The following is a 71566-nucleotide window of genomic DNA, read 5'->3' on the forward strand; positions in this document are numbered from 1 at the left end:
GTGCAAGAAAGGACTTGTCACTGGGAACATTAATGAGATGAGTGTAGCTCCCTATCACTGCTGCAAACTTTCAGAACAAATCAGAGAGAGAGAGAGAGAGAGAGAGAGAGAGAAAGAGAGAGAGAGAGAGAGGAAAGTGAAAGTGAAAGAATTAGTGAAAGACAGAGTGAGACCGAGTGAGAGGACAGTGAGAGAAAGTGTAAGAGTAACAGAAAAAAGAGTAAAAAAAGACAGATATTGGGAGACCGAGGGAGAGAGTGTAAGTGTAAGAGAAACATAGAGAGAGAAAGACAGATGTTGAGAGACAATGTGAGAGGACAGAGTGAGAGATAGTGTAAGAGAAACAGAGACAGAGCGAGAGAGAGAGAGAGAGAGAGAGAGAGAGAGAGAGAGAGAGAGAGAGAGAGAGAGAGAGAAAGTGTAAGAGAAACATAGTGAAAGAAAGACAGATGTTGAGAGACAATGTGAGAGAAGGACAGAGTGAGAGATAGTGTAAGAGAGAGAGAGAGAGAGAGAGAGAGAGAGAGAGAGAAAGACAGATGTTGAGAGACAATGTGAGAGAAGGACAGTGAGAGATAGTGTAAGAGAAAGAGAGAGAGAGAGAGAGAGAGAGAGAGAGAGAGAGAGACAGATATTGAGAGACTTCATTGTGAGAAAAAGAGAAAGACAATAGGACACAGAAAGAGTTTGAGAGAGAGACAAAAAGAGACAGAGAAAAACATTGTGTGTGAGACAGTGGCAGTTAGAGATCAACTGAAAGAGAGAGAGAATGTGAGAGTTAGAGAGAGACAGAAAAAAGTAAGAGCAGAACAGAAAGTCAGTGAGAGGAGAACACCAAGACAAAGAGAGAGGGGAGAGAGATAGAGAGTGCATGAGGGAGAGTTTGGAGAGAAATCGAAAGAGCAACAGAGAGTAGAAGAGAAAATGTGAGAGACTGAGAAAAAGGAGAAATATAGACAGACACAGAGAGAGACAGAGTGTGTGAGAGAGAGACAGAGAGAGAAAGACTGAACAAGAGACATAGAAAGACCAAGTGTGGGGAGACAGAGAGAAAAACAGAGATAGAATGGGAGAGGCAGAGGGTGTGAGACAGGAAGGCAGAGACACAGAGAGAGAGCGAGACGAGAGAGCGTGAGAGATGGAGGCAGGGCGAGAGACAGAGAGAGAGCGATGATGGAGAGATGGGAAGTTGAGTCCTTGACTGAACTGCAAAAGTGCTGACACGGGGTGCCACCAGTGAGCTGTCTATCAGTCTGCCTGGATTGCAACTGAGATAAACTAGCTTTTGCTCTCTAATGATTCTGAGTAAATGTGGCACGCCCGTGATAAAGCTCTGTGCGTCTCTCTGCTGTGCCCGAGTGACTGATTTCAGCTTCACAACTTCATTACCGGCACCAAGGACACACTTGCAGCCGGGCCCATACCTCTCCACGCGCTCCTCTTCGGCTCGCAGAACCCTGGCCCCAGCACCTGACAACCCTGGCAGAAAAAGAGAGGGGCGCAGGCCATGCAGGCAGGCATAAAAAACCAATCACCCTGCCAGCGGAACGTATGGAATGAATCTCCCATCGCCTCCTATTTCATCTGGGTGCCTGCAGCCAACAGACACCGCCGGATGTAGCGTTATTGGTGGCAGTAGCCATAGCTGAGGAAAACACAGGCACACAAATTTCGATGTCACATCCACTTTTGTTCATGCCACTCTGACCCGAGGAGGGGCATGTAAACCTGCCTTTGCTTCTCTTGCTGAGGACACATTAATTATTAATAAAGAAACCTCTTATTCTTTAAATTTTAGATGCTCCAGCCATCAAAAAATAACCTACTTTCATAAGGAAACCCAAGTTAGCTGCACGCAATGCAAAAGTTTGGTGTGTATTAACAAACTACAGGTACAATATGACACATAAACAGTGTGTTCAAGAGATTCTAGACACACCTTCTAATTAGTAGATTGCTACAGATACCGATACCAGATTTTCAAGTATCTGCTGATACAGAGTATTGATACCAGTACCAACTCTTACTTACATACTGGATAGATGGCTATAATCCTGATATTTATAGTGTACCACTTTTATTAGGTTGTACATTTTTAGATCTTATCCCAAATAAGATCTAATAAGCTTGGATGAACAGCATTTACTGGTTGAGTTGCTGCACATTTCAAAAAAGTTTCAGCTTTGAAAAAATAAAAAATTGCCACAATGCAGAAACATAAGCATAATCTTGCTAAGTTTGACCAAACAGTGGTGTTCTTATTCAGTTCACATTTCAGAGCAGTGCAAAAGGCCAGTTTAGAAACAGAAAGTGCTTATGCAGCAATTTTACATTCAAGAACACGTCTCTGTGTAAAAAGGTAGTAAACTTTAATGTATGGCCTTTAAACAAGCTGCTGAAACTCATCTTTGGTTTCAGAACCAAAAGTGCTGTAAAAGTTCCATTAAATGCCTGTTTAATGGTAATAACTATTTATGACTGGCTTTTACTGGTTGTTTAAACAATTGGTTTCAAAACAAAGTATGCAAACAAAAATGTTCTATGTAAAAAAAAAAAAGGATGGCGTCAGTAAACTTCATGCTCTCTATTGACAATACTGACGCTGTGTGTAAGTGCTGTATCGGTGCAGACACAGATACGGTATCGGTGCAACACTAATAATCTCTATAGAAAAACACTGCCAATAGAATGTAAAGCTCTAGTCACATATGGGACTGAGCTTTGGAGCGGTGGAACTGTGTTCTCTGTGGTGGTCAAGCTTAATCCAATACTTTTGGCACTATTAAAGCAACATTATGTATCTAATTTGCCTTAAAGCCACTGGGAACCTGGGCCTTTTCTTTCTAATTAAGCTAATCTGGCTTCTCAGGACCCTTAGTGTAAATGTACAAACTATGTCTTATAAGTATCTTATGAGACTAGTAAATGTCTGCTGAATTTCACCAGTATTGCTCTCCTCTCAATGTAGAATGAGCGGTCCTAAACGTGGCCATGCTTATGTTAGCAAAACCCCAATCACAAGGGTAACATGGTGTTGGCCTCTGTTTGAGTCTGAGAAATCTAAACTTTTTTTTTTGCAAAATATTGTCATAATGGTATGAATGGTAATACCTCTGAATAAATCTACTTTATGATCTGAACATATACATAATTAAATTAACTCATTTGTCCAGACATCAAAGGGTCACCCTTCTCTCATGGCTGACATGTGCTCCCCTGTCAACCTTTCTTACATATAATCTGAAACCTTGTTAACTAGTGTAAATGCATGTGGCTAAAATCTTGTCCAGATTAAAAAATCCATATTGAAATCATAGGGTGTTGCAGTAATGATGGATAATGTTGGGTCAAACATTATCTGTAAGTTGTAAAGATATGAACGTAAATAATACAAGGTCTTTTTAAGCTATTAATAAACTGATCATTTCTATATTTGTGTTTGTGACTGACTGACTGATATATATCATTTATTGAAGCAAGGACGTTTTAATGTCTGATCAAAGTTGCAAAGTACTGATGTTTAAAACATTGAAAACAATTTATTACATGCATCACAAATAGTATAAACAAACTAACAGAGAAACAAGAGAAAAGCAGAGGAAAAGGGGGTGCATTTATATCTAGAAAGAAAAAGAAAACAAGACAACAACAGAACCAAAATAAGAATAATAATAAATATATTATGATTTTGATGGAAAACACTAAATATATACAGTATATATACAGTGGGGGGGAAACGTATTTAGTCAGTCACCAATTGTGCAAGTTCTCCCACTTAAAAAGATGAGAGATGTAATTGACATCATAGGTAGACCTCAACTATGAGAGACAAAAAGAGAAAAGAAAATTCAGAAAATCACATTGATTTTTTTTTTTAAAGAATTTATTTGCAAATAATGGTGGAAAATAAGTATTTGGTCAATAACAAAAGTTCATCTCAATACTTTGTTATATATCCTTTGTTGGCAATGACAGAGGTCAAACGTTTTCTGTAAGTCTTTACAAGGTTGGCACACACCATTGCTGGTATGTTGGCCCATTCCTTCATGCAGATCTCCTCTAGAGCAGTGATGTTTTTGGGCTGTCGGCAGGCAACACAGACTTTCAACTCCCTCCAAAGGTTTTCTATGGGGTTGAGATCTGGAGACTGGTTAGGCCACTCCAGGATCTTGAAATGCTTCTTAAGAAGCCACTCCTTTGTTGCCCTGGCAGTGTGCTTGGGATCATAGTCATGCTGAAAGACCCAGCCACGTTTCATCTTCAATGGCCTTGCTGATGGAAGGAGGTTTGCACTCAAAATCTCACAATACATGGCCCCATTCATTCTTTCATGTACACGGACCAGTCGTACTAGTCCCTTTGCAGAGAAACAGCCCCAAAGCATGATGTTGCCACCCCCATGCTTCACAGTTGGTATGGTGTTCTTTGGATGCAACTCAGCATTCACTCTCCTCCTAACACAACGAGTTGTGTTTTGTACCAAACAGTTCTACTTTGGTTTCATCTGACCATAAGACATTCTCCCAATACTCTTCCGGAACATCCAGATGCTCTCTAGCAAACTTCAGACGCGCCCGGATAGGTACTGGCTTAAGCAGGGGAACACGTCTGGCACTGCAAGATCTGAGTCCCTGGCGGCGTAGTGTGTTACTGACGGTAGCCTTTGTAACGTTTGTCCCAGCTTTCTGCAGGTCATTCACTAGGTCTAGGGCTGAGATCTTGCATGGAGCCCCTGATTAAGGGAGATTAACAGTGGTCTTGTAGGTCTTTCATTTTCTGATTATTGCTCCCACAGTAGATTTCCTCACACCAAGCTGCTTGCCTATTGCAGATTCAGTCTTCCCAGCCTGGTGCAGGTCTACAGTTTTGTTTCTGGTGTCCTTCGACAGCTCTTTGGTCTTCACCATAGTGGAGTTTGGAGTGTGACTGTTTGAGGCTGTGGGCAGGTGTCTTTTATACTGTTAACAAGTTCAAACAGGTGCCATTAATACAGGTAATGAGTGGAGGACAGAGAAGCCTCTTCAAGAAGAAGTTACAGGTCTGTGACAGCCAGGCATCTTGCTTGTTTGTAGGTGACCAAATACTTATTTTCCACCATTATTTGCAAATAAATTCTTAAAAATCAGACAATGTGATTTTCAGATTTCTTTTTCTCATTTTGTCTCTCATAGTTGAGGTCCACTTATGATGTTAATTACAGGCCTCTCTCATCTTTTTAAGTGGGAGAACTTGCACAATTGGTGACTGACTAAATACTTTTTCCCCCCACTGTATATGATGGCCCTAGAGCTCTCAACTGGTTTTAGTCACCTCTTAATAAGGGGTGGAAAACCTGCCCAGCTCCATGTCTTTAAGTACAATTTTATTGGATTTGTACTTTTCAGATCATGTTCAAATTATAATAAAACATTTGAGGGTGGTGGTTATTAACAGTAGAAGCATTTTATTATTTTTCACTTTTTATACCAGAACTGCTGTAGTTTACTATCAATTTAAACAGTTTACAACCAGGTGTGTATGTAATATATATATATATATATATATATATATATATATATATATATATATATATATATATATAGGGCTGATCAAAGTCAATACTTAGCTGACTTTGATCAGAATGTATAACCTGTGGGGCATAAACGTTAATAATGTTTTAGTATTATTAATATAATTATTAAATTAAATTATTATTTAATTTATTATTTATTATTTATTTATTATTTATTATTATTAGACACTCACTGATGGTAACCTTATGTACACTCTCCACAGTGAACAGACTCTCTCCTATTGGTGGAGGGAAGTGCGCTACTCACTCACCCCCACAGTTCAAAGTTTTCTAAGTGCGGAAACAGAGAGGGAGTGAGGTGGAAACAGCGCCTGTTGTCGACGTGGAGGGAAGCTCAGAGGCTTGACTTAGGCAATAGTGGTGTTTCACGCGTGACTGTTCGTTAGCGGTGCTCACTCCAAAAAGCAATGCACGCCACCTGACCAAGACACACTCCTGACCTGACCTGACCTGACTGGGTTTCCTTCCCCCGACGTTTTTCCGCTGCCGTTATGGCTAACAGAAGCGAGTTCGGGCCCTTGACCCGAAGCAGAAGACGCGCAACTATCAGCAGCAGCACCAAAGGTGAACTCCTGAAAGGCTCCAATGGAGTTACCTCAGCCAGCGCCAGCAACCCCAGACACAAAAGACAAGACTCACACACGAAGGACTCAGCAGAGGAAACGCGAAAAAGCAGCCACAGTGAGAGCCTGAAGTAAGTAAGAGCTGAGGATGAGCAGGACGGGTTGGGTTGGTTGGGTTTGTTTGGACGGGCTGTAGAACTGCTGTACACGGAAAGGAGAGTTCACTCGCACCCAAACAGCTCCTCCAGTTTCCGAGTGCGGCTTCCTATTCAAACAGCTGGACTTCCACACACTGGCTCCACAGTTCTGTGCGTTACTGATAAGCAGATAAGAGTTGGATAGACGAGTCTAAACCCATACTCAAGAAAAAGGTCCTTTACTTCAGTGAAATAATGACAGTAGAAGGAAGCCTCGCCTACCGAAAACAACTGGGATAGGAGCAGCCTGAGCAGCAGGCTATATAAAGGTGCCTGTGGAGCTGCAGGGTAACCTACTACACCCAGACCCCCTTAGCACTATTTTCTTTTAGTTTTGAGATCTGGTCTGAAATAAAACCACAAACAGGGGAATTAAACTAAACATGTCATGCAAAAACCTTGCATTGCCAGAATGGGAATGGGAAGAACATTTTCTATTTCTATTGCTCCATTCATCATACAATTTAACACAGGGTTTGTATGACAGTTTACACACATAACATTAGCTACTAAATGTGAATAACTAAATAAAGTGGAGCTTTGTAGAAAATATATTTCTCTATCAGTTATAGTTGTTAACAATCGAGCTAGAAATGACTCAATTCTTAGCTTGAATGTTGACAGCTAATACCTCCTAGTAGAGAAGGGCTCAAAGTCTCTAGAGGAGCAAGAAAATGCCATACACACCTGGTTGTAAACACACCTGTGTTGTAAACTGTTTATATTGATAGTAAACTACAGCAGTTCTGGTTTAAAAAGTGAAAAACAATTAAATGCGTCTACTGTCCATAACAGGACTACATGTACTGAAGTTTTCCTTAAATCATTATATTGCTTTTTCTGTAAAATGCAGTAAATTGCAAATTGATGCTGCCCTGAAAGAAATCTTCAAAATTGTAACTCTATGATAAAAAAAATTAACATTTTATTTTAGGAAAATATTTTTCTACTGAAACAAGATGTTTTATATACTGTTCATCTTATTACACGTCGTTGTTACTACCAAATAAGATTGAGTTGTGTTCATTATGTGGACTGAGCTGGATTACATTTTGACTTTGCATAGTAACTAGTTTTCTTGTGGTCTGACTGTTAATGCATAATCCACATCACTTACTGTAACCACATATGAGACTGTTTTAATGATTTCTTCATTTCCTGTATTTTCACAGTTGCCACAAGCTCCAAGAGTCAATGCTGAGTTCTGCAAGTAGTTTTAAAAATTACAGAGGCATTCTGAACTGGTGTGTTGTCATGCTGGTAAGTCAGCGTTATAGGAACACACACACACACCCATTAAAAAAACATAATTGTTATTCATCTAGAGATCCGTAAAAAGCTCATAGGCCAGTGACAATAGCCTGGATCTACCTGAAGAATAAGAGTAAAAAAAAAAAATCACATGTGACAACCTGTCCCTCCCTTCCTGTTGTAACAGTGTCAACACACGCACACTACTATTGCCTCATTCCTGAGTCACAAAGTCCTTATTTTTCAAAGCTGTGCCACTGATACGTGAGCACAGTCATGAAGTTTACACGTCTCAGCTTAATGGGTGGGTGATATGACAACATGCTGTAATGACGTGCATTATGTCAAAATACACACATGCATTATACTGTCTTACTTACCTCTGTGTAGATAACGCCATCAGCTCTGCATTGACTCAACAGGCTTTTATACCAATCCTGGAAGTTAGTTGAGAGTTCTCATAAAAACCCAGTACTTTCAGTGATACTGTACATAATGAAATACTGAGAATGTACACCTAAACATTTACAGTTGGACAGTATATGCTATATATGCTGATTTCTCCATTCTTCAATGTATTCAGTGAAGTCACAGCAGATTGACTGCTTTTGGAAGCTGAAAATAGGGAAAATGGAATCCATACTGTACTGGGGAACATTTGGCATTAGAAAGATTTTACTATAATCACCAGTGCGGAGTAGAATCCTGTGACCAAAAATGTAAAGATTTGCATGGGCGTGCTTGCGGTTACAGTTCATTTTACTCCTCAGGTATATCTGTAGTCCTGATATTACTAGTGGCTGGTGTAGAGCTGTGTTTTGGCAAGAACCTGGTGATTCGATATGTCACAGTTTTGTGAGTTTGTGTGTATATACCATAAGCAAGACAATAAATAGATTTTTTAGGACGTTTTAGAAAAACTGTCATAGGATTAAAAAAACAGTATATGCATAAAATCTGAGTAAAAGTAAAAAAATATATATATATAGTCCAGACTTTGTCATTCATATTCACCACCACTTAAAATAAGCAGCTTACCTGGTGATTGGATTTAAGTGTCAGTAACTTGTATGTTTACATACATACTAGTGTAGTTTAGCACACAGGGTACATATAGAACACAGACCACAGACTACACAGGTCATAAGAAGAAGAAAAAATAGTGTATGGGAAGTACATAACACTGAAATTAGTAATGGGTGATGTATACCAAAATAATACATTTAGACATATATAATATAATATGTAATGACTTTATATATTTATACATTTTTGTTTCATTGCATATTGTATAATTAAACATGCATTAAAATATTGAGGAAATTGAACTAATAGAAAATGAAGAACAAGAATCCTGTGTTATTTTAGAAGGTTATTTTATAATGTTATTTTTATAGTGTAATATGGAGATTCATGATACACTGTGCATAGTGTTATTGTTGCATTTCATTTTACATTTCTATTTCTATTTAATCTTTATTATCAAATTTCCATTACATTTCCATTGCATCTTCAGCAAATACATCTACCTGACACATACCTGACATTTTTGCAATGCACCATACATACAATAATTTTTTTTGATATTTGAAAAGATGGACTACACAAAAAAAATAAATACTTTAATCAGCATCCCACTGTGTTATAAAAAAACATTGTACTGATTGTTTTGTCTGGTTCGCAAACCTAAGTAAAAGTTGAGATGCACATTGTGAATGCGCAGCCTTATTTCCACCCTTAGAACAGCCCTTAGTTCCTTATTCAGGAGTGTGAATGAGGTGTAAATGATGATAGCAGAAAATCATGAGAGATAAAAACAGAACCCACATAATGTGGGTGTGGCTGTGCCATAGGGGTAACCTGTCCAGTACTTCCAGCCCAGCTGAAACCAAGGTTGCATTAAAAAACATTTCAAGGGATCCTCCACAAACTTTGTGTGTGTGATGTGAACAATGTAATGAGTTCTTGAAGGTCTGACATTGCTGAAATCTTGAAGTATTTTTCCACGGCACTGCAAGAAAAAAGTGATATCAGCTGCACTGACACATTCTAAAGGATGGATGCATTAGAAGTATTGTAGCATTGCATTTAAAGTTAAAACATTTGGAGATTAAAGTGTTTGTTGATCTTGCTGAAGTAAATGGCACGGTATTCACTTGGCACTTGATGAATCATTGTTCAGAGTGTCTGTTTGGGGGACACAGTTAGTGCCAAGTGACACCTAAAAATAGATCGCCTGAAACAACTCCTCTGTCTGAACCCGAGCTGAAAATGGAGAGACGCTAGCCAAGTTCTCGCTATCAAACTGCGAAAGATGCATTAACGTTTTTCAGCCCGACATTGAGGCTGGAAACAAGGGTAGATTTATAGTCCGAATGACCTCTTTTACTGACGAACGTGACCGTGTAGTGATTTTCTAAGATGCTTTATGTAAAACCTTTTGGATACGAGTTAACCTCAAGCCTTTGCTTTTGTAACCATGGATTTGTCTTTTATCATAAGGTTATTATGTGGTCATATCACATGGTCAGATTTTTGTTTACACTTGGTCACTGCATGTGATTAGTATCTGGATTGTATCCTCATAAGATTTTAGCCACATGCATTTACACAGGGTAGTCAAATGCGTCTCCGGCCAGTCAGACTGAAATACAATTGCTGTGTGAAGAATATGCAAATTTGCTTGTTCTGCAGCAATTATTACTGGTGTTTCGGTCGTACTGTGAGGGGCTTACACTGTTATAACATGGCTTGAATACGTCTCCAACCACCTCCTGAAGTGGTTTAAGTGATCGGATTTGTGCCTGTGATAAATGCATCTTGGGTGTGTTTACACTTGGTTACACTGGTTCAGCCTTATCCAGGTACAATCCTGATACTCAAGAAGCAAGACTCATGAAGTGACCAGGTTTAAGCGCGGTCTCCGAAACAACCCACACAGTTTGACGTCAGAGGAAATTTCAAATGCCTAATGGCTAATTCCTAATCAGCCTATATTGTAATATTATTGAATATGATACTGTTACTGTGCTATACTGTAGGTGTAATAGTAATGTGTTCATTTTCATGGACCTTATAAGTCACCCATTTCTGCTTTCTGTGCTGCAGGTCTTGAGCAATGCACGTCTGGTCTTGGAAAACCTTCTCAGGTATGTATTTGTTATATACAGGATCAGTTTACAGGAGATTATTGCATTGTTTGTCAATCATCAATGAAAACACACACAGAGAGACGAGAGATGTAAAACCGTCTCATATTTGTTCTAGTTATCATATGTCTTAAGGAACCCAGCTAAGACTTAAGTGTATTCTGTGTCATGTTTGGAATAGCAGAGATGTTTAGGTTGCCTGTGTGCCAGAGAGAAGAGCTCGTAGGCCCAGCTCTCACACAGTGGAAATGCTGAACCCCATGCTGAGGGCACCATATGCTGCCATCATGTTATACACTGCTGCATGCAAGCAGCCAGTTTCCAGCTGCCAGCTCGAATCTCAGCCATGTGCAGCGCTGTGAACGATTTCACATGCAAAACAAACATTTATGAGACGCAGTTCGAGCAGATGTGCAGCAGAGACAGGTACAGACAGGTAGTGGTTTATTGTAGAAGACAGAAGTAGACACAAGCAGATGTCTGAGCGTCTCGTTCAGGAAGGAGGCTGCAGGAGCATAAGCATGAACAAACTGCTGAGTGTAGACAAATGTATTAAGAAGTATTAGATACAATAAGAATGGTGAATACACTGCATAAAAATACACTGTACCGTCTTATGCAAAGGTTTGGCACCTCTGATTGGTCAAATTAAATATTGTCACTGCAAAAGGGCAAATTAACAGAAGAAAGAAAAAAGGATCTTAACTTTTAAATGGAAGTTAATGTAAAAATGTTTAATTCAGAGTCATTTTGTAGCATTTCTTTAGTCCATTTGCCATAAAGTAAAGAACAGATTCCAAGTTCACACTGTGTCAAAAAGTGAAGATGGAAGGCGTTTGTGCATTCACTAAAAGTGGTGACCACAAACATTTGTCCTGCATTTTAATCTGTCTGTGGGGATATTCACTTATTTTTACTTAACAATTCTACAGAATGTGTCATCTGACCAGGGTGCTCAAACATTTGCTCAAGACTGTATGTAACATCCTGTACTCTTATGAGAATGCTTTACACTTGATGTTCAAACATTAGAGTGAAGATTTTAATTGCATTCAGTCAGTTTAATGGGGTCATGTGCTGATGCATTAGCCATAGTGACCTTTGACTCATGTGGACCTGCTCCACAAACATTTGAGCAGTGTAAATTGAATGTCTAATTTGCTATTTCTGTTTGCTTCACATTGCATTGTTTGAAGGTACGGCATTCTAGTGGACCCCATTCAAGTGGTGTCTTTGTTCCTGAAGGACCCTTATAGCTGGCCTGCAGCATGCCTTATCATTGGTATGTTGACTGTCATCAAGCACTCCAGCACACATTAGGGTTATCTAGGCAAACACAGAAGTATAATCATTACTTGTTACTATAGTTACTATGACCATTATAAAATACCATTATTAGTAAATAGTATTTACATTCATGGTATTTGGCTGATGCTCTTATTCAGATTGATGCTCTACTTCATTTAAAAAATGAATCACAGCTAGGTAAATAGCATTATATAGTGTTAGAAGTCTTGCACAAGGACTCTTATTGGTGGTATGTTTGCCCAGCCAGAGAATTGAATCCTTGTCTGCCATGGGAAAGAAGGTGCAGTTACTATGCTACACCACCATTAGGAATTAAGCTGATTAAGAAGCCCTAACAAATGTCTCTGACAGGAGCGCCCATATTTTGTATGTGCAGGCACAAAAAGTCACTTTCCCACCTTTAGTCTGATTCTAGATTACTTCAAAAACTCAGAGCCATGAGCCAGTTGCTTGGCATCTTGTGGTGTAAGGTTTGTCAGATAAAAGGAAGCAGTTTTAGTAACATATTCATATATTTGGAGCAGTGTTCCTGAAAGAAGCTGTTCTGTCTCAGTAAGTATTTTAGAAGAAGTTATCCTGTTTCTGACTGAAGGGTGTGTGAGTTAGTTTAGAAGTAAGAGAGGCAGTTTTTCTGTTTTCCGGCTTATCTTTACTCCTCTTAGTCTTCACCACTAGGCACAAACGTCCATCTACGTGGTTGTCTTGGCTTACAGCGGGTGCTGTAGTGATGTTGTGTGGGTGCTTGCCACTCTCATATGGTGTGTATGTGTTTTGTGTGTGTGTGTGTGTGTGTGTGTTTAAATGTGGAGGTGTTTAATACCTCCTGTCACTGAGTTCATTCTGAGGGCAGAGGGCTGACTCTGTTTTGATTGGTGACACATTATATTGCTGCTCAGGGCAGCAGTTGTGTGCCTAATAAATGAAAATAATAATAAATAATAATGTAATGTAACTGTAATTTTTGCTTTTCTCAAACTCAAGGACATTTAATGTAAGCCATAATGCACCCCTGGTGTAAAGTCATTTATCTGGCCCATATAGAGTTCTTATGAGCAGGGGAAAAGTCCTGCTCAGCCCAAGAGGCCTCAGAGCTGTGAAGCAGAGTCATTTTAGTGGGCGCATATGACAAATTTGGACTCCAAGCTGTGAATTAGAGACATCACCATACCAGGAAACGTCCCAGCCGTGCTGTAGACTCACTCCAGCGCCTCTTTAGTTTCACACCTCTGAGCTGCGACGGATAGTCACTCTGGCAGCAGGCCTGGGAAACAGCAGAGCTGCAATGAGGAGTCACTACGGCAGCGGGCTTGTGAAACATCTGATTTACAATGTAGTGTGACTCTGACCTTATAGCTGCAATGTAGAAACTGTTCTCTCAGGCGGGAAAAAGTCAATTTTAAGCATTTTGGTTAAACAAACAATGAACAAACAAGGATAATGTTCATGTATTTTACCTTTAGATGTTTAGACAACGGGATGTTAAAATAGGGGTGTTTAAAAACGTTTCGATTCTTATCTGTGCATGGGTATAAATTAGTGTACCCTACCACTGAAAAATACACAAAAAAATGCAGAGCACAGCATAGCTCACTGATAAAAATGCATATTTATAGTGTGTCTCATTACTTAAAGGCTGTTTGGCTATATCATGCGTTAGTTGTATTAGTTGTATCATATTACTAACCTGGATTATGTATAATTGTATTTCAGATTCCACAACCTTGTATTTAACTAATGTGTAATTCTCCTCCATACCTCTCTTTCAGTTTCGAATGTGTTCATACTTGTGGCGCTGTACACAGAGAGGAAATTAGCCATGGTGAGTTACACTCAGCCACACAGAGACTATTACAGAAGCACTGTAATACATTGTAATACACTCTGACATTCACATAGCTATACATTTGCCACCTTGGGATATTTTAGATGTACATGCACAGGTGGATGATATTGGATGATTCATGTAAACATGAAAATTACAATGGTTTTAAATGTACTTTCGTGAAATGAGTGGAAAGCCTAAATTTGATTTCTGATCTTTATTTACACAGGGAACCTTCAGTGAGCAGCTTGGCCTGCTGATTCACATTATCAACCTGTCAGTTATCTTGTGTTTTCCAGTGGTCACAGTGCTCATGGTGCCCTCTGTAACACCAGGTGAGAGCTGTACACTCTCCTGTCCACACACATTCATACTGTCACTTTCACTTTGGTCATTTTCTAACCAGGCTGCAGTTATATGAGTGTCCTGTTTCAGATTTAATCTGCTGACCCCTGTCTTACAATGTTTTAAGGCTTATTATTCAGTAATTACATGTAAAACAATGCAAACTGGCTGGAGTTTTTTCTTACATTATGGGAAAGGAATGTAAGCCTGGACTCCGGGCAATTAAGGGATCAGGGCTCAATGGAATGGGTAGAAAATCTGTATAAAATCTAGCCACCGCAAATCCATCACTAATCCATCAGCATGTAAATTCCAAACAATGTGTTCTTTTTACAGTACTGTGTGAAAGTGTTAGTGCTCAGTACTCAGCAAAACACTAATATTAGAAGCTCTCCTTGTAGAAGTCTTGTGTTTTTATATAGTATATTTATAGTTATCATCCAACTCCTGGTTTGGTAAATCAAGGCGTACTGGTATTAAATCTGGTGAGCAGGTGGAGGATTTGAGCAAATGCTTGCACTTGCTAAAGGAGTTTGGGATAAATCTGGAACCGAACCTTGTTCTTCTAGCTCACAAGATATTAACTGCTTTCTTCAGATGTGAAATTATTGTTACTTTTTAATGTATTTATTTGTTTGTAATGTGTTCTGGAGGTTTTATAAGCAAAATCACATTTAATTGCTAAGATAAATAGTTAAAATAATGTGCTTATGGTAGCTAAAATGTCTGCACAGCACTGTACATCTACTGCAATGACTACAATAGTAATATCCAATTTGATATCTAGTAGCTAAGTAGCAAAAGCAGCAAATGCAGATCATACTTCAGTTTGTTGTGGATGAGAGGATATCGGAGCCATATTTAAAGTTCTATGGGGGTGCATAAGATTACAAAGTGGGCAGTCACTGATTTTAGAGGCTCAAAGAATTGCAGCTGATATCAGTAAAAGACTGAAAGCCAGACGCAGCCCGTGTCATTAATGTGTGATTGTTTGTGCTGCATTTACAAAACATCATATCAAGCTAACATCAAGACCTCCTGCAGCGTGTCTAGTGGGGAATGTATTGCCTCATTTCCTCTGGTCCATACCTTTTTCTGGCGCTCCTGTTCCTTCTCATCTGTTATCGCGACGGGAGGTGACAAAGACACTCCATCTGTCGGGGTTTGTGCCGTGCACCACCCTCCTGTATCAGACAGTAAGGTCAACAGAGAGGCCACCAGGGCTACTGCTGGCATTACAGCCCAGCCCCAATGGCTCTCTCTGGGCAGAGTTGTCCTCCAGAGCCCCTGCACGCACCATTTCCACCCAGCATATGGCTGCTATTGATAGAGCAGTAGTGGGCCACATGTATGCATGCATGCAGTGCCAGGACCAGGGACAGGGATTGAGTTTAGTTTCGTAGGGTTGTGGGAATGTTATTGGTGTTCTGAGAAGTCTTGATTCAAGCTTTCTGGAGTTCTGCAGTGTATGGTTGTACTTCAGTTTTGCTATGTAACTGAGCAATGTGAAATCGGATTAGTTTTAGACTCTAGTGCCCACGGTATTCAAATGTTCTGTGTGTGATTTGCATGAGCTTACCTCAGTCACAATAGATGGTATTGCACCCTCTTTGGGAGAGTCCTGCAGCTTAGCTTCTTAGTATCTATTACATTGTGTTGCTTTAAGTACACAGTTCTCAACAAGTACTCTGCTCTCATGTTGTCTGCTCTTGCTTTGCCCTTTCTCGTGTGTGTAGTTGGTGGTGCGTTTGCATTGGGAGTCTACACCATTCTGTTCCTGAAGCTCTATTCTTATAAAGACGTGAACAGGTGGTGCAGAGAGAGGATGCAGGTTAAGGCCCGGAGCCTGTCCAGATCATTGTCATGTAAGTACACTGACACCCCTATAGACAAAGAGTACCCACACACTCTGCCTTAGTGATAGCAGTTACTAGGTGGTTATTTACAGATCAGATCAGCTCTGTTCCATTTTTTAAATTGCTGCACAATCAGATAAGATTGCACAGGGATAATGCTGAAGTGAGAGCATGAAAACAAAAGCAGTTATTGTACAAGCAGCTAGGCTGCAGTTTTAGTACTGCATTAGCATAATGGTCACTTATGGGAAACATGTCAAATATCATTGTAGGGTTACATCTCCATCCTGGAAGCGTGCTTTTAATAAGCTCTCTGTCTGACTTTTGTCAAGTGACAAGTGTGACCCGTTTTGGCCAGAGAACTGTAATATTTTGAAGTAAACTTGTTATTCTAAAAATATTCAGACATGTCATTTATATTTCTCCCTGCTGCCTAAAGTCAGAATCAGGCAGAATTTAAGGCTCTAAAAGCTCATTAATACTCAAGGTTAAATAAGGATACGGATGGAGCCTCCTGTCTGTACTCTGCGTTCATTTTGTCTGTATTTACGGACAAGGACAGAACAGAGCAGTACCGCTGGAAATCGCGGGGGCAGTGTAGCCAAAACACAAAGTAACAAACTTCAAAACAGAAAACTGAAAAACAACAAAATGGAGATACAAAATTAGATGTTTTTGAGATTATGTTTTCATGCCATTATTTTTTTATGCCATTATTTTAGGAGGAAATGACTGAAATTACTGTTGCAGTGGTGGTGCAAACTGTGTGCTGTGAATGTGAAGCATTCGGATTTTGATGAATTGATTGTGGTCTTGGTTAGTCTTGGTTAGCCACAAATTGACTAAAGAGATCTTGAATCCATTTAACCGTAAAAATCAGTTGCCTTATCTTACTTACCTTACTTAAACCCCCTTTATGTGTTATAAATACAATATTACGCTGTTGGAGCTTTGATACAGCGGCAGTATCAGGTGGAAGGCCAGGCACACTGATATTGAAACTTCTCCAGTACTCCTTAAGCTGCTAGCATTACAGCCATTGTCACTGAGCCAGTACCACCCACATTTCTTCAGACTGACCCAAGCTTATATTAACTCCTTGCCATCCTCATGTACTTGTATGTGTATGACAGGTCCATCTCCTCCATCGACTGAGGGAGCAGTGCATGTATCGTACCCTGGAAACCTCTCTCTAAAAGGTGAGTGATGTGGCTTTAATTGTGACTCACTGTTGTGTAATGTTGGAGAACTGATTTTTTATTTATCTTGTTTGTGTTTTTATCTTTTATCTTTTTACCAGATTTGTATTATTTTGTTTTTGCTCCCACTCTGTGCTATGAGCTCAACTTTCCTCGCTCTCCGTCTGTGCGTATGAGTTTTCTGCTCAGAAGGCTGTTTGAGATGGTATGTGTGAATTTGTTTGATCACTGTATTGTCTAATTATTTTTTTTTGTTCCACATTTCCTAAAGGGGATCAAATGATGATGTACCTAATATTAAGATATCTGTGTGTCTATTACAGTTGATTCTCACTCAGCTGTTGGTTGGTCTAACACAACAGGTATGTATCTAAACATTTTGCTGCATCATAGGAAAGGAGATTATAGAGTTATATGCAGTGTGTGGTTGGATCTCATAATGTGCTGTTTTCATTTGTGGTGTCTACTTTAACTGCTCTAAAGTGGATGGTGCCAATCATACAGAGTTCAATGAAGCCTCTGCAGGTATGCTGTCCTGTTTTGATTGTTTGTCTGTTATGTTCCTCTGTTCAGTAACAGCAAGTAGAGCCTTTAATTAACCTGCATTTCTTACACCTTGATATTTTAGGAAATGGATTACTCCAGAATGATTGAGCGCCTGCTCAGGCTAGCCGTGAGTACACTGCTTTGTTTTTTGCATTATTTTAGGAACAGTTTACGCTAGGATGAGCAGAAGAAAGAAGTTCTTAATGAATGAATGAATGAATGAATGAATAAATGCATCACTTTGCTTGTCACCATCCTCCTCAAACCTCAGGTACCCAACCACCTTCTCTGGCTGATATTCTTCTACTCATTTTTCCATTCATCTATGAACTTTGTGGCCGAGCTTCTGAGATTTGGAGATCGAGAATTTTACAGAGACTGGTGGTATGTCAGCTGCTAGTATGTAGAGCAATTCATTTGGGGTCTGGGTCCCATGGTGTGTTAGCTTGGATTCTCTTGATTTATATTTGTTTGCTTGCTTTAAGTTATGTCACTGTCATGCAAAAACCTTGTATATTAAGTGTCCAAATGTTTAAAGACACCCCTTCTAATTAATGCATTCAGCTACTTTAAGTTGCACCCATTGCTGAACGCATATGCACATACATACAGTGAATGAGCAGATGTCCCAATAGTTTTGTCCATATAGTGTATTTCTAAATTGGCAACTGTACAAGAGGAGGAAAAACACCCTTCTGTCTTTCAGTAGAAGTCAATGTATGTGTATGTGTATGTATATATTCCAATGCATTTTGGAGCATTTCTGTTGGTCTATTAATCATGGATATTTGACACAATGCCAAGAACAGATTTAAATGATGTGAAAAAATGAGGTGATAATATGCTTATGTAGTAAATGTGTGGTTTTACGATCCAAATCTTTACATAATTGCATAAATGTTCAAATTCTTTTCAGGAACTCTGAGACGGTAACATATTTCTGGCAAAACTGGAACATCCCTGTTCATAAGTGGTGCATTCGGTAAGTGACTCAGGGCTTTCAAAGGAGTGGAGACAGCTGCAGAGAAGCTGGATAAAATACAGCGCAGTGAAGCGCATAGAGACTGTAATGAAGAGACACTATAATGTGATCTGTCTGGCACATTATGTATGGTTATTTACTGTGTTGACTGACTGTTTATTCTCCCGCTCTCTCTTCAAAGACATTTTTACAAGCCCTTGCTGAGAAAAGGAGCCAGCAAGTTAGTGAGCCAATCGGCAGTGTTCTTCGCCTCAGCCTTTTTTCACGAGGTGAGGTGTACACAAATCAAATGTTGTTTGGAATATTGAATCACATCGTTTTCATTAAAGTTAACACGTTGTGCAGAGTAGTAACGTGTGAAAACAGTGGGGCTTACTGGACATGCAGATTATCAGCGGGATAGCTTATATGCTGTCACTTAAAAATATTTGTATCTTGTGAAAGCTGGTGTTTGTGCTACAGAAACACAGAAGAAACACTGAATGCAGATGTTTGTCATAGCTGGAAAAACATCTACAGACTGTAGGACACAGCATAAGGACCATTTTTATGATAACCTTGACTTCTCACAGTGTCTAAGAATATTGAACAATCCATCTTTAAGGCCACGCTTTGTTCTCTTTAGTCACTATAAATAAATGGCAACCTACCGAAAGGGTTAAGTGTTTCCACTCCTGAGGCTGTGTGTCCCCTGAGGCGTAGAGACAGGTGTGTGCAGTACTTGGCTACTATCTGCTGCTCTTCAGCGCGGGTGAAGGTTAGAGCGGAGGGATGTAGTGGATGAGGAGCTGTGTAATGCAGCGTCGTATCACACTGCTGCTCTCTGAGATAAGCACCGGTTTGAAAGCAGCGGACAGGAGAAGCAGAAGAGAGGGTGTCTAAGCTACAGGTGCATCCAGATACCGCGAGAAGCGCACAGGCCTGTTCAGAAGCACTCACCTTCAGAGGACACTTCACAAACAGACACAGGGAGCACTGAGTGGAGAACTTGTAGTAAATGGGTTCTAGAATGTCTAGAAGGTCTGCACTGCACCACTAGATGGACAACATTTAGAGCAGAGCCTACAAGGGAATATATTACTTGGGACAACACTTTGGATGGGAGGTGGAGAGGTAGATTGTTAGAGTTTGGGTTGGCGTGGTCTGGAACCTGGAACAAGACTGAATGCAGATGCCATTGGCTCTTCATGCACTGCCATGTTTGTGGAGCATATTGAGCCAACTGGAGTCGTTTAAAAGAGTGTCCGTTTTGCCTCTTTGTGTCTTGGCACTGAACGTCGGGTCATAATTGTCATTGCTTCTGAATTTTTCTTTGTGTTTGTGTGTCTGTGAGCAGTATCTTGTCAGTGTTCCTTTGAGGATGTTCAGACTGTGGGCATTCATGGGCATGATGGCTCAGGTGAGAAATCTCAGCATATTCATTTCAGAAGCAACAGTTATATATATTATTTTATAGAATACACCAAACATGGTGTATTTTCATGTAGATATGTACAAAGTCATATCACAATATAATGACCACCCCTGTTCTTCAGGACTCCACAGAACCTCCACAGAGCAGGTAGCATTAGGGTGGTAAGTCGTTTTCAGCACTGCAGTGACACTGACATAGTGTGTTAGTGGTGTGCTGTGGACACCAGACATAGCAGTGCTGCTGGGGTGTTTAAACACTAAGTGCCCTTACTGTCCACTCTATTACATTCCCATCTAGTTGGTCCACTTTGTAGATGTAAAGTCAGAGACAGAAGCTCATGTCTTGCTGCACAGTTTGTGTTGGTCATCCTCTAGTCCGTCATCAGTGCTCGCAGGTCGCTGCCCACTGGACACTGTTGGCTGGATGTTTCTGGTTGGTGGACTGTTTTCATTCGAGCAGTGACACTGAGCTGTTTTAGAACTCCAGCAGCACTGCTGTGTCTGATCCCCTCATACCAGCACAATACACACTAACTCTCCACCAAAGTCAGGGTCACTGGTGGTCCTGTTGGGTCCTGTCCACTGAAGAACAGGGTGAAAGGAGGCTAACAAAGTATACAGAGAAACAGATGGTCTACAGTCTGTAATTGTAGAATGACGAAGTGCTCCTATATGGTTTGTGAAGCTGATGATAATGGACAGAGTTCTGATGACCGTGTACATACTCCATTATTTTATTGAAAAATCTGTTTGTTACAGCTTCCATTGGCGTGGTTTGTGGGACGATTTCTCAGGGGTAACTATGGAAACGCTGCGGTGTGGCTGTCTCTCATAATAGGCCAGCCAATTGCTGTTCTTATGTACGTCCATGACTACTACGTCATCCACCACCTAGAGGACACTGCAGATCCTGGAACTCTGTAGAGCTGCAGAACTTCATCCTGACAATCTTCACTGACACCTCTAAAAACTGCACATTTTAAGGACAAGGTCCTTAAAACCTGCAAAACCTTTATGGGGAAGAAGAATCCGTCCACTCTAAGGTTTAGAATTCACTGAAGTTTAGGACTTAGTGATGCTTCCTTGAGATTATGTTGAATGTACTACAGTGTAGATGTACTCTATCTTTGTGGGCTTAAAATGTTAAAATGCGAAGAGCATATTTTTTTTATATATAAAATGTATGTATGGTGGGTTTTTAAAGGGATACATCAGGAAACAAATGCTGTACATAAATTGCCATTGCTGAGATCCTGCTTGTTTTTACGTGAAAAGAAACTTCTTTTTTTATTGATCTGTTCATTTTTTTTAATGGGATGTAATTTAGTTGTTTGTGTACCAGAGTAATTTGCCCCACTTTAAGCACATGTGGGTTCACATGCTTAATTGTATGAACTCAACAAAGTCAGGGAGTGCCACCTGCTGGTGTCTCAAGAGACATATAAAGCTTGTGAATGAAGCTCTTTGGCCATGTAATTATTCCTTTATGTGGAGACATTCATCAAACATAATTATATTCCACAGAATACCGGACGCGCTGTAATCTCCGACTGTGCTATTTTCTGCAGATTTGGTCCTTTTGGAGCCATTTGTTTTCAAGATGATGAGGGTGCCAGATCCAGCCCAATCAGTGCAAGTTTGTGATAAATGGCTTTGGAGATAAGTCCTATAATAGCTGCTGGTTGTACTGTATAAGCTTCCTATCAGCAAAGCAGTGACGCAGGCATGCTTTAAGACTCTGCGCTATCTAAAAGGCTGATTGGACGCTACAGCACCATGCTCTGTTTAGAATACATTGCCATAGGCTCGAGGAGCGCAGCGTTGGAAGAATGATTACAGTACAAGGAATCAATGCCATTGATGCAGAGATGCAGTTTATCTATGTAACCAGTAGGGCTATGCCTTACATCAAGTTTAGTGTATGTCCTAAAGTTTTGCAACCTATAACTCTGCCAAGTGCTGCAGGTAGAGTAATATAGGGCTATAGAAATAACGTGGATTTACTGTGTGTGAGTGTGTGTGTGTGTGTGTGTGTGTGTGTGTGTGTGTGTGTTTTAAAGGAGTATTTTCTGTATTTTCCTTGGCACAGATAAATAATAAGAGTTCAGTGCATGGAACTGACTGACACTGTGAATTGTAAACACTGTTGTCTCCACTTTTGGATAAGCAAAACAGGACTGGAAAACTGACCATTTTCAAACTGTTCTGTACCAGTCTTGACTCGTTAACTTTACATATGCCCACTAGTAAAAGCTGCAAAAACGGTAAAACATGACGACAACTTCAGGAGAATATGGTGTTGTTGATGCTGGAGAGCAGCAAATCACCTCCAGATTCTGTTAGTTATGGGAATTATGGGTTTCTGGGTGAACCAGGCCTCGTGACTGCAGCTTTTCCTGTGGCAGTGTTCAAAGAAGGAGACTCGGACTGAAGTGAAAACTAGGGAAGCAAGCAGGAATCTGTTAGGCTAGGCTAAAAGCTAATGCAAGGAAACGCTGTTAGCAGCTTACAGTTAACAGGAAAGCAACACTATCCAGTTAGACTCAGGAATAATGACTTTTTGTGTTGGAGTGTTAGAACTGTGTTATAATGTGTCGTGAACGGGCCAGTATAAGCAGCCCTTTGTGAAAAGAATACCAGCGTGTTTCATTCTGAAGCAAAATAACATGGTTGTAAATAGGCTTGTAACAATGCACCTTTAGCATTTTTCACCCCGACCGAAGTCTCACACACAGTTTATGCATTAAATAACAACTTCAAATAATCAATAAATTCATTCTCTGAACCCTTTAAAGAATGTGCTGTAAAAATGAGCATTTCTCACTGACCCTGAGGCACGTTGATAAGCAGATGTGGTAAATGGACCATATCCTACATGTCTCTTGTAGATTGTCCGCATACAATGCCCGAACGACTTTGAATTAAAAAGACCTTTGTAACTGTCTCTTTAAGAAAGACTTAAGATAATAAGCTCTGTTCTGATTGGCTGTACTGTATTGTGTCTCCTGAGACCTGCTGTGTGAAAGGGTGGGCATATGTAAATGAGCTGGTTATGAGAAACTGTCATTTGAAAACAAGCTGTATGTTCAGCTTAGATTTAATATATAGATTGAATGGGTTGAGGAGTAAATAGTATGTTTGGACTGCTTTTACAATATTTCTGTTTTACTTAGTAGGAGATTCAGCTTTTCATGATCAGGGCCCTTTAACAGTGAAGAAAACCATGGTGTAAGCTGCTAACATCATATCTGTCTGACAAATAAAAGTAAGAAAAAGCACATTCATCTCAAAACGAACGTCACCTTGTAGTGAACTTTTATAGCCCTTCCCTTAGAAGCTCTTCTAAACATCCTGAAGCACTCTCTCAAGCTTTTATCCTTTCCTGTTCAGAGCTGAGTGTGTCATTGGGTTGTGCCCTATCCCCGCACTCAGAGTGAATAAAAGGAGCCCCGATTGTAATGTGGCGTTCTCTAACTATCGGTGTCTATAAAAAAGCTGCAGGTGAGTCTAGACTCCATCAGGCTGTACTAGTCATGAGAATGGGTGCAAATGGAAGTGGCTAGTTCATGGTCACTTCCCTTTCCCCCCCCCCCATTTCTTTCAGTCTGTTTATTCGCAGGCTTTAGGGTGAGGGTCTGCTCAGGATGCTGTCTCACCTGCCAGAGATGGGCCTTTAACTGCACAGCGCTGATGAAAAGCAGAGCTGGGGATATTCACTTTACTAAAGTGGCTCAAGGAGATGGAGTAATTTTCCGCTCTGAAACTGGTACCTTGAGGTCAGCCGAGTGTGGTGTGGTAGTTTTTCATGCCACTGCATTAGAAGGAAGTTAGTGGGTATTTGGGTGGCGGGGTGAGAGGGGGAACGCTATCCTATCTATCAACAGAACAATGATTCAGATAGATGCATAAATAACACACAGTTCTGTTGAGTTCTCTATGGATGAAGTCTATAATGGAAAAAAGCTCAATAAGTAAACGTCCCCTGACTTGATTGTGACACTACCAAACTACACAGAACATCTCCAAGGCAGGTGACTACAAAACCTGCATTCAGCCGACACTGTTCAGTCCCTCTTCCTTCACCATGTTGTAGAATGTTTTGTTTGGAGATGGCCATATATGCACATATCACAAAAAATTGGGCATATTTTAAAAATGTATAAACCTACATATTGGACATACATACATAATATAGGCATCATATTATCATGGGCATAATAGCAAAAAAGACATCTCTCATTCTTCACTTTTTGATGTGGTGTAAATCTGGCAGTTGTTCTTTACACTGTGTGAATTTTGACTTCCATTGAAAATTACATTTTTATTTATTTATTTATTTTACTTCTGTAATGTAGCTTTTTTGGAGACGTAAGGTATTTGCACAACTGTGACAAGTTTTCTATCATATATTGTAAAGTATATGTGTTGCACATCTGTTTGTAGATGTTGATACAAGTCTGAAATATGTCACATATCTGAAAATGTTCAATTTAAAAAAAAGTTTGGCATGCACCAATCAGCCATAACATTTACACCACCTGCCTAACACTGTGTAGGTCCCCCAGATCTGAGCTTTCGAGGTATGGTCTCTACAAGGCCTCTGAAGGCGTCCTGTGGTATCTGGCACTAAGACGTAAGCAGCAGATCATTTAAGTCCTGTAGATTGTGAGGTGAGGCCTCCAAGGATCGCATCAATGAGCCTTAGGTGCCCATGATCCTTTCGCCAGTTCACCGGTTATCCTTTCTTGGATCACTTTCTGACCACTGCATGCTGGGAATTTTCCTGCTGTTAACATCTTACCTTCAAAAAGTGAATCTTGCTGCCTAATATATCCTACCCCTTGACAGATGCCATTGTAGATGAAGAGAATCTATCTTTTCCCCCATGGATTTTCAAATGAGACAAATGTATATAAGAGAATTCCATATATTCTAATATGTTATCTATATGAAATCTATATATTGTCATATGTCAGATTTCCATATGAAAACGGTACTCTGTGTTCTTTATATCACAATGTGGGAAACACGCTTCTACATCCATATGTGCTGGTAGGCTATGGCTTTAGACCACTACCAGAGCATTATTCTGGGGAGAGATGTACCAAGATCTTCTGTGCTTTGTCACAGTGACATAGTGTTTAATGTCGTTTGAAGTAAGAAAGCTTTAACTGGGCTACATCAGGCCTGATCCTGTCCTTCCTAGAAGCAAACAATGGCTTAGCTCTCAGAACAAAGCCCAGGGACTGCACGTTTGGGGTTAAGATGAGTCGGAGCGAAAATGGCATTTTCTCAAGCTCAGGTGCAGCAGTCACGTGTTGGCTGAAGAGAAGTGCTTGTCATTTTCAGGAACTGAATGTCCATACCTGAGGCCACTTTGTTCAAACACAGATTAAATCTAGTCCTAGGCTGAAAGAGTTCTCAACTGCCAGCCTAAAGTGTCTCACAACTGTATCATCAAACATGATGATGGGAAAGAGAGATGTAGGTTTTTTATCTGAGAGGGCTTAGCAAGACGTATATTCTCCTGCTTATTCCCTAGCATCATTCCAGCACTAGGTGAGCATAAACCAGTGAATGTTGAGTTGTGAACAATGGTATACAGGTCAACCAGCTCCAAACCAGCATAAACCAGCACATGTTGTGTTTTGGACACTGACATGCTAGTCTACCAGCACCAGGCAAACCAGCATGTGTTATTTTACACACTAGCATGCTGGTCAACCTGCTCCAGACCAGAATGGGATTCATGCTTGTCTAAGCTCTTTGTCAGCAGTTTTGAACTAAAAGATTTAAGTGATGTAGTCAATAAAATATCACATTTTATCCGTATTGCTTTGTTAAAGCCGCAGATTCCAGGCCTAAACCTGGAATTTCTAAAAAGGCAGACTACCATTCTAAAAGTCAATGGCACGGTTTGTTTACCTACCTTGTGTGGAAAGAATAAAACATAATCTTTCTGTTCAGCTACCAGATCAGTATTATTTTAAATAGAAAGCCGTCAAATTTATGAAAAGGTAGTTCTTGGAGTCTGATAAATGTCTTGTAATTTGACTGAATTGGGTTATTTCATGCCTAAATTTGTGACAGTTAACTGAATTTTATCATAACCAATTACCTCCCAATTAGATTTTTTGTTCAAGCACACATTCAAATTCAGCACTATTCCAGAGGTTTTGGGAAATATCAGGATGGAGTCTTGGCAGATGGAGACAGATTAGTTTCCTGTCAGGATATGTGGAAAACATTCTGAGCCATCCATTAGAATTAATGTATCCTGTGCTTTTGGTCCAAATCGCTGTGATTATAAAGCTTTGACACCTCCAGATGACAGTACATTTTTCAGTTACAGCAAAAAGCCTTGTACATTAGTAACTCAGTGGATAAAATTCAGTGTCCTTGGTTAAGAAAATACATACACATATAGTAGATTGTCCTACAGACATATACAACACCTCAGACTGCGTTGTATTCTGTGTGCATGTAATTAGGATGTACAGTATTTAAGTGTAATTGGATGGTTTTGTTTTGATTGTACTATTTCACTTCAATATTTAGATTGCAGCATGCAGGTGCGAATTGTTGTGATCCTGTTGACACTGCATCTGTCCAGCTGCTGCATTAAGCATGACTAAAGAAAGCTGAGAGCAATGGGGAAATGCTGAGTCTTGCAGCATCATCTCACTCACTAGTGCCTTTCTGAGTTATAAGGGGTCTAAGGGCAGTTGCACTTCCTGTTACTGTGTTTTTTGAGGGTGGGAGGAGGAAAGGCTGCAGAGATGGGAGAGAAATGACAGAGTGACTGCCTTTTGTCTGGGGGCAGAGCAGCAGGCTCAGAGGGGCGAGAAAGACAGAGGTAGGGGGTTCCTCTAGATGTTCAACTAGTGAGGCTGTGACGGCCATTTCTCTGTGTTTACGGAATAGTGGAGCGGCTGCACGTTCTTAAAATGGACCTGTTAAGACATTGGTTATCATAAAGAAGGCCTCGACTCCATGACCTGGAAGTGTGTTCACCTACTTTGAGCCATTTTACACAAGATACAGACTATCACCAAATCTTTTCGTTCAACCCCACAGTCTTCTCAATGCACAGGTGAGTGAATCTGCCATACATCAGTACTAGCACAACAAAACCAGATGAATGTTAAACGTTTATTTAAATGGAGGGTTTCAGTCTAAGCGAGTTTGGACCAGTTAGATGCGTCTGCAACACTCAACACTCACACGACATGACAGCCACACAATTATGCCCATGTCTGACAAGAAGCAATCTTCAAATGAAGGAAGTGAAGGATATTGACAGGGAGTTGACCCCTTCTTTGCTGTAATAATAACCTCTGTTTGTCCAAGTTTGCACTAGATGTACATTCCTGTGAGGGTTTGGTTGCATTCTGCCACAAGAGCATTGTTGAGGTCAAGCATTGATATTGGATGATTGGTTTTGGCACTTCTGCTCTTCCCAGAATAATTGGATATAGCTCCATCACTCCAGAGAAGGCAGTTCTACTGATCCACAGCCCAATTCTGGGAGGTTTTTAGCCTACTAGCCCTGGTGATCTGGGCATGGTGACTTCAGCCTACTTCAGAGCATCCCATTCGGCTGGCGGTGCTTTTCTAAGGAGGTTGTACAAACTCATTGTGTACAATTGAAGTCCTGTTTCTGTGTAATTTGGCTGAATCTATCCACTAATTAGAAATGGTGCCTGGATACGTTCAAACGTATTGCGTAACTCACTGCGGTATAAATATTCTTTGGTAAGACCAGCCTGTTTTTGCACCACGCTCAAGCAGGAACACACTGCCACTGCTAGAATTCAACACTGTGCTAGAGACATCCTGTCTGCATCAAAGCGCTGATGGAGTCACACAGGGAGTTATTTATTTGGAGAGCATTAGAGCATCTCTGGCTTTTGGAGCCAGATCACAGCGAGTACACAGATATATTAGTTTTTCTGTTGCTCTCCGAGTATGACCCCTCTCAGGAGTCTCTCAGAGGACGGTGAGTCAGGTTACACAACACAATCAGCTGAACGTAGGCTTGCAAGGTCTAATGAGGTCACAACCTCTCTCACAAACTGATTGGCCTCTCTGTTTTCTAACTCTCTTGGCTGGGGCTCGTGTGTGTGTGTGGCCGCTGATTCAGTGTTTGTGGTTTGTGAAAGTGTGTAAGAGGGAAACGTCTGTAGGACAAAATCTGTGAAGTATCTTTAGCATCGTCTGAATACTGTCGATGGTTCAGAAGCGAACGCCAGGTGATTCTTAAGAGAGCGTTGCTTTTCAGTGTGATGCCAGAGGGTTTGTGTGTTTTCTCCCCCCACCCCCTTTTTGGAATTACTCACTTCTTTTGGAAGCATTTCTCAGAAGTTCGTTTCCCATCTCCAGGCCTTGTTGATCATTTTTGCCAAGTAAATAAACTTTGGGATCTTTGTATCCTTTCAATTAAGTTGGAAGTGAAATGGTAGCCAAAGTAAATAAATAGCTGACAACACACAGATACACACGGCCATGACTCCAGTCACTGCAGGGAAGCATTGTGAGAGGTATATTTCGACTGGTGTAACAGTGGGAAGGAAACTGCTTCTCATGAGTCTTTAAAGTCCTCTAAACAAACTTTTGTCCTCCCTAATTCTCAGCCAATATCACAATACAGCCAGCTTCTTTTTGGACAAATGCCTCCATTCATGCATAAATTATACATTCATTTTAGGAGCCTGTAGCTTTTTAACACTCTATTATGAATGTGACAGTAATTTAACTGACTGGAAGATCAATATTGCATTAAACTGCTCTTGCGTTTGCCCTGAAACCATTAGATGCTTTATACTGAATGAGTCAGAAATGAAACATGATCATTATTTGCTCACTTGCCATATACAATACAAACCTAACATCCCACAATAATAGTGCACGCTTAAAGCTTTATGTATTAATCTGAGGATGCTCTGAGTACTGCTCATGTACTTTAGAATAAACACATTCAGAATGAATTTTAGTCAAACAATACCATTATAAACAAATCCAAATTAAACAGAACTGATTTCCAGCCATTGTCTCTTAATTGTATGTAATATGCATTAGGCATAACTAACAATATGCGTAGTTAACAACTGAATAGTTGGATGTTGTGTGTGGATGTTTAATGCACTGAATTCACCACTGCTGAGAAATAACTGCTGAGAAACTTTTTCAAAGCACTGTTTCTCAAAGCAGCATTGGGATCATAGACATCCTACACTTCAGTGTACTTGTGGCATTCTACCAGGCTATACAGGTAATATCATAAAAGATTGATTACATCATGAGAACATCAGCAATTGCATCTCCCACAAAGAACAGGGTTTATTTATTTATGTATTTTTTTGGATCTGCGCCACCTTCCATGTTTTTAAACCTTTACTGTGAAAATCATTGAGAAGACACTCTTGACAAGCTAAAACTATTGCAGTGCAATTTAGCATAGAAACCTGTGGTAATTACCAGACACGGCTAGTCGTAAACCGTCTATAAGACTGTCAATAAACGTGAGTGGTACTTGCTTTTTCTGTAACTTAGGGGAGTGCAGAAAACATTGCTTCGCAGAGTCAAGTAAATGTATAAGTACACCAGATGCTGGGATGCCTTGAACAACTTGCACATACTGTATTGTACTCTTTACCTTTCCTTACTTAAGGTGTATATATATATATATATATATATATATATATATATATATATATATATATATATATATATATATATATATATATATATATTCTATTTCTCTTTTATATTGATATTTATAAGAGTGTGTCAGTAAATGGATGAACTGCAAAGTAAGAATTTTGTTGTAACTGCTTGTTTCTGCTGTGTATATGACAATAAACTCTTCAATTGAATTGAATGACCAGCAAAACTATGTCAGCAGGGTTGAATCAAAGGTCGTCACTTTGGTTTGGCTGATCATTTTCAATTTCTGAGTAGCCAGCAATAACTCCTTATCTCTAAATGTCAGATGCTTAGTGTATAATTGCCTTTTTACAGTTAATTTTACAGTTTTATTACACTAGGAATTAGCAACTAGCTTTCTCTGGAATTAGCCCTGTGCTCGGCATCGATGGGGTCAGAATGGATGACCTCGCTTGTAGATTCACTGGCTGAAACACATAGAGACTGGTTTGGCCACGCTTTAACCTCACTATCTTCACTGTTAGCCTTAGTTTGAAATGTAGCTAACCACCAGCCTATTTTTCAGAGCTGGAGAATGTAAGACATGTTGCCTCTAATGGGTGAAAAATGCATTGCTAAGGACCGACGGGATAGATTCATTTTTCTGTGGAGTGTTTAAAAATGAAACATCTAGTAATCTTTACGGATTCTTTATGGACAGTTCCTTGCGCCTCACAGTTTGAAAACCCCCGCTCTGCAAAGCCCTCAACTTCGGGATAGGCCCGCTTTAGACAGTTCATAACCAAAAGAAATCTGCAACAGCAGTACTCAACAGACGGACAAAGTAAAACCCAATCAAGGAAATGTTGGGTCATTACAATGTGATGACCACTACTTTGGGGATGGTGGCCCCAGAGGATAAGGAATTTTAGGAATCCCAGGGTCCACAGTACACATGGCAGTGAAATGGCAAGAAATCACATAAAGAACTCATGCGCATGATCTTTATACAAAAAACAAATGTTTTACAATTCCAGCTTTATCCCAAATATTCAGAAATATATTTTTTTTACTGTAGCAAATCATGTGGTCAGCCATTGGCCTAGCAGTTATCCAGTAACCTAAAAATTTAGGAGTGATACCATGATCATGTTTTCTTCTCTTGTTTCAGGCACAATTCCAGAACCATGGACATGACCAGAGCTGAGGGGTCATTGTCTATAAACATCACATCGACACTGACTCCACCAGTCACCACTAATAGTTCTCCACCGTTCCGTGAACCATACCTGCACAGACTGGCACACTTGGATGAGGGACTCTATAATGACTTCTATAGCCTGTGGATAGCCCTGGTGGTCATCAACACCCTGATCTTTATGGTGGGGATGGCTCTCAACAGCCTGGCCTTGTACGTTTTCTGTTTCCGTACAAAACCCAAGACCACGTCGGTTATTTATACCATTAACCTGGCAGTCACGGATCTGCTCGTTAACTTGTCCCTCCCAACCCGCATCATACTGTATTACAGTGGGGGCAAGTGCCTTAACTGCTCCTACGTGCATATTTTCAGCTACTTCGTCAACATGTACTGCAGCATCCTCTTCCTCACCAGCATCTGCGTGGACCGCTACCTGGCCATCGTTCAGGTGGAGGCCTCCCGGAAATGGCGCAACCCCAATGTAGCTAAGGTGGTGTGCGTGTGCATCTGGCTCTTTGCCATCATTGTCACATACTCTTTCCTCACCACGGCCTTTAAGCACTCGGCCTGCTGTGTGTCCAAGCTCTTCGCTCTGAGCGTGTTTGAGTTCTTCCTGCCCTTGGTGATCATTGTGGTGTTCACGGTCAGGATCATGTGTGCGCTGTCCAGTCCAGGTCTGATGCAGCAGAGCAGAGACAGACGAATGAAAGCCGTGCAGCTTCTCACAACTGTTCTGGTCATCTTCACCATCTGTTTCACACCCTTTCACGTTCGACAAGTCCTGGTCTACTTCCACCCAGACCTGCCACACCATGTGATCATGTACCATGTTACCGTCACCCTCAGCAGTCTGAACAGCTGCCTGGATCCTGTGGTCTACTGCTTCGTCACCACCAACTTCCAGTCTACTATGAAGAGGTTCTTCCGAAAGGCAGAGGCGGAGCAGACCAGTGGGGAGATCATCAGCATGCAGAAAAGCTCCAAAGGCTCCGGCACTGTTTTTGCCATCGCTAACAGCATGATAATGACCAACATGAATTCTCCTCAACATGGAGGCCTCCCAGGATGAGGCTGTGCAGCATGGACTGGGTTTTTACTACCTTTATGCAATGCCCATATCAGAGGCCATCTGCTGGACTGAAATGTTTGGACAAATAGTTATGTCAGTTGTTCTTACAAATGACTGTAAGAACAAAGTCATTTTAGGTCTCTAGGTTTATTGTGTTGTACATACCTGGCTACAGATATATGGGAAAGAGTTTAATATTATTAACCTTTAATTTATGATGTGAAGTAGACATGACTTGGATTTGAAACAGAATAGATTTTCAGTAGTTTGAGGATTATGTAAACAATGCCAAAATAGCTTCAGTCAATGCTTACTGTTTTATTCCAATAGACACCTGCCTATTGTACTGTAGGTAGGGCTGTATCGGGGCTGATCCAGGCATATTATAATGGATCGGGTATTGGCTATTTTAATGTGAATCCGGTTAACTATAGTTCAGAGCACTGGTGTCCTGGTGTCCTCAAGGTGCCTTTAACAGATATTACTGCAGGAGTAAGGACGTTTTCAGTAGGTAAATAAAAGAGTTTAGAGTCTGCAGTGTGTCTGCAGTATTTTACAGCAGAACATAAAAGACAGACCATAATATCTAAAAACCTTATAAAACCATCACTGAAACACTCTGTATTTCCAGGCGGGTGGACCTCACGCCTTTCTTTGTTTTTAAACTAGCACTGAGGAGCATATCCACAACCAAGCGGTGGTGCCCGCTTCTATAGTGTGTGTATATTACTAATGATAATATACCCACACTATAGAAACCCAAATCACAGCACATTTTCCCTCTAGAAACCAGTTGTTATTACATTAGTAGTCAACAAACAACAAATAGATATGTTTGGCTGTGTTATTTATACTAACCGGCTGAGACTCTGCTGCTGGCAAAATGACATGATCGGGACATCCCTAATTGTATGCCTAACACAGCTGCCAAGATTTCAGTAGAGTGGATTTTTTAGGTTTGCAGGCAGTATGTTTTAAGTCATGCTTTAAGCAATAATTTAAAGGATTAAAAAAGAGTCTTATTAGTGTTGACCCACCATGAACGGCTTCAATGTGCCATGGAATGGAATCTATGGAATCTATTTACTTCTGGCATCAACATGCATTTCTTTCCCCAAACCACATTCGGGGTTGGTTAGGGCCGGATCTTGTCCACATTTAACACAGGTGTAAAGGGAATGTGTTTTCTGAGATTGAATTTCGTCATTTTCATTTTAATGAAACCATTCATTGCGCCCTCTCGCTCTGTGATTAGGACAAGAGAAGAGCACTATTGGAGAAGAGCACTACTATAAGGACTGGTGTCTGTGGAAACTTCTGGGCATTCAGACAGTCTTGATCCCTGCCAAATTTCTTATGACTGGAAATCATATTTCTGGAGATATTTAACCATATGTAGGCTTCCCAGACTTTTGTTCAGTAGAGTAATTGAATGTGATAATGTTAGTATTTAGCTGAAATACTTGACAGCCTTTGGTTTTAGGATCTAATCATCAAATAAACAACTAATTTGAGATGCAGCATCTCCAGGATTCTGTCAGATCTGAATTAGATATATCTCAACTCAGATGTCACTTTAGTCACTGTTCCTATTGAAATGCTAGCCAGTTGAGCTGTCTTTGTGACTGAAGCTCCTACCATCTGTGCCATAAATCGTGCAGTACACCTGTCTGGTAGCATCTGCACTCATTATGTTCCTCCTCTCATTTATTCTTTTTTTTTTTCCTTTAATTTGTCACCTGCCAGAAAACTAGGTTAGAAAGAAAGCATTATTCACAGTCAGTGACAACTCAGCACCAATCAGGAAATGGGTTATCTCCAGCACCGACTTAGCACTTATCCTCAGAAGACCCCTTCCACTTCTGAGATCTGTTTATTAAAATACATATGATATGGTTTGTTTACAAAACATGTTCAGTGTTGTTGTTAATTGTATTTCTTCCAACTCAAAATAATAAATGAATTTACAAATGGTAAAGCTATCTTTTACAAGAATTGGTATTCCCTGCTCCTGGGCTCCCCCTACAGTCCAAACGAGGAATACATGCCACTCCTGAAAAAGGTCACTTTCACATGCATTTCTGGACAAGCTGTGAGATACAGAACTGTCACTGAAAGTGATAGAAGCATGTGGACTGAGATAGCACAGTAATATTATAGGATTTTACTCTAATGATTACACAGTTCTCGAAAACACCCTGTCCGCTTCACCGATGCAACACAGTGCAGTTAGTGGCATACTGAGCCTGGAGTAGCATTGACAGCGCCATTATTCTCCCTAGTACAGGTCAGTGGAGCATTAGCATGTTTATGAAGCTGTTTTTCTATTTTAAGGTAAAAATGCACAAAAAAACACAATGTTGGTTTAAAATGGTGTTCACTTTTCAATAAACAAACAGTTTAATGAATCTACACTTTACAGTGTATGTCCATAGCAGGTGTTAGCAGACACCTGCTCATCCAGTGCTTCTTCTGAAATCAGTGGTATCAGTAAGGGGTTTGTCCCTCTTTGCTGCAGTGACAGCTTCTACTTTTCCAGGAAAGGCTTACATAAGATCATGGAACATTGCTGAGTGGCCTTGATTACGTTCATTCAGCCACAAAGCCGCAAAGTGGGTAACAACACTGCCTTCCATGCGGCAGACCAGGGTTTGATAAGTGGCAGGGTAAGCCCACCCGTCTACACCAATAAGACTCCTTGGGCAATACTTCCTAAAGAACCATTCTTGTAATAGAGACGTGCGATGAACCTTTTGAAAGATCTTAAACATCACTTCACTTAAACATGGCTCTGGTTATGGAACCAAAAGTGGTTCTTTGATGACGTCACTCAAAGAACCATTTGAAGCACCTGCATTTGCCCAACTCTACGGATCAAATGGAAGTGGCTCTGGAGAAGAGAGTCAGCCAAATGCTGTGCATGAAAACCTAAAAGAATCAGTGAGCTCAGGTACTGGCTGATTACATTAGATTGTGAATTGCACCATTACTTTATGGTATTAAAGTGCCCTGAAGTATCTTTTAACCCTGTCAATGGGCCTCCTTATCTTCCCTATGAACCATGTGGCTGATAGTGATAGTGGAGTCTGGATGGAGGCGGGGATTCTGGCGAGTGGAGTAACTGGCAACCCGCGTCATCACACAATAGAGAGCCCGCACCTTCTGGAGCAGCTGTGGGAGAACTAGTCTCTGACTGACGGGTGAGGTAGGGCGATTTATACCACTAAAATTAAAGTGTCTTTAAATATCTTTTAGAATATATGATGTCTCTAATCGTACTCGAACACGTATGTAGCAAAAAAACCTGCTACCAGAGTGAGGAGCGTAGGTTTGACCTCTTGTTTGGCGAGCACTAGCTAGCAGCCCCTGGGAAACGGTAGCTACTCTCACCCAGACTGCTCGCGTATAGCTAGCTATCATAGCTGGCTAACAGTTAGCAGGCTAGCTTGCGATGTTTAGTAACTTAGCCAGCACTAGCTAGCTAGCTATATACTTTGTAACTTAGTTAGCTAAGCTATTTGGCAGAGATTTGATATATCTGACAAGTTCAACAGCAGCCTGATATGCCCTGTGTCTCGGACTGTAGCCAGCCAGCTAGCTAGCTAACGTAGCTAACCTCCGCAGCTCCAGCTAGCCTCTCCTGCAGCATCACAGCTGTTCGTGACTTCGTCTGGCAACTGTGAAGCTAAATAATGTTTAGGCCACGTAGACTAGACCAAAATAATGTTTATAGACTAGCTAGCTAGCTACATATTTGAGCAGTTATGGTGTCCTGCTCTTGCTCTAGCTTGTAGCTCGCTGTGTTAACACTGCACTGCTCCAGCATCCTTGACTCCATAGCTGGCTAGCTTCTTGCTTCCAACTAATATTTATCTTATTTAACTGCTTGTCATATTTTAACGTGACTGTTTCTAGAAATGAGTGTTTAAGAGGCCCCTTTCTGTCTTATTACTCACTTAAAACGTGTGTCAGCCCCACTGACTACATGACTACAGTAAGGCAAAGTTTAATGGAAATAAAGGCTCAGCAGGTGCACCACGCTTGGGCAAGCCTTTAGCATAGGTTAGTGAAGCAAGAGCAAAGCAGTGATTTATGAAGCATGACTATCTGGGCTTAAGGACAGTCATCCGGCATGTCACATGTTTACCTGAGCATATAAAAAAAAAAACCTCATCCCTTTTCAGTAAATACACTAGCTTTATATTCTCTAGAGAAATGTGTGGATCAAGCCTCAGTGGATTTCTCTTTTCACAGTTTTTGGCTTCAGATGAATGAAGAGGGATTGGCAGATCCATGTAAGTGTTTTTTCTCTATTAGTGCAGACTAATGAGAGAGAGAGAGGAAGAATAGGTGTGGATGTGTGGCTGTATGGATCATAAGGTGCATGTGTAGTACGTGTGGTAGTGGAAATTCTAAAAAAATTAGAACTTAATTTTTAGAGGCCTGCTCTTGTAGAAAGTGCTCTAGGTCACCTCAGATTGACTGTCATTACATGGGGTCCTGATGCAATACCAGCTCTTCCCTAAGTGACCTTCGGCATGCCACATAATTGCAGTCTTGGAATCTTTATTGTTTCTTGAGCATAAATCACATTGTCTCTTTCACAACTCGATGTTTCTTATGCAATTGTATGACCCTACTGTACATTACATGCAGCATTTATGTTGTGCAGGAGACCTGAGAATGTTCAAATGAGAATGTCACCAGTTAAAAGTTTATATCTGATCATTTTGGTAAAAAAAAAAAATGTATTGATTTGTATTTTATAATGATTGTTCTTTCACTTTCTCTCACATCTAGATCTTAACAGATCACTCAATGGGGATGCACAGAGAATCGTCTACCTGTGCTGACTTCCCTCTTCTCCTCCCCTCATCCCTTTTCACTCTCAGGGAAAACATGACTTATGACTTGCCCAAACAGGGCCATGTATGGATTTGTAGTGACCACAGCAGGCGGTAAACCACTCCTTAAAACATATATATATGGAGCGACATATACTGGTTCAAATACTGGTTAGAGTATTATTAGCTGAAACTGTGGTGGAGTGCTTGTGGATTGTCAGAGATCCTGTGGATGATTTAAGCAGAGAAAGAGAGAGAGAAAGAAAGAAGTAGGACTTGTCCTTTGGGCATCTAAGTAGAGCCCCATCCCTGGATTAGTTGAAGTCCCCCTTCCCCCACCGCAGCTGCCTTTATGCAGGTGGAAATGGCACCCAAGAACGCAGATTCAGAGGCTGTACGAGTGCTGGACATGGCGGTGGTGCCCGCTAAGGGTCCGAGCAGCAGGACGAGCGAAGACAAGGAGGTGGCAGTTTCCGAGGAGTCGGCCAGCGAGGGTTCTGTGGACCACATCCCAAAGCGCCTGTGGGTTATGCATGGAGCTGTCATGTTTGGTCGTGAGTTCTGCTATGCCATGGAAACAGCCTTGGTCACACCAGTGCTGCTGCAGATAGGTAGGTGGACATTATTGTATCAACAGGATAGAATAAACTAAATGGTATCAGTATTTAAGTTTTTTGAGGGTTTTTTTCTTTAAATGTTGGATTTTGTTCAGTATCACAGAATACTGTGTGATGGAGGGATGCCTAAAATGGAATTGGGACTTGGGGTAAACACATGGAAAGAGTCATGCTGCAGTACCTCTTTGTAATAGTGTATGACAGAGGCCATTCCTAGTGATGTTTGTATTTAGTGCCGGGTAACAATGAATGTTACTGAGCTTGGCTGGAATGAAGAGAATGTGTGAGTCTGCACATTTCTCTCCCTCTGTTTTCCCTGCATTTCCAATGAGCGCAACTCCAGTGAGCCTCTTGAATTAATACAAATGAGTGAAAAGTAACTATGTAAAGAAATATGCATATCGTTATTTAGACCCACCAAGAATGAGTAGGCCTACTCCAAGATAATAACTTAAGGTCCATCATGATGTTTCTCAAGTTAGAGTATCTTTTGATTTAAAGTCAACCTGAAATCAAAATGCATTTTTGCCTTTCATCAGTCATTTTTGCACACATGCTCCACCTAGATAAGTGATTTGTCCAACACCTGCCTTTTTATACTGGAAAATTGCACTTTTGCTGTTTCACACCTGGCTAAAGTGCTCCCAGGAGATTGCAAATTCAGTTTGTAACTCATGATTAAACTAATGATGAAATATCACATTACAAGCCCTATTAATCAATTCTGGTTTATGACTCAGATCAGACTTGACTGAGCACATTTACACATAATGTAAGTGAGCTCTATCTGTTTTGTAATGTTAACCAATCTATCTCTCTATGCTCTGGACTTGACATGGTTGTTGTCTGTCTCATTCTAAGTTATACAAAAGAAACTTTGAAATCCAATAGGAGGGGCTGAAGCATCTAGACTGAGTCATTCCAGACTATCAAAATATGCTAAAAATCTGATTTGGGCCGGCAGTCTTAACATAGCCAAAGTTACTCAATTTTGAAATTTAAAAAGATCAGATTTAACATGTCCACACAGCCCTGAAAAAAATCAGAGATGTGTCACATTTTAAAGCATATTAAAGTAATGTGAATGCAAAGAGGATGTTTCAGATTGGTTGACTGACTGGCTTCTGCCTAACCTGCTTTCCACACTAAGCACCACCTCTGTATGCTTCTTATTGAGCACATGTGCTTTTTTTATTTATGTATGCCAAAAGGATGAGAGATCTGCCGGTACTCATGTAGTTCTCTTTGACTCGAGGTAAAAAAAGTCTGTCTGCTTTGTTAAAGTATGTATTCATCTTCACAGTGGGTAGGGATGTGCAAGTGAAAGCTTAATGGCTTCAGGCCTACACAATAGCACAGCTACCTGCTGCTGAAAGCAGGATTCAAACCTGTTAAAAAAGCAGAACCTATTGTGACTTGCAATTACAGAGATATATATTATGAAATGCCTCCTGGATCATCTATCTCCTCTGTTGCTCTTTATTGCAGTGGTAAAAGTAACTACGGAATTTGATAAGTAGTTAAAGCATCAGAAGCTGTTACTTCATGAACAAACTCTGAGGCCCTTGAGTGATAGTTACAGTGTTGTAAAAGGCAGGTTCAGGAAGAGTGGGCATGTTCAAACAGATCAAGATATGTTCCACTGACCCTGAGCGGCACACCCAATGTAGACGTGTAGCATTAAATACTCATGCTGCTATGTGATATTGGTCCAAAGTTTCATAAACTATAAAAGGCCTGTTTGAAAATCCTAGATGTAAAAAGTAATGCCTAAAACTGCAGATGTGTTAAGTCCCATATTTGTCTTTCCAGGTCTTCCAGAGCAGTACTACAGTCTTACATGGTTCCTTAGCCCTATTTTGGGGTTAATCCTCACCCCTCTAATTGGCTCAGCGAGTGACCGCTGTACCCTCAAATGGGGTCGGAGAAGGCCCTTCATTCTGGCTCTCTGTGTAGGAGTGTTGATGGGCGTGGCACTGTTTCTCAATGGATCTCTAGTGGGTAAGGTTCTCTTTGACATTTTCTGCTAACCTTTACCTAATTTTGGTAGGAGGTGCACTATATGTCCAAATGTTTGTGGATGCTACCTTTAATGATTGTATTCGGCTACTTCAGCAATTTAACACCTATTGCTGACACTGACCTACAAATATGCTCACACACACACACCACTTGCCTAGTCCCTGTAGAGAATTATTGCTAATAGACTAGGACTGTCTAGAGCAGATTAAAAATTAACCTATTAACACCATGCTGCCTAATAAAGCCCCCCAGCATTGTGCTGTGAATCAGTGGAATTGTGTTCCCTGGAATGACTGTCCTCCATCCAGTTTGGGTGGGGTGAGGTGGTAATAAGACAACACCCTGACCTCACAGACTCTCTTGTTGCTGAATGCAACAGCTCCTCACAGCAATGCTCTGAAATCTAGTAGAAAGCCTTACTCCAATAAAAGAAGGATACACTTTTTTTTTATATAGTGACCTTGATTTCACAAGAAACAATGAATAAGCAGGTGTCCCAATATATTTGGCCATATAGTGTAACAATTGCAATTGTTGTACGCAACAGGAAACTGATTTTGAAATATGAAATATTTTCCTTGTTCTTTTATTCATTCACATGTTCAGTGTCCTGTTAAACTCTTTCTGTTATTGTTTAACTGCCACTTATGGTGTAGTCACAAGTCAGGTGAACTTTATTTTGTTCAGTATTATAACAAACAGTTTTATTTATTTTTTTACACTGACTTTCCTGTGTTTGCATTTGTGTGTTAGGCCTTGCTGTAGGGGATGTGCCTGGTAACCAGCCCATTGGAATAGTTCTCACCGTGCTGGGGGTAGTGGTATTGGACTTTTGTGCTGATGCGTCAGAGGGACCAATTAGAGCCTACCTGCTGGATGTGGCTGATACGGAAGAGCAGGACATGGCTCTTAATGTTCATGCCTTCTCAGCAGGTGATGTGCATGAAGTATTTTTTCTTGTATTCCTTTTTAGAATAGGTGGCTATTTAGTTACTTAAATACTACTAAATAAATGTGAGTGTCTATACTCTTTATTCTCACATGCACTGTTCAGTGGGACACCTTAAGTGTGGGGCATATGTTGTGGAACATCAAGTTATATTATTTGCATAAAGACCTAAATAACAGCTTATGCTGATTCTCACCTATTTTATTACTTTTGAATTTGATGTACAGGGTTAGGAGGAGCTGTGGGCTACATGCTTGGAGGTTTGGACTGGACAAACACTCTTTTGGGTCGTGCCTTCAAGGCGCAAGAGCAAGTTCTCTTTTTCTTCGCAGCCATCATTTTTGTGATTTCTGTGACCCTTCACCTTTTTAGCATTAAGGAGCGTCCATACAACCCCCACCAGCAAGAGGCACTCGAGGCAGAGGATGCAGACAGCTTATCGTCTGTTCAGCTTAACGGAACCCTTCCTCGCCCTCGCCCAATGCCTCAGCTGGACCTTATTGATGAGGAAGCTTTTGAAACTTTTGAAGACAATCAATCTGAGCGACATATTCAAATGGAATTCCTTAATGTACGGAGTAAAAGTGACTCCATTCTTGCTGTACCAGACACTACCATTGAACTTGACCCAGACTTAGCCCTGGATCTTGATAATCATTTTTTCAGTGACATGCAACCAACTTTATCCCAGGCCTTCAAGACTGAAATGGGAATGAGGCTGTTTGATCATTGCCATAACAGCACCTGCCACACTAGTCAGTGCTGCAATCCCTCAGTCCATCATGTATCTCCTTGTAAAGAAGAATGCCTCTTTGCAACTTCCAAAGCCATGAATGGAGACTATGCTGGTGCCAGCCACCCAGCAGCTGTCACAGTGGGTGCTGCGAACCACCAGAACAAAGTGGGTGGGCGTCAGCCCCACTTCAGCACAACTGTACGTTGCCGACACCCCTCCTTCTATCGGCAACCTTCCTTTACTTTCTCTTACCACAGCCGTGTGGGCTTCCTACGACCTCTTCGCCGTGGCAATAATGCACACCCAATGAAGTCATCACGAAGCCTGAATGACATTGATGCGTTAGTGAGGCGACAGGAACGGCGCAAGCTACAGCAGAGCGGTAGCGCATCATCTGGACCTGATGAGGAAGATGAAGAGAGTGAGGAAGGAGGAAGTGGTACGACTGTAAAGCTGCTGTGGCTGTCCATGCTAAAGATGCCTCCGCAGCTCTGGAGGCTGTGCATATGCCATCTCCTCACCTGGTTCTCCATCATCGCTCAGGCTGTTTTCTACACTGACTTCATGGGACAGGTCATCTATGAAGGAGATCCAACGGTAAGTGGAGCTCTGCTTCTAGGTCTTCACAAATGTGTGTTGTAACAACTCTAGACAACAAAAGTGACTCTTTCATTTTCCACATAGGCTGCTGCAAACTCGACCGCTCTTCAGAACTACCATAAGGGAGTGCAGATGGGTTGCTGGGGGCTAGTTATCTATGCTGTCACTGCTGCCATCTGCTCAGGTATGTTTTACTTCCTTTGCCTATATTAAAGCCACAAAAGGGAACAACTAAGTTACAACCCTTGCTCTGAATTTTCTAGAATTCTAGTGTAGGGTTTGACATATTTTGCTGCTCTTGACTCAAGCTTTTACTGTAGGACCCTGCAGTGGCACAGAAATGACAACAGTGTTTGTGAACATTATTGTGTAAAAAAAAAAAAAAATGTTTGGGGGCAAGTGGGATAGATCAATGTTGTTTAAAATGTGAGGTATCTTCTATGTGTTGTCTTGGAGTTCAGTTTGTGGAGCACTCTAAAAAAGAAACTGCATTCAGAACTTAAAGTAATGACCCCTGTTAACAAAGCATTATCAGCAATAATAGACAATAGTGAACGCTAGTACAACTGCAGATAGCATACAATAGAAATGAAAGGCATGTGTTTCCACCTCGAGTAATGGAAGTACAAGTATCTCTTGTATGCACTGGTTTAGATGCTTCATTAGCAGTTCAGTCAAATGTTTTTGGATTGTTGCAAACTTAATACTCCACAAGCTTGTCTCTTGTGGCTTTAATTGGACCCTTATCTGCTGTTGCCAATTTGCATGCTTTAAATTTGCATTTGCAGTTTTCTGTATATATGTTGCACAGTGAGCTAAATGAGACAAAAATAGTTTTGACACATGGCTCTGTATTCCATTTTAAGTGCCTCTTTTAATTAAAAATACTTTTTCCCCAAATCAAATATACCATTTATAGGATGTAGTATAGTCAGCTTGTTATATTACTCCACAGCTTGTTCTATTTTTTTTTTAATTCTTTAATTTATGGGGGAAAAAAAGTTCTTTAAAGAAACATTAATTGAAAGGTTGGGCAAAGTATCCTATTCATGCTCCTGGGGACACCCAGCACTGCATATTTTAGTGTCCCTGTGATCTAACAAACCCAGTTCAGCTCATTAAGCATTCTGTTAATGTGCTGTGTTGAATTGCTGGAAAAGGGAGACAGCTAAAAGGCGTTTTTATGGCATTACAAAGAACGTTTTTGCCACCTTTGCCTATGATGTTGTTCTCGTGTTGTCATGTTAAGAAACATACTTAAGAGACATACAATGCTTTTGGGATGAGGTGGGATGGTGATCACCCAACAGCCTGACCTCACTAACGTAATAATGTTGAATGCAATCAAACCCTAACTGCAATACTCAAATCTAGTATAAAGCCTTCTCTGGACAGTAGAGACAGTTACTCTAGCGTTTGTTTGTTTTTGTTTATATCTATATTTTAGAAGAAACCAGGTGTCCCAATACTTTTGTCCGTAAAGTCTAGTTCCAGACTCCACTCATATTTGTTTTCCAATTAAAGTACTAATAAATGAATTTGTAAAATTCACACATTTTATTCATAATAAATAACATAGCAAACATGTGTTTGTCTTTTTAAAGCTGTGCTTCAGAAATACCTCGACAACTACGACCTGAGCATTAAGATCATCTACATGCTGGGAACTCTGGGCTTTGCTATGGGCACAGGCGTAATGGCCATCTTCCCCAATGTCTATGTTGCCATGATATTGATAAGCACCATGGGCATCATCTCAATGAGTATATCATACTGTCCGTATGCTCTGCTGGGGCAGTATCATGAGATCAAAGAGGTAAGATTCAGCAAATTGATTATTATTAAGGTTTACATTCATTATCCTAACCAGATGACCCATAAGTTACTATATGGTGTTGTTAAAATAGAAACAAACTGTACATTAAAAAATAAGCTGAAATCATCTCCTGTCTTGTGCTGTTACAGTACATTCGCCACAGTCCTGGTAACTCTCGCCGAGGCTTTGGGATCGACTGTGCCATCCTGTCCTGCCAGGTCTATATTTCTCAGATTTTGGTGGCTTCGGCTCTTGGCGCAGTTGTGGAAGCTGTAGGCACCGTCCGGGTCATCCCGATGGTGGCTTCAGGAGGATCCTTCCTTGGCTTCCTCACGGCTGCCTTCCTTGTCATTTATCCTGACACCCTTGAGGATGAGGATGAAGAAGATGAAGACAAACAAGCCCAGTGTGAACCGTTGGATGGGTTGAAAGAAATGGATCCAGGTCGCACTAAAAGTGCAGTGAAATGTTAGAGTTAAGGGTGTTTACAGATGTACTGCAGACATATGAATCCTACAGTTCACACTTTTACTGTGTGGATTTAGAAAATTAAGTGTACTACAGAGTGAGCTTTAGCTCTCAGGCGGCACTGCCTATGAGTAGTAGTTGTTTTACTACCAGAGGAGGTCCTGGGAGTCCCAACAGCCTTGCTTGAAGCTCAGCTTGGTGATTTCAGTGTATGACTGGCAGTGTATGTAAAGCGAGAAAAGGGATTTTAAGTCAGATGTTGATTTTGACATTTTTCTATACGAGTATTTATTTTGAATGAATGGTACAACAGTTCCCTTTTCTACAGGATAAACCACATCGTTTGAAAGTCTCAAGTGCAGGTTCTACCCGGTTTACATTACTGCACTTATCACAATTCCACTTATTTTAAACCGTGCCATCTTACTTTACTGTGATGTTTGCACATTGATTTGTCCTTTCACTATGCTGGATTACCGTTAGTGCTTGAAAAAGGAGCACTCAGGGGAACACGTTTGAGCTGCTGCAGCTAAGCATGACATGCTTACGTCTCTTAATGAAAGTCTTAATTATGTACAATGCCAAAAAAAGCATGCAACAAACTTTATAATCATATATAAGCTTTGTTTCTGTGTAGACTTGAGTACCACAAGTTGTAAACAGTTGCTTAAATGAAGTAATTGCTTGTGGTATACGCCTTAAGAGTGGTCTTAGGTGGAAGTCAGAGGAAACCTCAGAGGCCTTAATAATCATAGCTAATTGTTTTTTCCTCTGTCCTGAGATTCATCCATCCTCAGAAGAACTCTGTGCAGCTACAGTTAATGGTATTTTTAGCAGCTGATGATCTCACACCGTTTTGTGTTGATGTTTTATAAAATGGTTTAAGGTAGTGTTTAGGTAGAAGATGTTAGTCTTGGATCAAATCTTGGGAGTCACCTCGGCACCAACAGTGAGCTGAGCTGTCTGACTTTTAACATTGATAGGAACCATAACAGTATTACTGTGGCATACAAAGTGGTGTTTTTATTTTTATTTAATATAAATAATTTTAAGGTCCTCGGAAGATCTTACCAGCTGCACTTGATTTTGATGTTTTTTTAATCACTAACTGTACAGAGGAAAATGTTTTAATTTACTGGAATTTACAGCATTGTTTTGTAAAGGAATGCTGTGCGTGGTACTGCTGTGACTTTTGGTAGTGTTGGACCAAATGGGCTGTTTTTACAGTTTCAGGTGTTTTATTTTGGATCATTTGTACAATTTGGATACAAAAGAAAGTTTTATGATAACCAGTAAGACTACATGTCTCTTTTTTTTCTCTTCCCATGCACTACTAACACCAGAAAACGAATCATGGACGACATTTTAAAAACTGAATTAAACGTGAAAAATAGTATCTGCACTATATTATCTATTAACTATATATATTTGTACATAATTAAATGCTTTTGCTGTTTTTGTGAACCCTACACATTCAGAATTGTAAACTGCTGTTTTAGGAAGCAGACAGTGTTTCTCTGAAAGCCTTTACACAAAATTAGCCTGAATACTTTGCCTGATGACACGTAGTTTTACAATAGTTTGAGACAGACGTTTGGCCTTAAACCTGTTTGTAAAAGCTTTTCATAGATGCTTTTTCATAAGTGACACTTGCCCTTTTTAAATGCTGATATTAGAGAGGTAGTAAATATTAGCTTGTATTATTCCTTTTTATAAACTATTATTATTATATTATTATTATTATATTAAACACTTGAAAAAAAAGGGTAGACCATCATTCTTCTATCCCCACAAGAAGAAACACACACGAACACCAAATCTGAGCCAGCATATTCTGCTGACACCTGGTATCAGATCTCTGCAATGCAGGGTGTTGAAAAACAAAATAGCACCTAAAGAAATATTTTCACTGTATCACTATTTTACATTTAATAAATATAGATTAACACATCGGTTTACTGCTGTAAGCTGGCAAGTGTTTCCTACGTTGAACTGTTTCGGATCAAACTACTCTACTAGAGGGTCAGTTTCTCAGACAGAGATAATCGTCCTGGTTTACATCTTCCTTACAATTCAACATGCACTGTAGTCCAGGACTAGACTTCATCTTTAGATTCCCCTTTAAAACTGTGCCAAGTAGCCAAGCATCACTAGATGGCGGTGTTTCACAGGAGTCGGTGTGCACTGTTACTCTGATGTACGCATGTTCATCTCACAGGAAGGAACCGAGTCACTAAACGGATGGTTTTTATGTATTAGGACTAAACATTTTTTAAAGGTTTGCATTTTTCTCAGCCAGCATTCAGGCCTTTAAAGTTTGACTGACATTAAAACTTTACCTCCAGTCACGTGAACTAATCGCACTGTTTACATGGCCAAGTGAATCATAACGAATCGCACTGTTTACATGGCCAAGTGAATCATAACGAATCACACTGTTTACATGGCCAAGTGATACATAACTTTCTAGCATCCACTTCACGCCCGCGTCGTTTCTGACAAACTTTGGGAGATTTCATATAAAACTCTTGCCATGAAATACGACACTATAGGTGTGTATGTTCTCTCTGTACACCAGCTGGCTTACTGTTTATTGTACGTCTATGGTTTGTGCTTTCTGCGAGCAGAAGCGTCAGTGAGCACGGAGAAGAAGAGAGTCGATTCGGTCAAACATATTGTCACCGTACGAAAGTGAATCGTTCAGACATTGTTTAATTGAAACCGGCGATTCTGAATATTAGTCAAAAGAAAGTTCAAATTAATTGATTCGATTAACTGAATCAAGTTTGATTGAAGTGAAGAGAATCGACTCGATAAAACTGAATCAAAGTTGATTAAAGCGGACAGTTCGATAGAATCGACTCAGCAAACGGAATCAACGTTAATTAAAGCGAACAGTTCGATTGAATCGACTCGATAAACTGAATCAAAGTTGTTTGAAGCGGACAGTTCGATAGAATCGACTCAGCAAACGGAATCAACGTTAAAGGTAAAAAAAGGATAAAGGTGCACGTATTCGTCACTGTACAGCGAAATGTGTCCTCCGCATTTAACCCATCTGGTAGTGAACACACACACACGTGTTAGGGGCAGTGAGTACACACACACACACCCAGAGCCCGGGGAGCAGAGAGGGTAAAGGGCCTTGCTCAAGGGCCCAACAGTGGCAGCTTGCCGAGCCCGGGAATCGAACCCACAACCCTGTTATCGATATCCCGGCGCTCTAACCGCTGAGCCACCACTGCCCACACTGCGGACAGTTCGATAGAATCGACTCGCCAAACTGGATCAAAGTTGATTAGAGCGGGCAGTTCAATAGAATCGACTCTGCAAACTGAATCAAAGCTGATTTTATCATTAATGTTTAAATAGTCTGGCCAGAGGAGGATGGGTCGGGTCCCCCTTGTGAGTCTTGGTTCCTCCCAAGGTTTCTTCCTCCAGCTCTGAGGTAGTTTTTCCTTGCCACTTCCTTGCCTTTATTAAGTACTAATTATGTAAAGCTGCTTTGTGACGACAACAGTTGTAAAAAGCTATACAAATAAATTTGACTTGACTTGATTAAAGCGAACAGTTCGATAGAATCGACTCGCCAAACTGGATCAAAGTTGATTAGAGCAAGCAGTTCAATAGAATCGACTCTGCAAACTGAATCAAAGCTGATTAAAGCGAACAGTTCGATAGAATCGACTGGATAAACGGAATCAAAGTTGATTAAAGCGGACGGTTCGATAGAATCGACTCGCCAAACTGGATCAAAGTTGATTAAAGCGGACAGTTCAATAGAATCGACCCTGCAAACTGGATCAAAGTTGTTTGAAGCGGACAGTTCAAAAGAAACGACTCGGCAAACGGAATCAAAGTTGATTAAAGCGTACAGTTCGATAGAATCGACTCAGCAAACGGAATCAAAGTTGATTAAAGCGTACAGTTCGATAGAATCGACTCAGCAAACTGAATCAAAGTTGATTAAAGCGGGCAGTTCGAAAGAATCGACTCGCCAAACTGGATCAAAGTTGATTAAAGCGGACGGTTCGATAGAATCGACTCGCCGAACTGAATCAAAGTTGATTAGAGCGGGCAGTTCGATAGAATCGACTCAATAAACTGAGTCGAACTCTCCTTCGCTGTTGTTGCTGTTCACAGGCATGTTTAGTAGCCGGGGATCAGACTCGTCTTCAGAGCTCACACATTACCACAGTTCTCACCAGGTATGTTTGTTCTTATTCTTACTGTAGGAGTTAAACGGAGTGCGCTGACTAGTGTCAACATAAAGCTTTCTGTCACTAAAATGACTCGGAGAGCAGTTTTCTATGGGTGACAAAGTTTATCATATATTTGTCACGCGGCAGTAGTTCAGGTGATCCCATAAACATGCATGTAATATTGTAGCTTTGATGAAATGAGGGTTAAAACGTATCTCCAGATTTAGCTACTATTTCTACAGAGCAGACGATGAAAGTTAATATACGAGGAGCATGTTCAGTCTGGTCTTGGTGCCTTTCTGCTGTTTTTTTTTTTATTTATTTTTTTTTTATTATTTTTTGTAAGTTTTCTAAGATGGTTTTCATCTGTGTTTTCCTCTTTCATGTTGAGTTGGGACGTTTTGCTCTTACAACACACATGAGTCCAATTTAGAGCAGGAACTCCCAAAAGCAGGCTAATGTGATTACACACCCACCAGCCTCTCAGCTCTGCCTCTCAGCTCTGCCTCTCAGCTCTGTAGTGTGTAGATATACATATGAGTGGATCTCTGTAACAGTGTCCTCTACTTTCTTCTCAGACCCATAGAGCACCTGGGTTGCAGTTGGAGTTAACCACATTTAATGCAGCCATTATTGTTTTTAGTTGCTGAGAAAGTCGCCTTCGGTGTTGATTTCCTCATGCTGGTGAGTTTAATGGCCTGCAGGCCTTCACTTGTTAAGACAGGCTTCTTTAAGCTGAAGCATTTCATAACACATGCTTCTTAAAGCTTCACTGAATAAAAATATAAAGACTTTTTGCCTAAATATTTGATGACACTCAGCTTAATACAAGCAGTTTCGGACACAGAGCTCTATGTCTGCTTTTATGATTTATTTCCCCATATAACTGCAGTGTAGGGAGGGTATCTATAGGCTCACTATTTTAATAATAACATGTTGCTTCAGCAAGGAGGATTTTATTACATTAAAAACTGGAAATCCCTCCTTAAACAATCAAGTATTAAACACTCTTTTCTGTGTTTATAGGTTTTGACCTGCATCCTCAGCTCAGCCGAGATGGAAGTCACTAAAGCACGGCCAGTGTATCAGTGAGGGATACAGCTCTGTAGGATCTGCAGCTCTGTGGAGGAGACGGCATACTAGGCTTCAATGGCAGAACATCTCCCCTCTGGCTTACTGGATGCATGTGTTGTTGTTGGAGCCCCAAACGACAAGCTCAAGGAGGTGTGTGAGGTAAGAGGAGTTTGGTAAGCAGTTTCAGGATTTACGCCGGACAGGTGGTAAGTACGAGAATCTTATGCGACATGTATTTGGGTCATTCTTGTGAACCTGCCATAAAAAAACCCATGAGTATTTGTCATCTAATAGGAGATATAAAAATAAAGACGTGCATTTGTTTCTCACTATCTGACATGAATTTACAATTTCACATTTTAGGTCAATTAGGATTACCAATTTTTTTCTATTTGCTAAATGCCAAAATAATGAGAGAAGGAATTTAAGGCAATTTTTATTACTTTTATTTAAAGTCAAATATTTAAATACATTTCGTTAGTATTTGGTACCATTGCCCTTAAACTGTATGACTTGGGTCAAACATTGTAGACATCCTTCCACAAGCTTCTCACAATAGTTGTCAGGAATTTTGGCCTATTCCTCCTGACCAAACTGGTGTAACTGAGCCATGTTTGTAGGCCGCCTTGCTCGCACATTCCTTGTAATGTTCTTTCCTCATAATGTTGCCATCTATTTTGTGAAGTGCATCAGTCCCTCCTGCAGCAAAACAACCCCACAACATGATGCTGCCACCCCCGTGTTGGGATGATGTTCTCAGGCTTGCAAGCTTCCCCCTTTTTCCTCCAAACGTAACAATGGTCATTATGGCCAAACAGTGTCTCCAAAAATGAAGGTCTTTGTCCCTGTGTGCATTTGATAACATTAATCTGGCCTTTTTAGGTTTCTTTTGGAGTAATGGCTTCTTCTGAAGTGGCCTTTCATATATACCCTACCCTACCTAATTATGCTCTCTGGAACCCACCTGGCTGGCACGGGTGGCTGTGAAATCACTGGAGATGAAATGTGCAGTCTCTTGATCGAGCCAACGCTTAGGTCTAAACTGGATTCCCAATTGAGTTATTTCCTGTTCCTACCAAGTAGCTAGGACTCTCCGTTTTACATGATGCTACCTGCACTGGGACAGTGAAGGCTAGCAGGTGCCTCTCTGAGTAATGTGAAGCCAGCCAACCTCTTCTTTTTGCAGTGCTGGGAGAAGAAGGCCAACACTAATTGTATTTCAGCACTCAGTGATTTTTAAAGTAGATGGCACCCCTGATCCTGCATTGCGTGTGGTGTGTGTTCTCAGTTTCAGCAGCAGGAGAATGGGGTTCCTTTTCCTCTGCTTGACCCGGAGGTCTTACAGGTCCATGTACCTCCATTTGTGACGAAGGAGAACCTCACTCAACCTGGCATAGGAAACTTTAGCCGGGTCCAGCGGAGACGCTCATTCATCAAGAAGAAGAATGACAGGCGAGCAGTTTCCTCAGCAAATGCAAAGACTAATGACAGCTCCACAGAGGATGTTTCCGTGCCCAAAGATCTGGACCTGGTGGCCCTGCCTCAGCTGTGCTTTCCAGGTAAAAAGAACTGAAGAGACTAAAAGAAAAAAAGAACTAAAGATCACTGAATCTATAGAGAAGCGAAAAACATTTACACCGATCAGCCATAACATTAAAACTACCTTGGACCACCAAAACAGCTCTGATCTAAAGCATGGACTCCACAGGATCTAGACAACTTTAATGTTTTCAGCAATTGGTGCTACAGTAGCTTTTCCATGGGTTAGAACCAGATGTGCTAGCCTGTGCTGCCTATGTGCATCAGTGACCCTGTTACAGGTTCACAGACTGTGCTTCGGTTTTAGTTGTGATGGAAACTCCCCACAAAACCTTTTTTGGAGATGCTCTGACCCAGTCGTCTAGCCATCACAGTCTGCTTCTTGTCAGATGGCTCAGATCTTTATGCTTGACCATTTTTCCTGCTATTAACACACCACCTTCAAGAAATGACTGTCACATTAGACGAACATAATGAATGTTTTTCACTTCACATGTGATATTAATGTTATGGCTGATAAGTGTATCAAATATAAACAATGGCTGTTCAGAGAACCATCTACTGAAAGGTTCTTTAGGGAACCAAAATGTATTATTTTGTGCTGATGTTTTCATTGCTCCTAGAAACCCTTTAGGCAGCTTCATTTTTAAGAGTGTATTTGCCTCCTGCATTTTAAAACCTGTACTTCTGCTTACTGCTTTATGATGAGACGTCGCCCAGGCTTTGGTGTTGGTACTCTTTCTTCTTTTTTTTTTATTTTATTTTTTATTTTTTTATTATTTTTATTTTAAACCAGGAGGGCTCCAGTTATCCAAGGAACAGAAGGATGATCATTTCCACTTTCTGGTCTTCACTGATGTCTTTGGGAACCAGACACATGGAGTAGTTGTTCAGTATTACAGACCCATACAGGTTAGACTCCACAGCATGTCATTTTACATACGGCATTCAGAATGTGTGATTTGCTTGCGTTGCTTTTAAAGGGAACAGATTTTCACAATACACACAGTAGTATGATATGAAGTATTTCAGTATGATGTATGATGGAAAGTGTTTGAATTTCTATACCTTTTAAAGACATCACTACTCAAATCCAGCTGGAATATGACCTCATCAATACATTTAATTAATGCCTGTTTTATTATTCTTTCTAAAACATCAGTTATTCCAAGAAGGGGCGACGCATCAGAATGGTCATGCCTACAAACAGCCTCGACTTTACACCCCTTATGGAGTCTGTGTTATATCCAAACACCCCTACTACACAGCTCTGAGGGACGCCCTGTCATGGTAAGGGTCACTCTTGGTCAGTGTGCTTGCACATGGCACATTGTTTTGGTCAGTTTATTCAACAATCCCACAGATGGAGGCTTGAAATTGTAGAGACTGGGTAGGGCTTACACTATATGTCCAAACGTTGGTGGACACCTCTTCTAAAGCATTCAGCTAATCTTTGTTTCACCTATTTCTGACACTGATGTGCAGATGCATACACACACTCCGCTTGTCTAGTCCTTGTAGAGAAATATTGCCAATAGAATAGGACTATATAGGAGCACATAAAGATTACCCTATTGGCACCATACCCAATGGCAGGCATGGGGTAAGGGAAATGCAATCAAATCCTCACAGCAGTGCTCCAAAATGTAGTAGAAAGCCTTTCCTGGACAGTAGAGACAGTTACGTCAACAAAAGCATGACTAACTCTTATTTTAATACCCTTGACTTTTAGAACAAGTCCCAATACTTTTGTCCATTTAGAGTATCATGAAGTATATGCTCGGTTTTGTCTCCCACTGAGGACACTGCAGCCTATAAAAAGTTATGTGACTGAAAATCTTACAATTTTTAACAGCAGAGAAACACAAGAACATGCAATAAATATGAATAGAAGGGTATAATGTCCTTTTTAACATTTGCTTTGGGTGCTTCCTTTTCCTCTACAGCCTGCTGGGGCAGCTGAAAACTTGCCGTATTGCAGACCTGGATGAGCGAGTGACAGAGTTTTCAGCTAAACTGGCTCTGGTGCCCATTCCTCCCCCTGGACCGCTGCATGTGGTGAGTTTAGTTTAGTTTAGGTCTTTCTGTTGCCTTGTTGAAACTTATAGAATCAGATCCTTTCTTTGAAGATGTTTATAATGAAGAGCAATTTCGGTCTGTTTTGATGTTGTAGTATTTAAAGCTTTTGACCACCCTGTGCTGTGCTTATTGACAAGACTTGCTGTCAAAGTGAGGTTTTCTGGGTTTTCCTGTCAGATGTTCACCCTGCGACCCCTGACAATCGTGCTTCCGTCAAGAGAGGACCAAGATCGTCCTGTCATCGACCTGGACCTGCATCTCCCGTTCCTGTGCTTCAGACCCAGAATACTGCTGCAGGTCAGACATGCACACAAACACGATATACCACATCCACGCATTTGGTTAAGCTGTTAATAAAGGCCTAAAATCAGTTCAACAGTCAGGATAAAAGTGCTAAAGCTAGCGTATCATGGAGCCTGTTACTCCACACCTCTAACCAGTCAGTGGTAACTGAAGCGATCAGTTACTTTAGTAATTATACAGTACACAACCAGTTCACAAACATCATGGCCATGGTTTGGTACCTCAGCTAAGCTTTTTTTTTTTTAAAGACCAATCATGCTACGTTTAGCTTGGGCTAACCTTAGCATGCCATGTTGCAAACATCTTGCAGCTGAAGGCAGGAGTTCCAATTTTACTCTTCTAAACAATAAAATAATTACTCTTCTTCTGTATGTGGGTTTGATCTGTTCAGCTCTACTCTTTAGTATGAACACATCAACATAGTTTAGTCTCTTTTAGACATACATAAATGTTCTGATCTATGTTGTCAGCTACAGGACCGGTTTTCCTTTTAGCCCAGAATAAATGTCAGTGTGAAATGGTGGCGTGAGCATTACATGAAAGCTCATCTTACTTACTACTATGTAGCTGTAGAACAATCTTTCTCTGTATCAGCTCTGACACTATATTTAGTAAGGCTATCCACTACAGATCAGGCACAATCAAGGAACGCAGACAGGAAGGGACAATCCATTTCTCCTGATATCCTGATAACTGAAGAACATATGACTGCTCTCTCTCTCTCTCTCTCTCTCTCTATATATATATATATATATATATATATATATATATATATATATATATATATATATATATATATATATATATATATTATGTAGCACATAGAGAATGCATGTTGTGGAAAATAAATAAAGTAGAAAAAATAAAACCAGAGGAGAAAGCACAGTGGTGCAACACTTTTTTGCCCCCTAAGAGCGAGTCAGTGTGTACCATAGTTGATAACTGCTTTTTCGCAGGTAGGCTCCAGACCCACCGTGACCCTGTCCAGGAAAGGGCAGATAAGAAGATAAATTAATAACAAAACTGAATCATATTTGCATTGAATTGAAGCATATTCAATTTGCTTCAGCATATAATTTGTTTTCCTATATCACTGTATCACATTGTTTTACTGCACTGTTCACACATTTGGACGTATAGTGTACGTATGCAAAATACATACATACATACATTATATTGCCTGAAAAATGAAAGGGAAAGTAAGCTGCTAGGGCAGGGGTTCTCGACCCTGTTTCTGGAATGCCCCTTGTACTGCTCATTTTCCGGACCAGAACTGAGAGTATCTGCAATAGGAAATAGCAGTAAGCACGTTGGAATGTATTAAAAAACAATAACATGTAAAAATGTGGAACATTAAGCCAGTTTGATCAGCTGCTCATTGCTGCCCATTTCTCTGCACTTAGATAATGACCTGCATCCTGACAGAGCAGCGGCTTGTGTTCTTCTCCTCTGACTGGGCCAGGCTAACGCTGATGGCAGAGTGCTTCATGCTGTATATCCACCCTCTGCGCTGGCAGCACCCTCTGGTACCCACCCTCTCCCGCCAGATGCTGGACTTCCTGATGGCACCCACTGCTTTCCTCATGGGTTGTCATCTCAGCCACTATAAGGAGGTTGCTACGGTAAAACATGTTAAATGTTACCTACATAGACAGGGGGAGATGATGATGATGATGATGTGATATTATTATCATTAAACATTATGCCATGATGTGCTTTACTGAGCATTTTGTGGATTTTGGCAGTACTTACAACTGCATGCTTTGTTAAAGATAAGTTTGGAAGAGCAATAATAAAAGTGGTGTCAGCTATGTGAGCTGTCTAAGCTTTCCCACTATATGAATCTCACAAGAGACACTCCAAGAAAGTCCAAGAGAGTATACCTGGCTTAATTGGATGTACTGCACAGTATGTGAAAAGTTTTTCACATTTTACACTATATGCCCATTATTTTTGCGGACACCCCTTCTAATAAATAAACACACACAGCTTGCTTAGTCCCTATAGAGAGGTAATGACAATATAATAGGACTGGACCAGATAAACATGAACCTATTGGCACCATGCCTAACCCCAGGTATGGGCTAGAGGGATTTAAAGCCCCCCCCAGCATTGAGCTGTGGAACAGTGTAACTGTGTTCTCTGGAATGATGGTGCTTCAATACATTCGGGATGTGTTAAGGAGTTCGGGGTGAGCTCACTAACATGATTCTTGCTAAGTGTAATCAAATCCTCTCAGCAATGCTCCAGAATCTAGCAGAAGGCCTTCCTTGGCCAGCAGAGACCATAACTCTGGACAAAAGCAGGATTTTTTAAATACCTTTAATTTTGGAAAAACAATGAATGAGCAGGTGTCCAAATACTTTTGTACATATAGTGCCATATATGATCAAACCTCAGAAAAAAGTTATTGTAAAGGATATCCTTTATATTGTATGTGCCTTGATCGGCCATAATATGAAACCACTGACGTCTGTCAAGGGATGGATATATTAGGCAGCAAGTGAACAGTCAGTTTTTGAAGATGATGTGCTAAAAGCAGGAACAGTAATGCAGCATAAGAATCTGACCCACTTTGACAAGGACCATATTGTGGCTAGACAACTGGGTCAGAACATCTCCAAAACATCAGGCAGGTCTTGTTGAGTTTTTCTGGGATGCAGAAGTCCGTACAGGAAAGGACAACTGGTAAACCGGCGACCATGAGCATCTCTTCCAAATGTAATCTTTTTGCCATGTTGCCCATCCCCAGTTTCACACTGTGAGTAGTTGGGGTGGGGGGGGGGTGGTCTACCCGGAGATTGGGAACTTCTTTTTTTCATGACTGCCACATGGGCAGTATGAGGAACTACTTAGTTCTCCTTCAGTTTCAGATTCCCCTCAACTCATCTCTTATTTCTCCTAATGTTAGAGAATTTTGTGATAATTTTAGATGATCTTATACTGCTGTAATTTACATATTTCCTCTAATTCAGGAAACAGATGACTTGATTTTAATCAATATTGATGAAGGAACACTCTCATCAGATGTTAACATACCGGAAGCGCCACGAGCAGCTGCTGAGTGTTTCAAGAGACGGTAAGACGAAAAATACACCAAATCAAATTCCCCTGATGTTCTGCACTGTAAATACATCCACATAGGACCATATTCTGTATGCTTCAGACATCTCACATAGCACATTCAGCCCGTCTCCAGCTTGTTCATGATAAGCAGCTGATCATGTTAAACATGGCACATTTTCAGAGGAACATGAGATATGAATAGGAATTAATATGAATGAAGTAAAGTAATTCTAATGTCCAAAAGCCACACTGTTGCGTTTTATGACTCTGATAAAGTAGAGCGGGCGAGTGTGTGTTTTGTGAGCAGACGAAATGGTCTTCAGTTACACTATGATGTAGAGGCGGTTCACCAGGGTGTCTGCATGGACATTAATGACCTGCGCATGCGGAGGAGAAAATGGCAGCAAAACCTCAACTGGGAGATACAGAAGGTCGCTCTGGAGTTCATTGTGAATGTCTTCAGGTAAGTTTGATGTATTATTTAATATAGATTTCATATTTCTAATTAAACTACAGGTTCCACATTGCATTGCAGTAACTACACAAAGGCAAACTGATTGATTATTTTTTAGAGCTAACAGTTTCCTTTAAATATAAAGTTGATGGAGCTTACGAAAGAAAAAGGGTGGGTATATCATAGACCAGTAGCTAACAGATTTAGTCAGTAGTTGTGGCTAAGAAGGGTTGATGTTAGGTGGGGAAGGGCAGAGTGTGTTTGAAGGTGTAGTATGGTGGGAAATATAGGCTGCTTGGTGCATATGCTGTTGGTATAGTGGTATTGAGGTTGTAAGTAAAATCCTGTGAGCTTGAAGGGAAGTGGGTCTAGCATGCCAGACTGCAGAGCCTTCTGCAGGTGCTGTGGGATTAGTTCAGCTAACGCTGGCGGTGGCTTTCCTGGGAAGAGCTTGCGATGTAGTGGGTGAGTAGCGCATGGGTGAATGGAAGGTTATGTAAAACCTTAACTGTTCTCAACATATCTGTTGTCATCTTCCTTGTCCCAGTAGAAGTGTTACTGATCTAATCATAAACAGCCACAGCAGCCTAAATTGTTAGGTGTAGTATCTTGTCATTTTTGTGTAGTTAAATGTGTAGGTGAAGGTGTTGCTGATTGGCTCATAAAAGGCCACATCAGCAGACGTAGTGGGTGTATAGTGGAAGGGAATAGGCTGAGGCCGATGTGTAACCCCAGTTGTTAGGTGCAGGATTTTGTCGTCTTCCTGTATTATGTTGTTTACTTTACAACTAGCTCTAAACTAAAGCTGCGCTAAACTCTGACCTCCAAGTAAACTGATTTGCTTCTTTTCTCAGGGATGTCAGTGATCACCTTAATTTTGAGCACAGGGTCTTCAACACTGATGAGTTTCTGAAGACCAGACAACCTGAGGACAAGCCATTTTATAAGAAGGTGACCTTCATTTCTGATGAGATATCTGGTCTCTGACCTGTAGAATCTCATGACTGATGGATTGTTCTGTATGGCAGGTTTTGGAAACACACATTTTTCATTCCTTCCTGAAAGAACGCTTGAGCAGAAAGACGGATGCCTTCACACGCATGGAGCTCAGCACTCGAACAGAAGCCCAAAAGTAGGACCCGACCTAAAAAACGCTTTAATTTGTAGTGTTTGGGGTTATTTAGGGGTGTTTAAATTTAATACTGTTTATTTGCTGAGGATTCACCAGTACCAACACTATCAAAGTGTTCATCTTTACTGCACAAAGTCCTACTGTGTTTTCCCCACTTCGTTTTGTTATCTTGTCAAAAATTTGTAATTACAATGTGTACTGCAGAATGAAAGCTGGGGTTGAGAACCCTCGGAGACCCACCATGCAGGAGATGGCAAGGAAAAACAGCTGTCCAGAGAACCGCCTGAGTAAACGGCTAGGCAGGAGCCTACCCAACCTGGGAGAAGAGAAACACTTGAGCATCCCCAGACATACCTCTCTCACCAAAGACAAAGCAATTCCTGACATCTGTAAGAGCTCCTCAGTTTCCACCACACTGCACCAGTTCACATGCAGAAAGCCTGGCAGAAATCAAGTATACAGTAAATCTATATATTTAACTTTGTTTCCTGTATAAGATTTTACCTATTGTCATTTAGAAAATCCAAAAAATTGAACAAGGGGTCTAAACTTCTGCTCTAACTGTCGAATTGAGACAGTAAGAAACCTCTACATAACAAACCTCTCCTGTGTGCCCTTATCTTGACAAACTGTCTTCTCCACAGCTCTGAATATCCCAGCCAAGCCGGTTAAAATCTTTAAGCTGCCAGACTTCCCTCCCCCTTTGGTGTACAACTATGTCCACCATTACTACGTTGAGGTGACCCACCAACTTGGGAAAGCAATGGCCTCTCTCCCTGCTGGTGACTCTTCTCTGCTAGCCCGATACTACTACCTCCGTGGTCTCATCAGCACATTGAATTCCAAGCGCTTGGAGGCCCTCAGTGATTTTCAGAACTTGTATAAAACAGATGTTGAGCTGTTCCCTGAGGAGCTGGTCCGGACGCTGGTGGACTCTCTGCAGAAGGAGGAGAGGGCCCAGGCAGAGAAGCGGCCTGAACTCAAGCGGCTCCTGTGTAAGCTGCAGAGCGATGAGAAGAGAGAGCTGGTGACCGATGTCCATGTAAAGAAATTTGTGCTGCCCAAAAGCTCCATGGACCTGATGGAGTTCGTGAAATGCATTCAGGAGTCAGGCATTGTCCGAGATATTGCCACCATCCACAGACTGTTCGTGGCCCTTGCTGATGGTAGGTTTCTTTCTGGTTCCTCTGGTGGTTAAGATTCACTAGGTGGTCAACCTAGTGAACAACTGGTTGGAAATCGGTGTTATAATCTATGTGTATAACAGCTCAGAATGCCCAGTTTGTCAAAGAGTTGTTAATACTTTTTTAGTTTTGTACCATCTTTAATTTTTTTTTAAAGTTTAGTGAGATAAAAGCAGTTCCAAGGACCATTTCCACACTACTACCTGGCACTAATATTCAGAATCTCATGACCGCGTTCATTACCTGGATCAGGTGCGTTAGATCAGGGTTGGAGCTCAATTCGGCATTGTTGCGGGTCACTAGGATCAGAATTGATGTAGATGGTAAACAAACATTTCAGGCTGTGGAGCTTTGTGGTCTGCATATACGATATATTTGTACAAATGTTTGTGGACATCCCATCTAATATATGCATTCAGCTACTTTAAGTTGCACCCATTGCTGTCACAGATGTTCAAATGCACACAGCTTGTCTAAGTCCCCATGAAGAAGTATTGCCAAAGAATAGGACTCTCTGGAGCAGAAAAACATTAACCTTTTGGCCCCATCCCTAATGCCAGGTGTGGGCTAGAGGAGTATAAAGCCCCCCAGCATTGAGCTGTAGAGCAGTGGAACTGTGTTTTCTGGAATGATGGTTCTCCATCCAGTACTTTTAGGATGAGTTGTGGATAGGGTGATGGTCATCCAATATTCTGACCTCACTGACGCTCAGGGCACTGAATGCAATCTAATCTTCACAGCAGTCGCTTCCCTGGGCAGAAGAGACAGTTGCTCCAACAAAAGCAGGATACACTCTTTGTAATACCGTTGATTTCAGAAAACCAATGAATGGGCAGATGTCCCTATACTTTTGTCCATATAGTGTGTTTGCTGTGTGCATGTGCTGAGTAATGTTGTGAAACACTGAATATTTTTGAAAGCATCTCTTTCGGTATCATTCCAAGTTTTCCTGGTTTTGTTCTGAGGTCCTCTTTGTATGAGTGATAAAGCGTGCCTGGAGAAAGCAGAGATTATTGTGGAATGCTTCTGCATGTTTCAACATGTTTCAACAAGGTTTGAATCCTTGAATCCTTGTTTGGCCACACTGTAAGAACTGATTCAGACTCGAAGCAAATTATACTATATGTATATATTTTAAATTAAATGAAATCAAATTGATCAATTGAGGCAATTGTTTGTATGGATCTTTCTGTGTTTTTGTGATCTTTCTTTAAAATGTTTAGTTTGCCTGATTAGATTCAAACAAAACGTGTGTGTGCAAAAACGGTATAGGAAATAACAGTGTATTTAATAACTGCTGCAGTTATTGCATACTAATAAAAAGGACTAAAATGGTACTTTACATTTACATGATTAAAATGTATTTAAGAGTTTTATGAACAATATTCCTGCCCAAATGGTTCAACTTGTAATGTATTTTGATGTATTTGCAGATGCTAAACACAACTGAATTGTAATGTAAATTCAAAGCAAAAATTGCAATAACACAAAAATGTTTTATATAATTATTTTCCAGGTCAGCAGAACGTGGTAGATGTAGAGACATTTCGATTTTTTTATACATTCTGGAAGGAAACCGAGGCAGAGGCCCAAGATGTTCACCTGCCGTTGGAAGCCATTGAGCATCTGGATAATAATGAGTGTGTGTACAAACTGTCTAGTTCTGTGAAGACTAATCACGGCGTGGGGAAGATTGCCATGACACAGAAGAGGCTGTTCTTGCTGACTGAGGGCAGACCAGGATATGTAGAAATCACAAAGTTCAGAGACATTGAGGTATGGTGTTCCATATCATTTGCATTTACATAAAGCTAAACAGCAAATAAACTGATACACGTACTTTGCATTCTCCATTAACATGCAGTGCTTGGTTTTAATCTACACACAAGCTTACTGTCTGAGCTATCCAACTATATTTTAAACAGTTAATTTGGATTAACAGAGCTGTATAAAGCTCCCAGCACTGATAGCTGAATTAGAACCCCAACTGAACTGGCCACTGAGAGTGTGACTCTCCCAACAGGAGGTGAAGATCTCTGCAGCTCCTTTCCTCCTACTGAGAATCCCCTCTCTGAAGATTAAGAGCAGTCTGAGGAAGGAGTTTTTTGAAGCCAATCTGAAGTCTGAGTGTGACCTCTGGAGCCTGATGATCAAAGAGATGTGGGCAGGCAGGAGAATGGCCGATGATCACAAGGTAGACAAGAGGCTACGTTCACATTATCAGGTTAAAGCGACACAAATCTTCTCTTGTGTCTCTGATGTTTTTTTTGGGAACACAACAATCTGAACTTTACAAATCATATCTGGGCCACTTTCATATGTCACCCTAGATCAAATACATATACAGTTTGTCACTATTATCATCCATTGTTGGATGACTGTGGCAGCTGACTTGACGTTAGTAAGTAAGGCCTGTAATGTGAAAGTAGCCTGATTTACTCTTCTTTAATTTGTGTTCTTCTCTATGAGATACTGGTGAAATTAGCTGCAGATTAGATTCTCTTTTGAAACGCCCCTCATACCATAACACTGCAGTGTTCACTATCCCAGCCAGCAGTTCAGTGTTTGGACTGGATATGTGTGGACGTTGTCTGTTTTAGCACAGGAGGTGTAGACATATAAAATAAAGGAAGTTTCCGTTACCACATCAGGGTCACTGCAGCATCCCATTTGTTATTTTCCACAGTAAAACCATCACCAGAGATAACACACACCCTGCTGCTTCCTCATGGTCCTGCCAATGTTTCCTTTGTGAAAAATGGCTTAAAATGTTTAGGCGGCTTAGTAGTGGTTGATGTTTGGGTTTTGTCCTGAAAGTCTGAAATGCTGTATGTATGTTCAGGATCCTCAGCATATGCAGCAAGCCTTGACTAATGTTCTCCTCATGGATGCTGTGGTGGGTTGTCTACAGTCACCGAAAGCCACACTGGCTGCCTCTGGGTTGGCCTACTATGACAAGATGAAGAAGGATGGTATGTACACTCTAAAGATGAGGCATTCAAATGTGTACATTATTTTAGGGTTGGGCAGCATCCACTTTTTTCACACCGCCATACTGTCTCAAAATAAGAGGTTGATGTGGCTTTCATTCAATCTCCTCCTGCCTTATATTAAATTGATCACTATACAACATTCACTTTGCTTACAGATGAACACTGTGCAGTTTTAAATCAATCAGAAAATAAATGTTTAACATTTTATTACTGTCAGATTTATGGTTAAACTGCTCTGAATCAGGACCGAGAAGCTGGTTAGTATTATCTTAGTTAGCAGCATAACAGTTGATAATGACCTGAGTGCTGCTGAAAAGACATAAAGCCAAATTTAAAGTTTTTATCATGTAGGTATGGATCTCTAGCCCACTCGCTAAGCTAACTATCCCAGCCCAGTGCAGCTACTGTTCACTAACTGCAACTAACTGAGCTACCTTCACAAGTGTTGATGCTCGTGTCTGAGTTTTCATTACAGTCACCATGACCTCACCAATCAGTGAGCACCCACAGTTCCTCTTACCTATGGCTCTCTTAAATGCACATGGGGTGAATGAGCTTATTTGGCCGTGTACTAGACAGACACAGAACAAAAAATTAACACATCAGACACCTTTAAAAACAAATTAAAAAAGAGTTTATCCTGCTTTTGTTGAAGGAACTGTCTCTACTGTCCAGTCTATTCTTTACAGGGACTAGACAAGCTGTGTGTGTGTGTGTGTGCACGTCTGTGTCACCAATGGGTGCAACTTACAGTAGATGAATGCATTCATTAAAGGGCATGATCACAAACATTGGGACATGTATGTTAGTTAGTTATGCATCTATAATATAGTTTGTCTCTTGCATCAATGTCAGAATATTTTGTGAATCATAGTGTAACTGATAACTTTATTTCACTATTTTGTGAAATATATAAAATCACGTGTTCGGTGTAGCAACCATAACCTCTAACTTTGTGGTTAGTGTGATTGTTCAAGACTTCAGTGTAAACATGTTTGTTGTCTGTTTTTCTCAGTGACTGTGACTGTGCCTAAAACCACAGTGGAGACTCTAAAGCACAGGATAAACCCATCTCTGTGTATGACCACACCGCTGACTGTAGATGTGCTGCTGTACACTCCAGGTTTGAACGCATTGCTGCATTCTAGAGATTCATGCACCTATGAGCACCTTTTTGTGTTTAACTTTTCTTGTGTACACTCTGGTTAATGCTATTCATAACATATCATGTGCATATCAAGTGTGAAAAGTACTTAAAAGCCTTTGTGGGTGATGACCGCTTTAAGACGCCTCTAGTATGGAGAAACTAGTCACATGCATTCCTGATTTTGGCCATTCTTTCACACAAACACTCCTCAAATCCTGAAGCTTCTGTGGGCTCCTTCTATGAACTCCGAGCTTCAGCTCCTTCCATATATTTTTAATTGGATTCAGGTCAGGTGATTGGCTGGGTCATTCTAGCAACTTTATTTTCTTTCTCTGAAACCAATTGAGAGTTACCTTGGCTGTGTTGTCCTTCCTTCAATTATACGAAGTGCACCAGTGCAGTATGCTGAAAAACAGCCCAACACCATGCTGTTCCCACCTCCAAACTTCACTGTTGGTCTGATGTTTCTCCTGGCATAATACTGCATTAGTGCAGTAATGCATTAATGTGTGAGTGGTCACTGTATTTTCCTAAAAACCAAACATCGTTTTATTGGCTGTAGCATGAAGACACTGTGTTTAATGTGGCCTTATTGTAGAACAGTATACCTCAGTTGCATTTTTGTACTTCTAGGTCAGTTGTCTTCCTCAGACTGTGACCTGGACGGGACTCCCAAACTCTGGTGTGCTCTTGGTCAAGGAACAGTTGTAGTCTTTGATGCTGCTAGCTGGTCCATGCACCAGAACTGCATCCAAATAGGAACTAGACGACTGGTGAGGAAAAGCAGTAACTTTCATCTCAACCATTTGCAGAATTCCTGCCTAACTCGGTGGTCCATACAGTGTCTATTAACAATGTGTAAAATGTCCAACTTTTTAAGAGTCAGAAATTAGAGGTATGATTACATTTTTTTTCTTTCTTTTTTCTTTTCTTTTTTTTTTAAATTGATTACATTTTGGAACAGTTTGGTTCTGACTGTAGTTCAGTAGAACCCTAGAACTTTAGAAATGGCATTGTAATCATTTCCAGACTAACATTTGTCCTGAGACAACCTTTTTTCTGAAATTTTTCCAGAATAAAGAATGTACAGTGCCCCCTGGTGGCGAAATGTGACATTTCTGCATTTTTGTTTCTGGTAACTTGGGTCTGTGACTGAAATCCTGTTTCAACTGAGCAGAATGTGATGAAAGCAGGTCATAAGGACTTTTTTTAAAAAAAAATTTTATCTTTGTGCCCAGAACTGCATGCTGGGATTGGACCAGGAGCAGGTATGGATTGGCTCACAGGATTCAGTGATTTACATCATCAACACCCTCAGCATGTCCTGTCATAAGCAGTTGACTGAGCACCGGGCTGAGGTTATGGACTTTGTATTAGAAGAGAAGAGCGGCAGATTCAGGTGACTGATTCAGTAGCTGCATTTAGGATAAATTGCTTGGATATACTTGTTTGGTAATGTGCAGATTTGGGAAGTGAGTATATCTAACAGCATTGTGTAATTGGTACACAAGAAGTAACTTGTAACTGTTACAGTTGCAGACAAATTACTGTATTTACTGGTATGTCTGCTACCGCTATGATAATGCAGATTTTATTCATATAAATAATATAATATACAAAAATAATATAATAAATATAAAATGTCTTATATATTTATTCAAAGGGCCCAGGTAATTCTGTCTATTTATAGAAACTAAACTGCCAAGAAATTCATTGAATTCATTGTTTCTCGAATGAATCAGCTTATTTATGTACCCTAAATAGACAAAAGTATTAAGACACCTGCTTATTCATTGTTTGTTCTGAAATAAAAAAGTCCTGCTTTTGTTGGAGTAACTGTCTCTACTGTCCAAGAAAGGCTATACTCTACTATATTTCAGAGGATTGCTGTGAGGATTTGATTGCATTCAGTGACAAGAGCGCTAGTGAGGTCAAGATGTTGGATAATCACCACCCACCTCATCCCCAACTTATCCGAAAGCATCGTATGGAACACTATCCTTCCAGAGAAGGTTCCACTGCTCCACAACTCAATGCTGGGGAAGGGCTTTATACTCCTTAAGTACACAGCTGGCAATATGCATGCTGCCAGGCTCATGTATCTCTGTACAGGGACTAGACAAGCTATGTGTGCATGTAATTGCACATCTGTTTCAGTAGCTGAATGCATTCATTAGAAGCGGTGTCCACAAACATTTGGATATATAGTCTATATCCACCTATATTCAACTTATCTATCTGTCAGGAGTGTAAGTCATGTTGTAAGTCTGGTCAGTCCTCAGCAGGTGGCAGTATTGTGTGTGCGCGTGTGTGTGAGCGTGTGAGAAAACTCTTGTCATTAATGGACAGGTATGTTTTTCTTTGTCTTTCTTTAGCCACACTCAGGTGTACTCCTGTAGCGCTGATGGCTTTGTGATTGTTTGGGATGTTCTTACTCTGAAGGTGAAGAAACAGTTTCATCTGGATTGTGAGGGTCTGAACTTTATTAATCTTCATAATGGAACTTTATGGTGTGGTAAGTCATCACATGCTAAAGCTGTAATGTTCTCACAAAGCAATTAAAGGCAATGCAGAATAGACTCTTAATTGTACATATTGTATACATCTTATATAAAGCTATAATACAAAAGTGTTTTCTCTATGATAGTCATTTTAAATCTACACTGAATAATCAGTTTACTCTGCTCATCACTAGGTGCTCGAGACTGTATTCTGGAGGTGAGGAAGAACGGAGTGCTTCATCGTAAGCTGCCTCTACCTGAAGCTGCAATGAGCATTAACACTACGTTCAGTAGCTTCTTGCTGGTAGTAGAGGTTTGTATTGTTTTTAGGAATTGTCTAAAAGATTCCCCATCTTTCTTCCACGTCTTTAGGCCATGACAGCTGACACAGATTTAAATATTGAAAGACTGCTTTTCATTAAATGGAGCTTTCAGCAGTTGTTCAGGAATCTAACCAAAAGTCAGAGCTTTTGGTCGCTTTTAGCATTTGTGTAGCTATGCTGGGAAACAAAAACTAAAGTGCATCCATAGGGTCTAGGCTTTTCATTGCTTTCTTTAGACCACATACAAGCACATACACAAAGTAATAAAATACTAAAATAGTCCAACAGTTGTGGTGGAGGTGTTTATTGGTTTGCCCGTAAACACCATAAAACTCTTAATAGGTTGCCACTATGGCCCTGGGGTTGCGAGTTCGAATCCCAAGCCCAAACTGTCAGTACCAAGTCTAAAAACTAAACTACACCTCAGAAAACAAAACAACAAAAAAAAAAAAAGAAAATGAAAAACATCTAACTGACAAATCTCAGCCAGAATCTAATCGGTACTAACCTGTGTTTACTTATTGTTGCATAAATCCTACAATTTTGCATATTTGTCAAACTGTTTTGGACTTTTTTTGTTGTTGTTTTCGACTTTTGTGTTAGTACATTGACTTGATAAGTCAATTGAATGATAACCTATCATAATTAAGAAATGCGTAATGATCTTCTGTACTTATTTCTTAAGAGAAATCAGGTCCTCTAGCTATAATTCTGCTTGTGCTAATATATCTGCTTTGAAATTATAAAATTATTACAAAAGCCAAATTATTATAGTTGTTATTATAATAAACAGTTTCTAATTAGGGTTATAATTATGGTTTAATTATGGTCTAATTATGATTGCAAATGTAAATAATGGCTTGTTTTTTATGTCTACTGCCACACAGGTCTCCTCTTAAAAAAAAATATATATATTGAATGGGAGTTTTTGATATTATAGCACACTTTCACCAAAAATGGGCCAATAGAAATGCTTCAAAATGAATTCCATTAAAAGAAGATTTTTTTTTTACTTTTATCATTTAAGGACATTTACTTTTGTAGTTTTATTCAAATGGAAATACAGAAAAATAGAGTATGTCTACTTGCACTCAGTTACAGTGTTGTTTTTTTTCCACTACTGGTAATTCCAGTACTACCCTGGATGCTTCATACAACAAGAGCATCAGTGAATATATATATATATATATATATATATATATATATATATATATATATATATATATATATATATATATATATATATAATCCCAGTAGATCTGGAGTCTATGGGTTCTGTCCTGATACTCCCTTCAGCGGGGCCCTTAAACTGCAGCATTATATGCCGTAAAAAGGGGCTGTAAAACGAACAGCAAAGCTCTCAGTTTTCAGATTGTGTATCCACATGCTGTAGTTGCCTGTTTCAATCTTTTCTCCTCCTTACATGTCTCAGAGGGGGGAGATTTGGACCAGCTTCACAGATTCAGGGGAGTTATGTGTGTGGGCCTTAACAGACCTGACTGCACCATCCAACAGGGTCACACTCCCAGAATGCACCGGGGTGACCTGCATGATAGGAGTTAAGGACCAGGTAAGTTTGTGTGAAGCCTGGTGCCAGCCCAGCTGTTTTGAGTCTTTAGGGACAGTCAGTGAATCTGCAGTTGCTAGTTTATTAGATGCACCTGTTTTACATTTACAGTAATTGGCCATTTTATATAGGTGCACTTTATAGAGTTACGGTTAATAACTTGTCCAGTAACCGATGGGCTACAGTCATCACCCATCTTACCCTGGACAAAGATGCACTGTAATCTTTAAAACAGCATCATGGAGAATTTGTGTTTCTTGCCCCTACAGTTGGGAAGTGTAATTTGTGCTTTGAGCAGCCACTAAATGGCACACATTTCTGGACAAGCTGAGAGATGCAGAACCGTCACTAAAGGTGAAAGAAGCATGTGGACAGATGTTTGATGTGGACAGGATTTTACACAAATGAGTTATGATTATGCAGCCTTACTTACATAGTGCAGTTAGCAGCGTGCCAGGCGTGGCAACACACAGGAGCTGTGTGTGTGTGCATTTGCACATATGTCAGCAATGGGTGTAACTTAAAGTATCTGAATGCATTTCTTAGAAGGGATGTCCACAAACATATAGACACAGTGTATACCAGCACTACACATGCCACTACCATGTTGGTGTCACTGCTGTTCTGAGAATGGCCCAACGTCCAAATAATACCTTTTCTGTGGCGGTCCTGTCGTGGGTCCTGTCCATTGATGAATGGTACAGTGGGGCTACAATTGTTGTAATCCTTGTATATGCACCTGTATGGTAGATGTACTTGATAAAATAGTCAATGATTTTAGGTACCTAACTGATTTAATGGCTTTTCTATCTTCTCTGTAGATCTGGGTGGGCTGTCACGACAGTAGTCCTGGGCCGAATGGTATGAAAGGGAAGATTTTCGTGTTGGACTCTGAGAGTTGTTGTGTGCAGAAGGAGCTACAGGCTCACACAGACAGCGTTCAAGCTTTGTGCTCTGCCGAGGACCGTTACGTACTCAGTGGCTCTGCTAAACATGATGGCAAAATTGCCATCTGGAAAGTAGAGTAGAGAGAAAGAGATCTCGTCTTAATGGCCTTGGAGTGAGCGACTGATGAGCATTTTCCCCCTGCTTAGCAGACACTGACACATTCGACATGCCTCAGTAGAAAGCAACAGGCTACAGGGTGTCGAAAGCTGAAGAAGTGGCAGAGGAAGACAGCCATTGAGCCGGAGCCTCAGTGTATGCTGCTAAGACATTTATAGCACCACTGCTTTGAAGAAGCCAAAATGAGGATGTGTTGATGATGTAAATATGTGTATACTGTATATTATCACAGTGATGCCTGCATTTTGTGACTGTGCCTAAAAGAAGATGTTATTTGATAATATTCAATTAATAAATCACCTCCATTATCTGTAAATTGGTCAAATATTGACTGCAGGATTAAAAAGAATCATTCTTAACATCCTGGCCTAAGTCGGGCACATTTTTACACTAGGTTTGAGCAGCGTTTATGTATGTGCCTTCTCATTACTACTGTGGAAACCGTTGCTCTGTTAATTTTCGTGTATGACCACTGTTTCTGGATCTGGAATAATCCTTCAAACATCATGAATAGGATCAGTATGTTCAGAGAGAATCTGGTCAATTTGGCACTGTGACTCATTATGCATTCAGGCTGCATTTCCCTCGCCCATGCGGCGCACAGTGATTGGCTGGTCTCGCTGTTGGGCGTGGGAGGCTGCCCATACCACCAGAGACCCCCGGACCAGCACTCCAACACTGACATGTCAATGGAAGGAATTTTTGGGATGTGTCTACTAGACAATGCAGATACACATCTGCATCTTCCCCCAGAGCTTGCGGGTGTGCAGATAATAGCCATGCTGTTACACTGCTGCATTTCATGTTAATCTTGACTTGAGAGTCGTGGGGGGAGAAACAGTGGTCTCTTAAGTGGTGGATTTGATGATGGTGTTTGTTGAGAAGTGAGAAGGTTTTTGAAACAGACGCCACACACACACACACACACACACACTTGACATTTCTGTGTATATCAGCTATTGATCTTGTGTTAGCTCTATGTGTATGAGTGTGTATGCCACCAAAAGGGCCAGCCACTTCATTAAAACCACCTTGTTTCTTGTTTCTACACTCATTGTCCATTATATCAGCGCCGCTGACCATATAGGAGCACATTGTATCCTATATGTGGTCCTGACCACTGAAGAACAAGGTGAAAGGAGGCTAAAACAGAAAAAGAGAAACAGATGGACTACAGTGTGTAATTATAGAACTACAGAAGTGCTCCTCTATCTAAAACAAACACTGAGTGTAGAAAAAGTTAGGCAATGGTTTTAATAAAGTGGCCAGTATCCAACGGTTCTCCTAAAGTTAACAGTATTCATTTTTTTCCCCCTATACCAGCCTTTACTTTTCTGGGAAGGTTTTACCCCATGTTCCAACTTTACCAGGAGGGTACCACTGATTTGATTGCATTCAGATATTGATATTGGATGATTAGTTCAAGATCACAACCACTCCAACTCATCCCAAATATACTGGAGCTCCATCACTCCCGAATACATAGTTCCACTGCTCCACAGTCCAATGCTGGCGAGCTGTATACCCTTCTAGTTGACACTTGGTATTGGACATGGTAACCTTGGTAACCAAAGGCTTCTGTCCACCTGATCCATTCTGTCACTACTGCTTTTTTAGCGAGATTATATAAGCAGTGTGTATGCAATTGAACACCTCTCTCAGCAAATGGCACACACCTTAAAGCAGTCAGATTTACTCATTTCATGTCTGGAATCTGGAATACACTTTACAAGTTCACTTTGATTATATCTGGTAGGACAGAGTCACCTCAAAAGCACACGCATTATATGAAGCCACCATTAAAAATGTATAAAATATAAAAAGATTATATTAGTAAGTTTACTGGTGGTTGATATTAATTAGAGTGAGCATGCGTCCTCTTTCTCTCTCTGCACTCTTTCAGTATGCAAATGTTTACAGCTTCAAACAGGTATGTGCAAGCCCCGCCTACTCAACGCCTCTACTGGTCTACATGTACCTGCATCTACATTAACCCCTGGTCAAACTTCTTCTCACCACAGCTGATTGAGCACAGCCTAAAAATACCTACACACATGAGTTTACACATATGACTTTACCTGTTTTTTCTTTTTATTTATGTATTTCAATTTAATCTAATGTAAAAGCTGGTAATTGGTCATTTTTTTCTGTAGATTTTGGCTATGTAGGCTATTATGGCTATTTATTAAATTTGGTAAATGAGTAAATGTTTATCTGTTAATGTTCATTAATACAGCTGCATGGTTTTAGAGGTATTTAACACCTTCGTACCCTCACACATGCGCTTTGCCATGGTCCTTCAATTTAACCCCCTCAATTTAACATCCTAACCACGACTCTTCTTCATCCTCAGTGTCCCCAGTTTTTAAAAAAACAAAATATGGTCACCCAATGTTTATAAAATTGCAATGTATGGTGTAAAGAAATCTGAGTGCAGGTTTTTATACAATGCAAATGACTGAAATTCCCCTTTGGTTGGAAACCAGTTATGTTAATAGGTGCGCACCAGTTAAGACAGTTGACATCTCATCAGTGTTCCCAGCTCATCTCAACCACTGAACAAGTGCGGGAGGGATTTCCCTACATGTATGTGTGCTGTGTTGGTCGAAACCTATGGAGCAGACTATGGAGAAAGTGCTGGTGTGGTCGGCCGGTGCAGTGTAAGGTCACCTAGGCTGGAGCCGAGCTGGGCCCGTTCACTCTGCGTCAGCCATGTTGGGGCTGTGATTGCAGGATGCAGCGCTGCATTGGTGGGAAACAGGAGAGA

General features: G+C 40.6%; 5 protein-coding genes across 6 annotated transcripts in view; all 5 read left to right on the plus strand.

The window, feature by feature from the left end:
* Positions 1-5865: 5865 nt before the first annotated feature.
* On the plus strand, positions 5866-21662 carry dgat1b (diacylglycerol O-acyltransferase 1b). Its single transcript, XM_072678753.1, has 17 exons — positions 5866-6266; positions 7505-7592; positions 10692-10732; positions 11929-12014; positions 13807-13859; positions 14092-14197; positions 15944-16072; positions 17197-17262; positions 17364-17467; positions 17586-17624; positions 17746-17787; positions 17891-17935; positions 18080-18192; positions 18725-18790; positions 18972-19059; positions 20127-20189; positions 20963-21662. Exons 1-17 carry the CDS (start codon positions 6064-6066, stop codon positions 21125-21127), a joined length of 1497 nt encoding a protein of 498 aa, XP_072534854.1. The 5' UTR covers positions 5866-6063; the 3' UTR covers positions 21128-21662.
* Positions 21663-30296: 8634 nt separating this feature from the next.
* Positions 30297-32118, plus strand: gpr20 (G protein-coupled receptor 20). The gene is made up of 2 exons (XM_072679157.1): positions 30297-30301; positions 31020-32118. Exons 1-2 carry the CDS (start codon positions 30297-30299, stop codon positions 32116-32118), a joined length of 1104 nt encoding a protein of 367 aa, XP_072535258.1.
* A 3154-nt stretch (positions 32119-35272) lies between these two features.
* On the plus strand, positions 35273-45547 carry slc45a4b (solute carrier family 45 member 4b). Of its 2 annotated transcripts, none has more exons than XM_072679489.1 (9): positions 35273-35323; positions 36373-36413; positions 36919-37573; positions 39392-39580; positions 40355-40534; positions 40778-41883; positions 41971-42070; positions 43491-43702; positions 43852-45547. In XM_072679489.1, exons 3-9 carry the CDS (start codon positions 37315-37317, stop codon positions 44173-44175), a joined length of 2370 nt encoding a protein of 789 aa, XP_072535590.1. In that variant the 5' UTR covers positions 35273-35323; positions 36373-36413; positions 36919-37314; the 3' UTR covers positions 44176-45547. The 2 variants fall into 2 exon arrangements, with proteins under 2 accessions (XP_072535590.1, XP_072535592.1); XM_072679491.1 differs by having other exon boundaries at positions 35295-35318.
* Positions 45548-49521: 3974 nt separating this feature from the next.
* On the plus strand, positions 49522-69070 carry dennd3b (DENN/MADD domain containing 3b). Its single transcript, XM_072678754.1, has 23 exons — positions 49522-49605; positions 50735-51005; positions 51782-51897; positions 52148-52275; positions 52932-53043; positions 53242-53361; positions 54771-54989; positions 56343-56446; positions 56741-56896; positions 57742-57838; positions 57916-58019; positions 58224-58408; positions 58664-59185; positions 60720-60979; positions 61227-61397; positions 62046-62175; positions 63212-63319; positions 63977-64116; positions 64582-64742; positions 65719-65858; positions 66039-66157; positions 67600-67737; positions 68556-69070. Exons 1-23 carry the CDS (start codon positions 49522-49524, stop codon positions 68760-68762), a joined length of 3792 nt encoding a protein of 1263 aa, XP_072534855.1. The 3' UTR covers positions 68763-69070.
* A 2366-nt stretch (positions 69071-71436) lies between these two features.
* ptk2ab (protein tyrosine kinase 2ab) overlaps positions 71437-71566 on the plus strand; it is an 83701-nt gene continuing 83571 nt past the window's right edge. The window contains exon 1 of the mRNA XM_072679500.1: positions 71437-71566. This exon is cut by the window's right edge and continues 164 nt beyond it. The gene's annotated coding sequence lies outside the window, so the exon portion shown is untranslated.

Source organism: Salminus brasiliensis, chromosome 5 (genome assembly GCF_030463535.1).
Source record: "Salminus brasiliensis chromosome 5, fSalBra1.hap2, whole genome shotgun sequence".
Classification (NCBI taxonomy): Eukaryota; Metazoa; Chordata; class Actinopteri; order Characiformes; family Bryconidae; genus Salminus; species Salminus brasiliensis.

Excerpts from the sequence above, each read along its gene's own strand:
- slc45a4b (XM_072679489.1), top strand. The coding sequence starts at position 37,315 with ATGCAGGTGGAAATGGCACCCAAGAACGCAGATTCAGAGGCTGTACGA. Across the intron at positions 40,535-40,777 it reads TGTTCATGCCTTCTCAGCAG|GGTTAGGAGGAGCTGTGGGC; the intron begins GTGATGTGCATG and ends TTTGATGTACAG. Across the intron at positions 42,071-43,490 it reads CACTGCTGCCATCTGCTCAG|CTGTGCTTCAGAAATACCTC; the intron begins GTATGTTTTACT and ends GTCTTTTTAAAG.
- dgat1b (XM_072678753.1), top strand. The coding sequence starts at position 6,064 with ATGGCTAACAGAAGCGAGTTCGGGCCCTTGACCCGAAGCAGAAGACGC. Across the intron at positions 16,073-17,196 it reads CCTGTCCAGATCATTGTCAT|GTCCATCTCCTCCATCGACT; the intron begins GTAAGTACACTG and ends TGTGTATGACAG. Across the intron at positions 17,788-17,890 it reads GTTCAATGAAGCCTCTGCAG|GAAATGGATTACTCCAGAAT; the intron begins GTATGCTGTCCT and ends TTGATATTTTAG.
- dennd3b (XM_072678754.1), top strand. The coding sequence starts at position 49,522 with ATGGCAGAACATCTCCCCTCTGGCTTACTGGATGCATGTGTTGTTGTT. Across the intron at positions 54,990-56,342 it reads ACTATAAGGAGGTTGCTACG|GAAACAGATGACTTGATTTT; the intron begins GTAAAACATGTT and ends CCTCTAATTCAG. Across the intron at positions 58,020-58,223 it reads ACTCGAACAGAAGCCCAAAA|AATGAAAGCTGGGGTTGAGA; the intron begins GTAGGACCCGAC and ends TGTGTACTGCAG.